The sequence below is a fragment of the Daucus carota genome, chromosome 8 (assembly GCF_001625215.2).
Source record: "Daucus carota subsp. sativus chromosome 8, DH1 v3.0, whole genome shotgun sequence".
NCBI lineage: Eukaryota > Viridiplantae > Streptophyta > Magnoliopsida > Apiales > Apiaceae > Daucus > Daucus carota.
The window spans coordinates 16,645,143-16,717,231 of NC_030388.2; the positions used below are offsets into that span (position 1 = coordinate 16,645,143).

The following is a 72,089-nucleotide window of genomic DNA, read 5'->3' on the forward strand; positions in this document are numbered from 1 at the left end:
AACTTTTGATTTATGGAAAGATTTTATCAAAAAACAGTTCAAAAAAATCAAATCACGGAAAGTACTTCAAACTAACATCTGATTTTAAGTCAGTTTTCAACTTATTTCTGCCTTTAAACCAATTTTTATATTACTACACAAACAAACATTTTTCAGTTTAAAGTTAGAATGGACTTAAACCCAGCAACACCAGACATGTTGCTTGGAAATTGAACAAATTCTTTACTTGACCTGGCACCCACCCCAGATAACTATTATTTGCTCATTTTTCTCAAATTAATGTGGTTCTCAGAAAAATCCTACTCACCAAATATATCCCTACATGCTTTAATTCATCAGAAATATAAAGGTAAAAACTATCAGCAAGTGATCTTAAATATTGATTTATTATATATTAAAATACAACCAAGAGCAACATTACACTGTCATAACTTGTTGCTCGTTACGAAAATGTTATTTGTAACAGCTCCCAGTCAGTGTTAGATACTATACTATGGGAAAGATACCAGTTCCTAAGCCCCATAATCTCCGTTATAAAATTTGTCTTCAGGATAATAGACAGCGATGACACTGTTACCCCCGAATTTCCGCCCACTAAGAGCTTCCCTTGCATTTGAACATCCTGTGGTATCAGCATACTCCAAGAACACCTGCAAAAATCATGACACGCTTAATAACTCAATTAAGTCCCTTCATCAACATACACCTACTAGTCAGAAATCTGAACAAAGAATAAATCAACATACCTTCCCAAGACCTTCAATCGGTTCTCCACTTGGGCTTGGACGTGGAATCACGATATTTACCAGATCTCCTGCAATACACATATATAAATACTATAACGGCAATGAAGATTGTCAAATACAACTGCTCTGATAGTACTTAAAAAAGTCAAATTTGCTATAATACATTACAAGGGTAACCCACATCTAGTTTAAACACATGCCGATTCATCAAATATCTATGATTTCAACTAATGTATATAAACCACACGTAACATTAGGAAAATATCTTTCTGACCCCAAGAAAATATAGTGGAATGTAATAGCAGTGATTACAAAAAATGAAAACGATATGACTGCATAAAATTTAAAGCAACTTAATTCTACTGTGAACTAATATCCTAAGATCCATTTCCAGGAAAAATGAGATATATATGTTTGATCCTTTCCGATCTTAACTCTTTTATACTTTGCCCTCAATTCACTGAGATGCCCTACCAAGATATGATACATAACTTGAAAATGTTAACTAGTTTAGATTCACAACATACACCTATATAAAGAAAAGTGTATATACCAAACTTCCCCCCTTCATCCTTCATGTCTTCTAGTATTTCTTCATATTCGCCGTCATCCATCAATTCATCGGCTGTTATCACCTTCATGCCACCCGAAACATAGGAAGTCAGAGCAAATGAAAGTAAAAAATTTTACACATGTATTCATATATATATATATATATATATATATAAGCATACACAAAAGGTAGTGTGTCTTTCTTTTTTCATTACTGATTAACAAAATAACAGTCCAAAGCTTAGAAGAAAAAATACCTCAGTTAAGCATAAGATTTTGGTTGGAGACGCAATATCTTCTTCTGGTCCTGTACCTACTCCAGGAAGATTTACTCCTCCAACCTGCAGCGCCATTTTCTGAAACCGAGATAAAAATTAGCCAAACACTTGCATGAGTGACGGGATAGGGTATATTATAAAAACACTTAGGATTATACCTGTATAGCAATATGCTGTTGTGCTTGAGCTAATATACTTTCTTGTTCAGATTTCACCTGCCCATTGCTGTAAACACCAACACAGCCGAGAGTCAGAATTTAGGTTTTAAGTTTGACAAATTGAATGTCAGTAAAGGCTGTCATGACTTGTGCAACACTTTTATCTTATTTAAGGCTCTTCCATTATTTCCTTCAGTTCTTTACTAGCTTTTATTGATTTTTTGCTACTCATAGATTCAGACTCGTTTTGGGACAATTCAGGTAAAAGGTTGCTTCATCCTCTCACATACGACATATCTCAGATAGCCTCCCAATCATGGCTTCAAATTTGATTTTATAAACTGAATCTGCTTGATATAATATATTTATCTCATTAAAATTTTTTTGATTATTCTTATAAATAACTTGACATTTATGAGAAGTTATCTTGTACCAGGTATTAGCAGCCAGCGCAAATACCTCAAAATGTGTTTAGTTTTCCTAGATGGCTAAAACTATTAGAAAATATATGCATATTGCATGTTGATTTGCCTGCCTAAATTTACTACCTGGTCTTAATTCCTTGTAATAATAGCTTTACATGATATTTTGATGCAAGCAAAATACTATACTCCCTCCGTTCCAGCAGGTTGTTTACGTTCACTGTTTGCACGCATTTTGAGGCTCCTATAAAGTATAGTTCCAAATCGTTTTTTTTAATTATTATTTTTTTGAATAAAAGTTTAAACGTCAAACTTTTATTCAGGGGAAAAAAATTAAAAGAAATATTATGGAACTACACTTTATAGGAGCCTCAAAATGCTGAGTCAAAAAGTAACGTAAAGAACTTGTTGGGACAGAGAATTTAGTTTCAAAAATGCCGTTCAGTTTTATTACCAACCTGATGGTAGCACGTCGAACAGTTAGGGTTTTATCACCCATTTTTAAGCCGTTTAAAGCAGCACATGCAACATCAGTTGCACCTTGATCCTGGTGCAAAGCACATATTAGTTAATCACAATCATTACTGAAAATTCAATAGCATTTTAAAACTACCAAATTCAAGAAATGATACAGCCAAATGCAAGGATACTGAAGTTTGGATTTTTCACTACATGGCCAGCTCAGCAGCATTAATAGCAGGAATAAATTATCCGAGTTACATATTTCCAGAGAAATTTAACAGCAGGGAAATAAATAAAAAAAAAACTAAAATTTCATTTTGGAAGCAAACAAGAGTTATTAGAGTTCACCTCATAGACACAGAAGCCATATCCTTTGGAGTTTCCAGTGTCACGATCCTTAACAAGGTCAAAACCACGCAAAGGCCTGCAAAATTTGAGGGTGTCTATCAAATCCACAATTACATTTTGTGTATAAGCTTTGACAGTGTCATACATGTCTTCAAGACCCTAAAGTTATATTTGGTCACAAACAATTTTCTAGATATCAGGTAGCATACCCAAACGACTCTAGTAATTCTCTTATCTGCACTTCAGTGAAGTAGTATGGCAACCCACCAACGAAAATACGATCTGGTCCTTCGGCTCCACCTAACCCACTATTGGAAGAAGTCAACATTAGTAATTTAGTACAACACACCAACAACTCATAGCCAATGTATAAATGTGATATATGTATCGTTTGAAAAACGTGCATATTCATTTACTTACTGGGTATAAAATACTAACAATCAATTCCCTTTTTGAGATATAAGAAATTTGGTTCCTGTCTGCATCCATCTCTGTCCGCTTTTGTTTAAATATATATTACTTGGCAAGTCTTGGATAAGAAGGTAGGTAGCATTTTCATTAGCAGACAGTTCTTTTCAGAACAAAGGATTTATCAGAATGTGACTAGTGTTTTTTCCCAAATGACAAGGAAATGGCTTGTTTTGGATCTTAATCATTCTTTCAGAAACAAAAAGAATTTTCTAATTTAAGGTCACTTTTCAGTAATTCTCAATAATACCGGACAATCTTGCACATTTGTCAGAAATACTATCGAAATATTGCAATATTTAATACGCACCAACTGAAGCAGATTGTAACAGGTTGAAATGAAGAGTATAATGATAAAAACAACACATTTATCTAAAACAAACTTAGTGAATAGCCTGCCGCAATGGACAAAGAATTACTTTAAAATAACATGCACAAGATAGAAAAGGAGAATTATATATAAACAGATTTATGTAGGCATATTGAAACCACTCATGTGCACATCAGTCACTTCCGGTTGTTTTTTATTACATTACCGCTACAAGTTCTCTAACATGCATATTAAACTTTTGAAGCAATAATCACCGGTTTTTATTTACATTGACTGTTTTTACTTTTTATATGGCAGGTACTTCTATTTTTTCGTTTGACTTTCTGCATTATGATGCTTGCATATGAAATCATTTTAAAATGAACCTAGCTAGTTTCTTATACGAGCTCTGCTAAGTTGAGCTAATACTTGGATGTGGGCCACTACTAACTAAACTCAGGATTCATGTCCCAGAAGCTGATGCAATTTTTTATAAAATGACATGCTAGTATTTACATTTCAGAATTGTGTAGGCAACTTAGCAATGAAGTAGTAGTGAAGGGGAATTAAAAAGTACCCAGGTGTAAGTCCAGCAGCAGCCAGGTTAAGGTGAGGATTTGGTTGGCTTGGACCAAGTGCTGCAGCCAATGAAGGGTTGTAATCGGTAGGCCGTCTAACACGGACAGAAACTCCCTGGAAATATCAAAAGAAAGAATGCATCAGTAACATAACATTCACTTGGGTAAATTTTACGAACAATGCAACAAGGTGATGTTAGGTGCTACGTCAACATGGAAAATGTGTAAGATAAAGACCTTAGTTTGGTCTCCTTATATTAATCAAGAACTTTTGACCCATTAATTTTGTTACACTGCAATATAGTTTCAAGCACTTTGCTTAATATTAGTAGCCAAGTCATGTTATTTAGTCGGACATATATAGTCTTTACTGATAAATGTAACAAAAATAAGAATTCTGTTCAGGTCTTGCAACTCTTAGTTCTCAATCCTTTAAGGCTCATGATTAACTATTCAACAGTATTAGAACATAACCAAGGTCTACATGTGAACATAGTAACCAAATACGCCCAATCTCAGCTTACTTTGTACTAATGCTTGCATACTCAAATATGGTATTCAAGCATACCAATGATCAATATCAGCAAATATACTCAGTTACGCATTAACCTGGCTAACCATGGACGGATAATTGCATACTGAAAAACAGTACAATATATAGCATACCAGTAATATATATTTCTGATACCAACATTTTATAAATCCATGCATCTTTACCGATTTTTACTCATGCCAGCAGTTCAAACTTCTAATTCATTTTTTTCATATTCAACACCTATCGGTTTTATTCTCTCAAACCTTGATTCTTCAACCAGATAAAGCCCCAAGTATTACATTTTATGTGATGTTAATGGAATCCGGTAGATTTTCTCAACTGCTAGTTTCTTCATAAACTTAAACAAAATGACCAACAAATAAAAAAAGAAGTCATAAACTAACAATTTTGAGACTTTAGTAATGTCATGTCCCGAAAAAATGAGAGATTTTAAGAATTTACAAAAAAAATAATCAAGATTGGACATGCATGAAATAAGAGATGATGCAACTGGTGCCATTAGGCTTCGAGATCGAACAGAATTTCAGAAAATTGCAAGTAAAAATTTAGTCTGAGACATTAGAGGTTATCATTTTTCAAAGATTTATTGCTGTTAGGGGTGAAAACAGATTGTGAAAATTTCTATTTACCATATAATAGAGTGAAAAACATATGTTAACTATATATTACACTAATGGATCTGCATGATGCTGCCAACACTGGAACAAGTCTTATATGGGGTGCAAACAAGTACATAAGCTGGAAGCAATTTGCTGAATCGTTTTTTGACAGATCCACTGGGACCAGGCAACACAATATTTTAGAGCAATATAGACTCTTAAAGCAGGCTAGGGATATAAGCAGCTATTAAAATAACTAAAATACTCTGCCTAGCCTAAGAATTTTTATTAGGTTTTTATACTTCCCTTTCCACTAAAAGTGTGAAGCAATAGAATTTGCAACACTAAGCCTTATAATTTAAGCGGCGCTTAAGGCTAAGCACAACAAATCTCAAAGGTTGTGCTTCGCTCCGAAAAACCCAGAGCATGTGGAAAAGCATCGCTGAAGCACACTTAGCAAAGAGCGTAAAAGGCCAGAAAAATGCACTTACCGTACCTGGAGTTTTTACTTTGAGGGAATGCACTGAGAACATATAATTTGTTTGGCCTGTAAAGACTAGATTGCTACTCATTTACTAAACTATCGAGGATTTAGAAGCGAAAGAGTAACTTGAAAATGTATCCATTTTCTAAAGGCTAGGAAGCACAATCTCTTCTAAATGCATGTCGTACACGTGTCTGACTTGGCTGAGTACGTGCCCAGCTCGCCAGCTTTTGACAAGGGAGCGACACGGCCATGGACTCGGCAGACCTTTAAAAAGGCCCAATACCCTGCATTTAAGGCCCGATAACATTCTTTTAACCTACTCTGAAATCTCACAGCCTTTCCGTCTATTTTCTCTGCATCTCTTTCACAGCGTCTCTCATCTCTTCTGCATCTCTTTTCTCTGATCTGCAAATAATGCTTCAAGGACTACCTTTACAAAAAGAGAGGGCTCATATTGAGAAATTCTCAATACCGCTCAAACAAACTCGGAATAAAAAAAGCCCGAGTATTGTGCAAGATGGATTTTTCTAGGATTAAAAATGCATCAGAAGGACTTATATTTAATTACCATTTATTGTGAAGACAGTTCTATTATATTATGAATGAAGTTTGACATATATAATCATATTTTATTATTATTGTAACTTTTTTGCCGAGTCCCGTATCCAGGACTCTTCGATATTTGGTGACTCCCTGCGTCCCGGAGTTCATGCTTCCTGGCTAAAGGTAGACAAAAAGTCACAATTCAAAGAAGCCGGCTCGGAGCAAGATATGAGTGGTCATAGCAAATCTAGTTTTCTGTTTGGTCTTAAAGCTTCAAGTCCTCTTGCCAAAGTCCTTCGCCTAGCCCATGGAGAAAAAAAAAAAGCCACCTATGGGATACATTTATGAGGCGCAAAGAGGCCAGAGCAGCTTCCTCGACAACAATGAGGAAAACTACAAAGAATATAACTTGCAACTCCACCTAACATTGCCTGTTGTAGCTTAGTACCTTAATCCTGAGGTCTATTGTTCAAATCAAGATCTTAAGGAATACGCCAAGGTAGTAAGGGTTCTGTACAGATGCATTTGTGCAAAATAATATCAGTAGCAGTTGTAAATGTTTGGCACTGCTCAAGGGACTCAGGCTCATAAGTAAGAAAGGAGAGCCAATTATTATGTTGCCGTTGTGATGAGAGTTTTATGCAAGTAGCAAACATAGTGATTTAAAGCATATGAAAACTAATGGGTTAACTGACAAGATTTGATACTATAGCACCATAAGTTTAGTGAGTTTGGAGGCCAAGAGTGTTGAATCAACTCTAACCAAATGTAAGAAGAGCAAATCACCAGATTCATGTCCAGGCGATTCAAATGGGAGATTATTATCCCTTGAGAAGAAATGGGAGTCTGACAACAATGATAGGAGGATGTACCACTACAACCCTGCAACTGCTTAAGTTACTAAAGGAGCTTCACTCAATTCAAGGAGGTCCATACTTCGTCAAGTGTTTTTGGACATTTAGTTGCTCGAGTATTAAGTTTTGTACACCAAAAGGGACATTAATGTAAAGTATTCAAGTGGACAAAAGTAGTGCTGCACCGTCGTCATAAAAATTATAGATTTATAATGGACCAAAAGGGTGTGATGTACAACTAAACAATTATAATTAGTAACAATAAAAACATATTGAATTATCTATAGGTTCTGTCTATTTTTGGTTATGTATTTACTAGGTTGTAGACAATTTGAAGAAATTTTTCTGCTCATAAAAGCACATCATAGGAGTCCTGGTGAGCCTTATATCAACATCGTGATGACCAAATCAACATCACCAAGTTATATGTTCACACATAACATATGCAGCAAACCTTATAAGTTCAATAAACTTGATGAAATATGAAGCCAAGACATTAGTGATTAAAAAATATTCTTAAAATGTTCAATTGAAAGGGATACAAGGTTGGAGAATGAAAACAGCAATATCAGCATGTGCTCAAGAGTCATAATTTAGCATACCTCGAACATTATTCCATCCAAGGCCATTGCATTACTTGCTTCTTCAACTGTTCTCATCTCCACAAATGCAAATTTCTTTTCATGATTAATGTACACATTCACAACGGCATCACCTATACCAAATTTCATATCAAATGAGTCAAACTCAGTAAACCATATAATTAACGAAGAACTTTAGGAGTTCTTATTATTAATCTTGCCTGGGCCTGCAGAATTTCCTCCAATCGCTGTCATGATATGGCTAAAAAAGGTTGCAATTGTCTGCACCAGATATAGAAAGAAATGGTCAATTATATAAGGACATAAAGCCTAAATGCTAGCATACATCAGATAGATAGTTAAAAATGTATAATTGCAGGAGGACATAAAGTGTTCCTATTACATATCAGGAAAAACTCATTAAATAACAAAGATCTTAAATCAAGTAGTCTACATATCAGCTGCCACATAAGATAATATACTAATATATTATGTAACTAATTGGTTATTTGAGTAATATAAGAAAGCCAAAAGTCTGGCTAAAACTTCTTTTTGCAGTCTTCTTAGCTTCTTTATTAGAACCAACATTAATTGGTTAAACAGTGGAACTATCTTTGGCTCCCTTTATTTACTTTCAAGTTTGCCACCCAACCCAAGACATTGATGTCAGAGCTGTCTGATAACATACAGTACAATATATACTGCTACAATACAACTAATAATTATATATTCCTTTGGATGCATTAATCAGGCGCTCGATTATTACACCTGCCAAGATGTAATAATTTTCAGATACAAAATTGTTGATCTAATCCAGTAATATGCTGGTTACAAATGCATATATTCCTACAATAATTTAAACCAAAATTAACCATAGAGCCCTAATATCTCGCATAACAATGCGAAGTTGTAAACTATGCTCGAGCAGAAAATCTATCTAAATTCATATACTGATAAGGATAAAACAGTCAAATCTGCTTAAAAATTTTCATTTACATAACATAAGATAGGGACCATGGCCTAATAGGCTAGCTGAAAATTCTGAAATAGAAATGAGAACAAAGATATTAGAAGAAGAAAGCTATGGACTACCGTCCTTATATAAAGCATGGGCATTACTATGTTAAATAAAGAATATTATAAAAACAATAATTCCTCAAATTTACTGTTGCAGCAAGACATTACTGCCAAATTTGGTCGAAAGGCAACAAAAGAAGGGTGAACTGATAACTAGAGAAGCTTAGAAAGCAGTTGTCTCAAATAATTGTTTACAACCTGCTCGTTAGCCAACGGAGGAAGACCACCAACATAAACTCGTCGCGCATGCCTTGTAGCCTATAGAAAAAAAGAGTGTTAACTGCACATTAACATGTAGAAACCTAATGAAATTCCACACTACATGAACATATACCTGCTGAGTCATGGCTTGTGCTGGCATCATGGGAACAGCTCCCATCTGATTAAGCAGTTAAAATACGTATTCAGTTAGACTACCGTTCAAAAATAAGATATTTTAATGAATTTGTAATACATGATACTTCTTAGCTTAACCTGTGCCGTTCCAAAAGGAAACATATTCTGGAACATTCCAGGCATTGCTTGAGGAGCTTCTGGCTGTTGGCCTGCATTGCAAAGTAAAATATAAATACAAAAAGAAGTACTGTGCAGCTAAAAGAACATAACTTGCTGCAAGCACACATGAAAAATTATCACCCTGTGAGTGAAGAAATCCCTATTGCCAAAATAAACAAAAAATAATATTTCAACGAAAACAACATACAACCTAATCCATACCTATAAATTTTTAACTGAGATACTAAAATAAGAAATAAGTTCCACCTCGGGTGCTGGGGAAAAAATTGCGGGTCTACCATATAACAACGGGATGCCAGTTGAAGGAGAACAAGATCCAGCTAATCGAGCATTGGTTCCCCATTGAAATTAATATCTACGGAAGTAACGTCCAGGGAAGCACAGTAGGACATGTAACCCAACATTGCCTTCTTTACGCAAATGATAAACAAAAAAACAAAGAAACAACCACACACAGCAGACAACAACACAACAATTGTTCTCAGTTCAGATTATAATAAGAGTTGTATAAACAAAATGTACATGCACCATAATGACCAGAAACAAGACATCAAGGAAAATTAAAATGAGGGAATATTTGCAATGGAAGAATCATTTCTGCATGAAGAAATGCATATTTAGGAAAGTATAAGAGATAGCTAGATGCTGACCTGGTGCACCAGGCAAGGTGGTGGCAACCGTAGGTGCCATGTCAAAACCACTTGTCCGCTTGCTGTAGAAATTATAATTCATAATACAACAATATTATTATCAGAACGCACTAGCACTGCACCCATTTTACCAGTAGAGTTAATCAATGTAATTATTACATGAAGTAATGAGCACTCATGGAGAATACAACGGAAAATCCATGTTACAGTCTACGCTAAATCAAAAGCTTCTGTAGTCCTATGTAATCTGATAACAAAAGGTAAAACTAAGTTCTTAAACGTAAAAAGCGCAAAGAAGTTTAATGAAGCTTCAGAGCTTAGGCACAAGTGTCTGCTTTGTGCTTCATCAAGCCACTATCGGAAAAATCAATAAATTTTTATTCAATATGATAAAATGAACATAAATCAAAAGCAAACAAGATTTTTTAAGAGAAAGTTCGAGTAGTTTGTAATCAACAAATACACAACTTGTTTTCATTAAAAGAAGCTCTAATACTAATGACATTGAATTGTGTTCATTCTTCATATATCATCTTCTTGTATAATTCTCAAAATCCTCATCGCAGTTATGTTCTAAGATTTGTTGATTAAATATTTAAGCTAAAACTAAATATCAAGTCAAGTCGCTTATTAAAAGTAAAAGGGATGTTTTAAAAGTAATTGTGTTTAGAAAAGTAAGTCCCGTCCCCAGCACAAATGCAGCAAAAAGTGTTTGGGCTTCTGCTTTTTAGCAGTTACTTGACCCTTCTACAAAGTCGCAGGGATTTCCCAAGTGAATCAGAAACCCTGCACTTTTTTGTGCTTTAAGCTTGAGCTAGGGATTGAGCACTATATTTACAGCTTTGCACGAAAACCTAAACAACAAAAGCAGATAGCAACTGCTTTCATGTTCTGTGACTGGGTATGGTGAGAAGAGATTTAAAGGTCATAAGCACTTCCCTTTTTTCGAACTGATACATTTTCGAACTGAAAAAATGCGGACTTTACATTTTAAGCAACTTTTTCCGACTCCCAAGCAGCAATTAGTTAAAAGAAACATGGAACAGATATAAGGTCTTCACATATATGATAATTAATAACAAAAACCAAGTTAACCCTTGTGACAGAAATAAGACCACCCAAACCATAAACAGAGGGTTTCTTATAAAATTTAGGGATAAAGAGGACCACTTTCCAGTTTCAATAAAATTGATCTGAATTTACCACCGTATTGCATCAGTACATTACTGAGAAGGCCCCACAAATACAATGACTTTCAAGAAGATAAAGATATTTAGGTTATATCATGTGTCGTCACAATATTAAGGCAATTTGCATCTATTTGCATTATATTTATAATATTCAAATTAAGTTTAACATCATTTAAATTCATTTCCAATCACACTGGGCAGTGATAGCAAGGTAATGCTTATAGATGTTTTTAGGTGGACTCATATACAACCAGCATTACTATTCACTGCTAGAAAAGACAGATAAGGCAATAGATTACTAAAACAAAAGACATGGAATAATTGACACATATAAAAAGCACCATCTCTCAAAATATATAGCATAAAACCTGTCTAAGCAAAGAAAATAACACAGTTCTTGGACCAGAAGATACTATCACGAGGAAAATGTCAGGAACAGAATGATACTTAAGAATACAAATAAAGACCTTTTTGAGCGAGATCTGGATTTGTCCCTAGATCTCTCCACTGATGGGGAACGTGATCTGTGTCTATGATGCCTTTCTTTATCTCGGTCATAATCATGGCGCCTGCAAAGTGAACTTTCAGACAGAATATATCCATAACAGAATGTGCATGCTCCAGTTATTAAATATAAGCTGCTGTTTCTATTTCAAGATTCATAACAAGCAAAAGAGAGAATCAAAAGGAAAAGTGTGTAAGCATTACTAGCAAAACTAAACATTTGTACATCATCATTTCTATTTTGGAATTCATAATAAAGAAAAAAAAAACAATAGGGTTACAATGTTTATATACAAAAGATAATTAACAAAGTGAGCTGGGTTCCCGAAGACAATAGCTAAATGGAAAGCTCCAACCACAACCTGCTGTAATCATGATTCCTGGAGCGACCACTATCCTCGTTTCTGCCCCTACCCCTGCCATCTCTGCCACTGCGATCATGGTAATCACTATGACGGCGATCCCTTCCTGAATCCCTATCTTGATCTCTTTCTCTAGTCCTCAACCTCTCACGTTCTGGCTCATTATATTTTTGCTGCCAAAATTATTTTAGAGTACAAACCATTTAGTCACTGCAAAAATAATCAAGTATATTGCACGGGAGGGGCGCAGCAAAAACAAAAGCAAGCAAGGTGAGAAGGAAGGTGATTAAAAAATGTGATGCAAGAGTAACACAAAAAGAAATGAATTGCGATATTTGTAATTTAAAATGCACCATAAGAAATTAGCAACCAAGTCTTTTAATTTCTTCAGTTTAAAAACCCACTGTGTTCTGTCTGTTTCTTTCTTCGTCTTTTTACAAATCCAGTAACTCATTATCTTACATGGTGGTAAAATTTTGAAATGTAAATATAAACCTAAAATCACATTAATAACTTCACCATGCAGCACAGCTAGAGACATGCTGAAATTTTTACTGAACGAGTACAATACAGGCAGTGACGGATCTAGGGGGTCCGTCAGGGTCCATGGCCACCCTAAGTTACAAGATAAAGCAATTAGTATGCTTATTATACTATTGATTTATGTAGCCCTGGTTACAGAGTCATCTTTTTTGCTTGAGGTTTAGTTCAGTCCTTTCCTGATTCTGTATCCAAGTTACTTTCATGTTTTAAAAAGTTTCAAGTTAATTTGATTTGTCTCATGGTTCTCTGTAGTTTTTCTTCTAAATTTTTCTACATAATCTTCTTAGACCATTTATTAAACACGTCTAATTATCACTCAATATTTTTAATAGTAGTAACATAGTAGTATGAGTTAAATTCAGAAATAATTGGCTTACTTATTTTGTAGATTAAAATTTTAATTATTTCTTAGATTTCAAATTATCATACAAAGCAGACAAACCCCGACCCCCCACCCCTCTTAATAAAAATGAATAATCAGTCACTGACCCGATAATTACTAAATTAGTTTATATGTAAAGGTAGTAACATGGCTCAGCAGCTTTCAAGCCATACCCTCCAGATGCTTACGCAATCAAGTCGCAAACAATGGCTTGTACAAGATTTCGAAATCCGAACAATTCTTCTATTAGGTACACGGCTTTTTATCTACTATGATGCTTCAAAAATTCAGCCAAAAATTATTCGTTTAATTATTAGCAAAAAAGACTTCAAAATCGTTTTCACAATAATAAAGAACAAACAAAAAACACATATATAAACAAAATTATCAACTTTTTAGCACAAAATAAATAAATACAAATTCAGCTCAAAGATTCAAACTTTATACAAATTTTCGTATCACAATACTCAACTATACATAAAAAACAAATATATGTACATAATTAAACGAAAAAATGGAACCTTTTGATGATGCGAAGATCGATCTTCGAAAACATCGTACGGCGAAGAACCACCTTGATCCGCATCGCCATCCGCATTGTATCGATTATCGTGACGAGACATCTCTCAAATTACACACACAGTTTCAAAAATATATTATGTGTATATGCCCTAATTCATCCAACAAGAAGAACAAGCATGAATTTTGGGAATGGAGCCCTAGAAACTCACAGCAATTATTTTGTGAGGATTTAATAGTTGGGCCTGGGGTGTTTTTATTTGTGGGCTTTAAAGGTTGTGGAGTAGCTTTTTGGATCGCCGGAGGACTTATATTTTGTTTGTGGATCTGGTGGGCTTTCTTTCTTTATCGATAAAATTTACTGATCAAACTCATCACTAAGTCCATAGATATCAACTTCTTCGATGATCTCGACGAGTTCTCAAGTGTCTCATTAAACTCATTCGTTTACTGCTATCAAACTCATCACTGTTATTAAAAAGAGTAACGGAATTATAAACGGAATGACAGATGGCAGAAGGGTTTGACATGTGGCAGACCACATAATTTGAAGATTGTATAAAAATAAATAAACAGCGTTATTCCTTTCTCCCACAATATGCAATCTTTTTATTAGATTAATTTTTGGATATAATTATCTAAATAAATACATGGAAATAAATTTTAAGATATAATAATTAACTAAACATCCAAGATTAACTTTTATGTTTTTTATTTGATTATAATTATTTGACTTAATTGCATTTGGCACCCCTTTGGTTTCAGCATATTACACATTGCACCTAATAATTTTGGAATAAACACTTTGCAGCCCTTTACTTTTAACCCGTAGACACTTTGCACCTTTTCCGTTATCTTCTGCCGTTACTATTAACTTTTGCAGGGGCATTTTGGGAAATTTTATTATATTTAATTAAAATCAGACCTTTATTTAAATTTTCTGACCATCTAAACGATATTTTTCGGAAAAACTTAAAGAACGAAAGTTGTAGAAAATAAAAAGATCTTCTTAGAACTATAAGGTTCAAAATTATCGTAATTCTTTTTATAATCATTTTAAAAAAAATTCAAAAATTAGCAATCTTGTAAAAATGAACAATCGTTTTTTAAATAATTATTTAAATTTTGAACCTTATTGTTCTAAAAAGATCTTTTTATTCTTTACAACTTTCGTTCTTTAAGTTTTTCCAAAAAATATCGTTTAGATGGTCATAAAATTTAAATAAAGATATGATTTTAATTATATATAATAAAATTTCATAAATGTTAGGAATCAATGATTTTTGATGATAACATAAACATCTTGTAACATGTCTTACTTAGTATCTTTATCAAATTTCAGTTGTAATTTTTATATTTCTTATCTTTGGTAATTATTAACGGATGGGTAGAATAGGATGGCTAATTGTAAATATCCAATGCCATGTAATTTTATCTAAGTGAAGGATATTCAACTGATGAGATTTAACTATTCAACTGATGAAGACTGGATCATGTTTCAACTGATGAGAACCAAGCATTCAACTGAAGACAAAGTATTCAACTAATGATGCTAAGGAATTCAACTGATGAGACTGGAACAGCATTCAATTGATGAAGCTTGTAATTCGTTCAACTGATGAGACTAGCGCAACATTCAACTGATGAGATCAAGAGCAGTTGAAAGTAATCAGAACTTTCAACTGATGAAGCAAAGAGCAGTTGAAAGCGACTAGAGCTCAAGTCTGACAAATCACATGGATCGGATATCACATGGATCGAATTACACTAAAATGGACATGGAAACCTGATTAGGAAAATAAAGAAGAAGCAGAAACATTCTTATCTCATGCAATGCAATCTGGATCAAATCAAGATGATGGTCAAAGATGAAGACATCTCAGAAAGCATGCATAAGACAAAGATGTGCAGCATTGTTTTTAGATTAGAGTGCATTTTGTAATCTAGCTAAAAGCTTTGTAAAACTTGGAGTATATAACCAAGTTAGTAGCATCAGTTGAACTTGTTCAAATTACTTGAGAGAAAATCTGAGAGTTAGAACTTGTTTGAGTGATGAACTAGCAGCTGTGCGAATTGTAATCAATCCACCCGTATTTTTAATACTTGGTGTTTTTCTATTTGCTGTGTTTTAAGTGTATTGTTCTTGAATCTTTAAACTTGTAAAAGATTGTATTCAACCCCTCCTTCTACAATCTTTCTTATAGTTAGTGTAAAATAACAATTGGTATCAGAGCCAGGTTCCCAACAAACAGGGAAAAAGATCAACACTGCTAAAGAAAGATGGGAAAGAAGGATGTTGGAGTGAAGATTCATGTTCTTGACAAAGATAACTACTTTCACTGGAAAGTAAGAATGCATTTGCACTTGTTGTCTATTGATGAAAGCTATGTTAACTGCATTGAGAAAGGACCTCATGTCCCAATGAAGGTCTGCACTAGTATGGGAGCTGATGGTGAGGATATGGTAGGAAAAATGGTTCCAAAACCTATCCATGAGTATTCTCAAGAGGATACTGAGGAAGTGCACAAAGACAAGAAAACCATGAACCTCCTGTTTAATGGTTTAGATCAAGAAATGATTGATAGTGTCATTAGCTGAACAAGTGCAAAAGAAGTTTGGGATACCATCAGAACCATCTGTGAAGGAAATGAGCAAGTAAGAGAAAACAAGATGCAGTTGTTAATTCAACAATATGAGTCATTCCATTTCAAGTCTGGTGAAGGTTTGAGTGACACATTTAACAGATTTCAAAAGCTATTAAATGGTCTAAAACTCTTTGGAAGAGTATATCAAATTAAGGATTCAAATTTGAAGTTCTTGAGAGCTCTTCCTAAAGAATGGAAACCTATGACAGTCTCTCTCAGAAACACTCAAGAATTCAAAGACTATACTCTTGAGAGACTGTATGGAACTTTGAAAACTTATGAGCTTGAAATGGAACAAGATGAAGAGATTGAGAAAAGCCAAAAGAAAGGGCATTCATCTGTGGCTCTAGTTGCATCTCTTGATCATACTGTCAAGGACAAGGGAAAGTCTCAAGTTGAAGAAACTGAGAAGTTGGTCAAAGAAGAGAGCTCAGAATCAAGCAAGGGAAAAGGAAAAGAGAAAGATGTGGCTGATTCTGGTGAAGAAAGTGATGGAATTGATGAGCACCTAGCCTTTCTGTCAAGAAGATTCTCCAAACTTAAATTCAAAAAGAATTTCAATCCTGCAAAATCATTTAAAGGCAATCCCAAGTCTGATAGAAGCATGGTAGACAGATCAAAATTCAAGTGCTTCAACTGTGGGAATGCATGCCACTTTGCTGATGAATGCAGAAAGCCAAAAGCTGAGAAGAGATCCAGTGATCACATGGATTACAAAAAGAAATATTATGAACTTCTCAAGCAAAAAGAAAGGGCATTCATTACAAAGGAGGATTGGGCAGCTGGAGATGATTCTGAAGATGAGGAAGAGTTTGTCAATCTTGCTCTAATGGCCAACTCCACAAATCAAGAAGAGAACACTGGAAGCAGCAGTCAGGTATTCACTACAAACTTAGTTGAGTTAACTAAAGATGAATGCAATGCTACCATAAATGAAATGTCTACAGAGTTGTATCATTTGCATGTTTCTTTAAAATCTCTCACTAAGGAAAATAGTAGAATTAAGGAAGCTAACACCTTTCTTAGTGACGGGAACAGTGCTTTAAAAGCTCAATTTATTGAATTTGAGAAACTGAAAATTGAGTGTCAAACAGCCAAAGATGATCTCTTGGTTGTTCTGAAAAGAGAAGAGATCATAAGAAAACAGCTTGATAGGGAACAAGAGATTATTGCCAAATGGAAATCTGGAAGAGATGTTTCCACTAATATCATCAACATGCAAGGCAGAGAAACCTTTGTGGAAAATGAATGGAAAAGGAATAAGAAAGTTCTTGAGATATCTGAGAACAGTTCAAGTGATGAGAATACTGATGATGATCATCAGTTGAATAGCAAAGTCTCAACTGATGAAAGTCATCAGTTGAACAAAAACTCACCAGTTGACAAGAAAGTTCTCAAGAAGCTCAACAAGAAATATGGTCCTATTAAAAAGAACTTTGTTAAAGGTGAGAATAGTTCTTCTGAGACAAGTGATAGTGTTAACAACACTCTTAACTCCAGTAATAAGACCAAGAAGAAGTTGGATGCTAGTGAGCATAAATCAGAAGAGACTAAGAAGAAGAAGGGGAATAGAAATGGTAAAATAGGAGTTAACAAGCACACTAATTACACACCCAATGCCAGTGCTCCTAGGAAAACCTACAGTAAATGTGGTGGTGTAAATCATTTATCTACTAATTGTAAAACTGTGATTGCTCCTAGTCTATCATTGCCTATTCCTATGCCATCTGTTTCTCACATGAATTTATCTGCTATGAACATGATGCCTGGTTTATTGCCTCATAATTCATATTCTCAGCCTAGCATGCCATATATGTTCAATCCATATTTCAATGCTTTTAACATGCCTCAATTCCATTCAAATTTACATGGTATGAACAATGTATGCATGCCTCAAATGCCTGTGTTTAAGAACAATGTTGATGTTCCAATCTCTCAACCAAAACAAAAGATTGAACCACTTCAATCCAAGGGAAAAGTTGAGAATGAGGGAAAAGCTGTTAAGACTAACAAATCTGGACCCAAAGCAATTTGGGTACCAAAATCAACTTGATCTGTTTGTGGAATGTGTGCAGGGAAACCATAAGAAGAATTTGTGGTACTTGGATAGTGGATTCTACAGGCACATGACTGGTGATTCTTCTCTGCTCAAAAAGTTTGTAGAGAAAGCTGGCCCTAGCATTACCTTTGGAGATGACAACAAAGGATATACTATGGGATATGGCTTGATTGCAAAAGAAAATGTCATAATTGATGAAGTTGCATTGGTGTCTGGTCTTAAGCACAACTTGCTTAGCATCAGTCAACTTTGTGACAAAGGATACAAAGTAAATTTCACTCCTGCAGCCTGTGTTGTCACCAAAGAAGATGACAACAATGTGGTACTAATTGAACAAAGGAAAGGAAATGTGTATGTAGCTGACTTCAATTCTGTAAAGTCTGAATCTACCACTTGCCTTCTCAGCAAAGCAAGCTCGGATGACAGTTGGCTATGGCACAAAAGGTTGTCCCATTTAAATTTCAAGACTTTGAATGAGTTAGTCAAAAAGGATTTGGTAAGAGGAATACCAAAGCTGGAATTCTCCAAAGATGGTTTGTGTGGAGCTTGTCAGCAAGGAAAGCAAAAGAGAAGCTCTTTCAAAAGCAAATCTCTTCCATCAATTGTGAAGCCCCTTCAGCTCTTGCATATGGATTTATTTGGACCAGTCAACATAATGTCCATTTCAACGAAGAAATATTGCCTAGTGATTGTTGATGATTTTTCAAAATTTACTTGGACTTTATTCCTGCATTCTAAGGATGAAGCTGGGAAAATCATTATCAATCATATCAAGGCATTAAACAACAATTCAGATGTCAAAGTTGGAAGGATAAGAAGTGACAATGGAACAGAATTCAAGAACTCTGTGATGAAAGAATTTTGTGAAGAAAAGGGAATTATTCATGAGTTCTCTGCACCAAGAACTCCACAACAAAATGGTGTAGTTGAAAGGAGGAATAGAACTCTCATTGAGGCTGCAAGAACCATGATTAATGAAGCTCAACTTCCAACCTATTTTTGGGCTAAAGCTGTGAACACTGCTTGTTTTACTCAAAACATTTCTCTAATTACCAAACCTTACAATCTAACTCCTTTCCAACTCTTCAAAGGAAAGAAGCCAACAATTAGCTTTCTTCATGTATTTGGATGCAAGTGCTATGTTCTAAGAAATCAAGGTGAAAATCTTGGAAAATTTGAGGCCAAGGCAGATGAAGCTATTTTTGTTGGATATTCTAATGGAAAATCATTTAGAGTATACAATCTGAGAACCAACATTGTTATGGAATCAATTCATGTAGTTTTTGATGATAAAAAGATTCAAGGACTGACAGATGAAGGATTTCATGATAATCTTAGATTTGAGAATGAAGGTGAAGGTGATATATATGACAGTGATGATGATTGTGATGACACTGTTCAGAATGTTGGAATTAATCCTGGAATTAATATTCCAACTGATGATTCTCTGGTGCAAGAAACAACTGCTATTGAAAACTCAACTGAAGCATCAGTTGAAACTACTTTGGAGGGATCAGTTGAAACACCTCAAGGATCATCAGTTGAAAGAATGTCTCAAAATTTCAATCAATCTAGAAATAATGAGATGTCAAATTTAGGGGGAGCTTTTCAACATGGAAATCTGAACTTCAACAATGAAGCTACATCATCAAGGCAATCACTCCCACCTCAAAGAAAATGGATAAGGGATCATCCTTTTGAGTTAATTATTGGAGATGCAAATGCATCTGTACAAACAAGAAGAGCCACTCAAGATGAGTGTTTGTACAGTGCATTCCTTTCACAGGATGAACCTAAAGTCATAGAAGATGCTCTCAAAGATGCTGATTGGGTTCTTGCTATGCAAGAAGAATTAAATCAATTTGAGAGAAACAATGTATGGAAGCTGGTACCCAAGCCTAAAAACAGAACAATTGTAGGCACAAGGTGGGTATTCAGAAACAAGATGGATGAGAATGGAGTTGTCACCAGAAACAAAGCAAGGCTTGTTGCTAAAGGATACTCTCAATCTGAAGGAATTGATTTTGATGAGACATTTGCACCAGTTGCAAGATTGGAAGCAATAAGAATCTTCTTGGCCTATGCTGCTCATGCAAACTTTAAAGTTTATCAAATGGATGTCAAAAGTGCTTTTCTAAATGGTGAACTGGAAGAAGAGGTATATGTCAGTCAGCCTCCTGGTTTTGAAGATCCAGAATTTCCAGAGTATGTTTACTTTTTATTAAAAGCACTTAATGGACTAAAGCAAGCACCAAGGGCATGGTATGACACTTTATCTCAATTCTTGTTGGATAATCATTTTTCCTGAGGAACTGTGGATAAAACACTATTTTACAGAAATGTAAATGGTGCCTTTATTCTGGTTCAAATCTATGTAGATGATATAATTTTTGGTTCTACAGATGAAAGACTTTGCAAAAAGTTTGCTAATTTAATGCAGAGTCAGTATGAAATGAGCATGATGGGAGAGCTCACCTACTTTCTTGGTTTACAAGTTAAACAAGTAAAGGAAGGCATATTCATAAATCAAACTAAGTATATCTATGATTTACTTAAAAAGTTTGATTTAATGGATTCCAAAAAAGCTAAGACTCCTATGCCAACTGCTACTAAATTGGAGTTAAGTCCTAATGAGAAATCTGTGGACATCTCTAATTATAGAGGCATGGTTGGCTCACTTTTATATCTGACAGCTAGTAGACCAGATATTATGTTTTCTACATGTCTCTGTGCTAGATTTCAATCTGATCCTAAAGAATCACATCTTATTGCTATAAAAAGAATATTCAAATATCTTAAGGGAACACCAAATCTTGGCATTTGGTACCCTAAAGACGATCTAATTGGATATTCAGATGCTGATTTTGCAGGATGCAAAATTGATAGAAAAAGCACAACATGAACATGTCAATTTCTTGGAGATAGGTTGATTTCTTGGTTTAGCAAAAAGAAACATTCTGTATCTACCTCTACAGCTGAGGCTGAATACATTGCAGCTGGAAGTTGTTGTGCACAAATATTGTGGATGAGAAATCAATTACTTGATTATGGATTAAATCTCTCTAAAATCCCAATATTCTGTGACAACACCAGTGCTATTGCTATAACTGAAAATCCAGTACAACACTCAAAAACCAAGCATATTGACATCAAATATCACTTCATAAGAGAACATGTGATGGCTGGCACTGTTGAAATGCATTTTGTTCCAAGTGAAGAACAAATTGCAGATATTTTCACAAAACCTCTTGATGAATCCACATTCACAAGGTTGGTAAGTAAATTAGGTATGTTAAATTTCTCCTAATTTATAGTGAATTTTTCTGTAATTTGGCAGCCAGAATTTAACTGATTTTAATTTATCAAAATTAAGTTAGTTATAATTCTGGATAAATTGTGTAATATTTCAACTGATGAAATAGTGAAATTGTTTCAACTGATGTCTGAAACAAATGCGCTCCTGTCTTGTTTTTCATTCAACTGATGACACTAGTTGAATGCACTTTCAACTGATCATCATCAGTTGAATAGGAAGTTTAAAGAGGAGCTTATTTCATCCGTTGAAAATATTATCAGATCTGAGCCGTTGAAATTACTTTTATCTCTCACCTGCTTTATACACACGATCGTGTGTGTAATTTTTGTAGAGTTAAATAAGAGTTATTTCTTCTCAACGGTAATTTCTCAACCAATCACAGCAATTTTCTGAGAAAGTATTTAAGTGTTTTAATTTATTTTCATTCCTTTTCATCTTACTCTTTCGAATTCACAAACCCTCTACTCTCTCTCTCTGTGCAAACACAAGTTCACATTTTCTTCAAGCTTTTTCTGCAAACTGCAATGGCGCCAATGAAGAAATACACTTCACCAACTGGGTTTATTTATGAGAAGAACAATTTTGCTTCCTTTGTGGACACAAAAGCTGTGAAAGAGAAGGAGTTTCACAGAATGATGGAGTTTATCAAAGTCAGCCAACTCTCCCACGCCATGCTCTCAACTCCCACAATTTATCATGAAGTCGTGGAAGAGATGTGGACTTCAGCTGAGTTGAATAGTGAGGATGAAACTTTAACTTTCTCTCTTAAAAATAATATGCATACTGTTAATTCTGATGTCATGAAAGCATGTTTTAGCATTCCTGAGGATACTGTCTCTTCATTACCTAGTGATGTTCAGTTGATTAACTTGCTTTATGCCATGAACTATGTTTTACCAATTGATGCTTTAGGTAAAATTGAGAGGAGGGGTCTTAGGAGAGAATGGAGTTATCTTTGTGATGCTTTTGTTAAGTCATTCTCTGGTAAAATTAGTAATTTTAATGCTATTACTTCTCAAATTTTACAAATGCTTTATATGTTCTTGACAAATGAATACTTTAATTTTGGTGGTTTGATGATCCAAGAAATTGGGGAGAAACTAGGTGATAAAACTGATAGACCTAAGAACATATATTATGTTAGGTTTCTCATGATGCTAGCTAATCATCTTGATGAAAAGTTAGTTATCACTAATCAGGAAGCCAAGCTTCCAAGCTTTGTGCAGGAGAAGAGAGTCTTTAAAGACCTCTTAGGGATGAATCTCTACCCCTCCTTGGAGGTGATTTACCTGCCAATCATGGAGCCTGGAAAAGAAAAAGAGGTACATGGCTATCCTACTACTCTTTCTCAACCCTCATCTTCTTTACTTTCTGCCATCAGGGCTGTTGAAGAGGCCCATCAACAGTCCACACAAGTGGCACAACCCTCTAAATCCAAGTCTACTCCACCAACCTCAGGTGCCTCCCAAAAGGCATCTGTTGTAAAATCCAAGAAACAAAAACCTGAGGGGAGTGTGATTGGAGAAAGTGAAGGGGATGGAAAGGGTGAAAATCAAAGAAGCCCTAAGGATAAGGCTGGAGAGAAAAGTGATGCCCTGCCAAGCCACTCTGCAGTCTCCCAAAAGACTGCAGAGCTTAAAATGGATTCAAGCTCATCCCTAGCAGCATCCTCCCAAAAGGATGTTATTGAAAATAGTCCCCATCCAGGGACACAACTAAAGAGGGGGAGGGACACCACTTCTTCACCTATCAAGGCCTATGGGAGAAAGAAGCAAAGAAGTGAAAAGGTAAAGCACACTGCACACACACAGGATTTTATGCCTGTATCTCAAAGTCAGCTTGATGTGACTCCAATAAATGTGGAGTCACAGCCCCCTTCTTCTTCTCAACCCATTGCACATATACATGATCTTACCATATCTACCACTCAAACACAATCTCCAACCTCCTCTGTGGATGTGGAATTAATCCACACCACACTTGTAAATTCTCCATCTTTAGATTTCTTGGAGAAGCCCCCTTCTGAGATTGATCATCATCATTTTGATGATTTGTTGGATCAATCTCATCAAATTTATTCTACTGTGACAATGTGTTCTGTGGATTTGCATGCAAAATCAATCACCACAGACTCAACTGTCACAGCTTCTAAGCCCATTTCTTCATTATCTTCAACTGATCTCCTTCATCAGTTGAATAGTGTTTGCCCTTCAACTGATGTGCTTAACAGCTCTCATCAGTTGAATGTCTCCACTACTCATGTTTCAACTGATGTCTCTCATCAGTTGACAACTGCTGCTACTTCACTTACTTTACCTCTTTCTACAGCAGTTGATCACATGGTAGCACAAACACTATTAGGATTGAGTGATGTGAGCACTGGAGTGGAGAGGCAGCCTTGGGTGCTGGCAAAAGGAGAGGGTGTGGAGAGTCTGGCAACTTCTTCTGGCCAGGAAAAAGGAGAGATAATGAGTGATCCTTTAGTAAGGATAAGTGAGGGAGAGGTGAGCTGTGAGGTGAGCCAAGGGGAGCCCTTGATGCAAGAACAGAGAGAAATTGAGAGATATGCAGGTGTCAATGAAGGGTTTAGTGAGCAAGCTTATCAAGCAGAATACAGATCCATGTTGGATAGTGTGCCACTAGACCCTGAGACTTTTACTCATGGGATGTCTTTTGTCCAAGCTTTTGCAAGGATGGATAATTAAGCAGCTGAGAGGAGCCTAAATCTGATTCACACTTCATCATCTATGATAAGAGCAAAGGAGGCACTTGCAGCTCTGCCTGCCAATGCTGGAGATGATTTTCACTATGATGACAGTGATGAAGACCTCAATGATGCTCTTGAGGATTCTCTTGGTGAAGAGCCTACAACCTCTCTTCCATTTTGGCTCTCCATACAATCTGCAAATGCAACTGCAGTTAGTCTTGAGTTGCAAAGACAAGCTACATCTCTACTTCACCCTCAAGCTGGAAGCTCTTCTTCTTCTCCATCCATTACTGCTACTTTTGCCAGTCAAGCTCTTGAAAATTTAAGACTGCATAAGTACCAGTCTCTCCATTTCCAGAAGGAAGCTGAGCATCTAAACTCTCTCATCACATCTGTCAAATCAGACTTATCCAAAAAGATTGATGAGAAGTTTTCCACTCAAGTCCAAACAGCCATTTCTGCCTCTGACAAGAAACAAGCTCAGCTAGAAAAGAAAGTGGATGCTCTGGAAGAGAATGTCCAAGTTTTAAATTCCAGAATGGAAGAGATGCTCCAACACCAAAGGGTGCAAACTGGTCTTCTCCAACATCTTCTATTGGCATCTGGCATCTCTCTTCCTAGTGCTTCACTTGATGCTAACAAAAAGGGGGAGAAAGAATCCTTACCTTCTCCTGCTGAGTTGGTGAGCAGAATTCCTCCTCCTTTTCATACTGCAAAGGAGCAAAAGAGGCTTGAAAGGCTTGCAGCATTGGATACAATTGAAAAGAGATTGGCTCTGCTAGATAAGAAGGCTGCTTCTGCAACTTCAAATTCTCAATCTACATCTGCAGTTCCAACTTCTTTTCCCACAACAACTACAATTCTCAGGGTGATCACACCTGAAATTGTCATCCCCTCTAAGAAGGAAAAAGGTGAGCCATCAATTGTGAATGAGTTCAAGGCCATCTTATTTCCAAACAACTGTGGGTACTCCAGGCCTGGAAAAGATTCAAGCTCAATCTACTTTCCACTAGCCAGGCCTGACAAGAATGAGTACAAGCTTTTGGGCCAAGAAATTAAGAGCTACAAAGATTCTACAGATGTGGCCCTAAAATCTCATTTTGCCATCATCTACAGAGAAGGCCAAAAGCTATTTATTGGAACTGGCCATCCTCACTAGTCATTTGCAAAAGCTGAAGAGGTGGCCAGAGACTGTGAAAGAAAGGAGTATGAATCTCAACTCTCCTTGAATCAAGAAATAGAGGTTGATGAAAGGTATGCAATTGAGCTAGAAGAGGAGTTGGCAGCTGAGCTTCAAAGTGAGAAAAGATTGACTCTTGAATCTTCTCCAAAGAAAAAGAGGGTCAAGTCTAGATCAAAGATGCCTGAGGCAGCCAAGAGAAGAGAAGAAGTGCCTGAAAAGTCTGTACCTATCTCAAAGCCTTCTTCTCCAATCAAGGACACCACAGTGGTACATCCAGATGTCAACTTCCATGATGAGCCAATAATGCCAAAGGAGGAGCCAATTGACTTGGAAGACATTCCAATTCCAGCTTTTCTTGTTCAAGAAACTTCCAAGCCAAAGAAGAAAGTAAAGTCTATGGCTAAGAAAATGGCTAACCCTCCTAAACCTCCAAAAGAACCTGAAAATCCAGATGACTATCTTGTCATTGCCAATATTGAAAAAAATTCTGAGTTGGAGCTGGAGCTGGATGATCTTCAAGAAGTGAGAGGAATAGAAGCAACTTCCAAGCTTCCTGAAAGATTGGTGTTCTCTTACAAAAGCAAGGGTGATGTCACTTGGCCTCTTCACAGAGTCCTAAATTCTGAAGGATTCAGCTCTTTGACAAAGATATATGCTTCCATGAAGAGGACAGGAGGATTTACACCACCTGCAAAGCAAATGATATTAAAGAGAATCCTTGAAATCAGGAAGGAATGGTCCTCAGATGCTAGTCTGGAAAGAAGGCTGAAAATCCCCTACACTGGAAAGAAAGTTCATCATGAACCTACTCCAATCATGGAGTTTAGGGATAGTCAAGGTGTTAGGAGATTTTTCAGACCTAAAGATCAACTCAAGGTTGCTAGCTTGAATACTCTGAAGACTCTCCAATCCAAGCTCAACAGGGAAGACAGTGATGAAGAATGGTTCTACAGGATTTTTCAGAAACAGATTGACATTCTTGAAGAAAAACTTAAGTCCAGAAGAAGAAGATCTTCTAGGAACAAGAAACTGCTCAGTCTAGAGGAGCATAATCATTTGTAAACTTTTCCAACTCTTGTATTTAATTTCTACATTTTATTTTATTTATGTTTTGTTATCATCAAGTGTAGAATTTATGTCTGCATCTTCTCCAGTCATAAATTGGGGGAGATTGTTAGGAATCAATAATTTTTGATGATAACATAAACATCTTGTAACATGTCTTACTTAGTATCTTTATCAAATTTCAGTTGTAATTTTTATATTTCTTATCTTTGGGAATTATCAACGGATGGGTAGAATAGGATGGCTAATTGTAAATATCCAATGCCATGTAATTTTATCTAAGTGAAGGATATTCAACTGATGAGATTTAACTATTCAACTGATGAAGACTGGATCATGTTTCAACTGATTCTTCTATATAAAATCTCACGGGTGGATCATTCAATCCACCCGTATTTTTAATACTTGGTGTTTTTCTATTTGCTGTGTTTTAAGTGTATTGTTCTTGAATCTTTAAACTTGTAAAAGATTGTATTCAACCCCCCCTTCTACAATCTTTCTTATAGTTAGTGTAAAATAACACCAAAATGCCCTTGCAAAAGTTAACGGTAACGGCAGAAGATAACGGAAAGGGTGCAAAGTGTCTATGGGTTAAAACTAAAGGGTTGTAAAGTGTTTATTCCAAAACTATTAGGTGCAATGTGCAATATGCTGAAACCAAAGGGGTGCCAAATGCAATTAACTCTAATTATTTTTAAATAATTTTGAAATGTTTTCTCTTTTAATAAATTTTATTTATGTGAATATTATTGTTGGCAAAAAAAAATATTTTTAAATTTTTACAATCCCGATCACTTCTCTAGTATGAAGCAAGCAGAGTGTATGTGGTGTGTGTATTGACGTATGTTTTTCTGTTTTTGTTTTCTTCTTTCTTTCTATTACGTTTTTATTATTTCGTTTGTTTTTCCACGGTCTTTTTATTAGCGTACCACGTCAACAGCTCAACTGTCATTCCGTCCATACTTCTATTAGTTTTAATTTAAAAGTTAACGGCAGTGATGAGTTTGATACCGGTAAGCGACTTTAATAAGCCACTTGAGACACTGTGGAGATCAGTGATGAAGTTGATATGTTTTGTCGATTTCAGTGATGAGTTTGATAATTAACCCAAATTTATAGATTAAAACGGCCAACCGTATTTTTATTTTACAATTATGGTTTTCACTTTTTATTGTATTTAATATTATTTGTTAATATTATTAATATTTAATTTTATCAGTTATATATATATATACTTTTTATTATGACTATATACATTAAATATTAACATATTATTTTTACAAACTTGTAATATACTCTACTGCAGCTGCAAACATGCTCTGTTGTATAAATAATGAATTTATTCTACTGTATGAATGTATAAACTCCATTATAATATAATTTACAATATAAGCAAAATTTCTTCTATTGTTGAACATGCGTGTTTCGAATTTCGCTAAAGCTTAATATTATATTGTAGAACATAAAATGTAGAACAATTAGTTTTGCTGACCAATTCTCCGGAGCACCTTGTAAGTTGTTAATGTTCTTCTAAATCACCTGAAACAAACAAAATGAACTAATTATGTTACAAATATAAAACAAGATGTTCTAATTTAAAGCCCTAATATATCAAACTAAAATGGAAGCTTGATTTGCTTCTGATTTCTTTGATTTTGTGTTCCAAACCTTCGATTTGCTCTTCAACGAAGCTCGATTTCTTATATCAAGCTTGTCTTTTAACTTCGCGTTTCGAATCTGTGAATATCTACAGTGGGTATCGGAATCTTGGTTGTGTGTATAACGTGTGTGTATAGGTGGCAAAAGTATGTGAGCTGTAACTGTTTTTATAAGGAATTAATATAACTTTAATCAAGCGTTACATTTTTTTTAAATAAATCAACGGTTGAGATTGGGGTGTGCTATATAACTACTTAAGGAGCCCTCTCTAGAGTGCCACTATATGTATGTGTTTTATTTACAAATTTTTTTGATATACTAAGTATGTTTTATTTTAATATTTCCTATAATTGTTTTTACAATATTTGTTAGTTGTAACAACCGCAAATTTTCAAGTACGTGCATAAATTAATTATTTAATTTTATGCATGTAAAATTTCTATTTAAATAAATTTGTGAATTTTTATTATTTAATAAAAATATTGGTACATAAAATATTTGAGGATTATACAAATTTAGATTATAATTCAGTGCTGGCTAGCGAATTAAATTTAGTTAAGTACCATTAAAAACTAGAATATATATGTTACATGACGATAAGTATCGGAGATGGAGCAAACGCCTCACAGCATCCAACGGGCGAATTGGCAGTTCGCTAATATGGAGTTGTTTAGTAGTCATAAAATTTTATGTTACGACTGGGAATTAATAAATATTACGGGTTAATTAGAGTAAATATTCAGTTATAATCATTTAATAAATTTCAAAATATTTAGGAAAATATTATAATAATTATTTAGTTAATTATGTTATTATCTATATAATCTTGGATAATATATTTAAATCTTCTAAATAAGTAGCGTTAAATGAGCCGGGACCGAAATATTCGGGAATAAACGAGCCAACAAAATACATATATATTTTTAGCACCTCGGGACTCGAGGCCAAGACCGATGTGTGGTGCCCAAGTATTATGCGTACTGCCCAAGTTCTGAGAGTATTGCCCAAGTAATTGGGTAATTAGCAGTTGATTAATATAGTCATTAAGAGATTAATGGTGATTAGTAATTGCTATAAAAAGCAAGGAATCTACTTTCATTTTCTTTGATACACCTAAAATAGGAAGTTGGTGAGGAGCAGCTAGGAGATCAGGAGTAAAAGCGGGGAGGAGATTTTGGAGTTCAAAAGATTTAATTAGCAAGGTAATTAAAACCTTAGTTCATCTTTCCTTGTTTAAGATGAATTTGAGTTTTAATGCTTTTAATAAAGATACCCTACCAATGTGAACCTTTCCTCTACTACTTTTTACTGCTAGTTTTATATAAACAAATGAACAACTTTAAGCATAAGAACATGGCAGCATCGGTTTAATTCGTGTGGGATTTTGTATTTCACCCAAATTTATATTAATTAGGGTTAGGCTTTCTAGTCATAACTTGGGGCTTTGTTTCGATTGCTGATTGTAACTAATTAAAATCAAGGTTTGTGGTGGGATTGTGATTGTAACGAAGGGAGATGAGGGAGAGAACATGTGTAGTGAGTGTGTGGCTGCAGGGAGGTATGTCGTGTGTGTGCTGGTGGACGAAGCCACCCCGGTGGCGAGGATGGAAGGACGACGGGGGTACTGTGCAGAGAGAGAGAGAACGAGAGACATAGAGAGATTGAAGAAGAAGGAATGGTTAGTGAAGGAGCCGCCGGAAACGAATCCGGCCGGCGACAGTGGTGGCCAGATAGTAGATGAGGGAGGAAGAGGTGAGTAAGAGAGATGTTGTTGGGGGTAATTCGGACATTTCACCAGCTGAGACTTATTTAAAATAAATATATTTGGAAATCATTTAATGAGAAAATTTGGAATAAATACTGAAGTTGAGGTTGTTAAATACCAAAGGAGGAGTAAAGATATTATTAAATTCAGGAATAGTGCAAGAATTGTTAAGCATAAAATAAGATTTGTTTAAATACAAAATTTTGAGCTAATAGTAATTTGAGAATTTAGAGAATATTCCATAATTAGTTTATCACTTCATTAAATTTTGGGGATTGAAGGAATAATTTAATTACTAATACTCGAATAATAACTTGGGTGAGATATTTATAATAGAAACTAGAATTTTCTGAGTTTATTATTTGATAAATTGGTGAATGATTAGTAATAACATGATAAGAGTACATATTAATAGTCAAGCGGATAATTAATTGTTTGATTAATAAAAAGGAATCGATTATTATCCGTCTTTAAGATATTTTATTGGTTACAATATGTACAAAGGAAGAAGTGAGAACCTTTGAGAAGTAGTAATAAATTAATTAAATGACTCATGATTAGGAGACTGTATTTATTATATAATAAATTGTATAAATTATTATTTGCTTTATAAAGAGATTACTAAATTCTTATTTTATGTGGCTTAGAATGTATATATCTGGAAAAAGACGGAGCCAATTGTATATTAAATGTCGTAAATATTCCCGGCTAAGGACGTCAGGCAAGTTCACTATCCCTGTCTTGACGTGAAGTTTTTTTTTCGTGCCTATTTTATAATTTTGTGAAAAGTGTTAATTGTTGAAATATTACATTTCATACCATTATCCGTTCCATTTTGAAGGCTTTAGAGATATCGTTCACCTACTATTTTCTATAATTCGAGCTCTCCCATTATTCGGGAATGAGCTGATCCTATAACATTATTATTTTGAATCTTCGAAACTTGATGTGAATACATTACAGTGATGATCTCAATTTACTTCTTTTGGAGATCATCTTATTCTTTGGAATCGAGTTCTTGTAATTATCTTTCGGTTCTACCTTCGGGTAATATTTGTTATGACAAAAAGGTGCATTGTTCGCACTTCTTTGATAGAGATGAGTAGTGATGATTGCGAAGTGTTTGTTTGGGAAAATTTTCTTGTATTCGGAGGAATCTGTTCAAGCTGGTCAACACGAATTTATTAAATTCGTGGTAGAGTTGAAATTGACTATCTGGTAAGGCAGATAGTAGGGTTCCAGTGTTAAACCCTGATGCTAGCAAAGAGAGTGTTGGTGTGTCTTCAGTGGTTACGATCAGACCACTAGGATTACACAGGAGAACGGTATTCACGAAATGGTGCTGATCGAGCCATGTAGTGTTACCGAGGGGTGGAAGACCAGCATTTTCTTTTCTTGAAATTGTGTGTCATTTGATGGTAACTGTTTTGTTACTTTAATTGTCTTCTATGCTTTATATGCATATCCTATTAATTGTTGTGTTGTGCTATGTGGACTTGCTGAGCAATTAGTTGCTCATTCTTGTATCTACTTTATTCCTTTTGAGCAGTAAAGAGTAAGTATGGCACAACTCAAGAGAATCGCCCGGAAACGGGTTTTGGCAAGGAAAAGGAAAAGGCACATCACTTGAGCTGAAGCTGCTAGGCAACGCTGTTTGGTGGTACCAACCATAGTTATTATAATAGTCTGTAATCAGACTTGCTATTATGTAATAAAGTTAGACTTGGTAGTAGTGTTGTGACGATCGACCCTGGACTTGTGGGGCGAGAGTTGGTTTGTATAACATTAAAATGTAATGCAAGTGTTGTTTTGAGCTAGATGTTTAGTGACAGACCAGATCTGCGGGATGCGGATCTGGGGGCGTCACAAGTTTGGTATCAGAGCCAGGTTATATCCTTAGGATTCGAGAAACCCTAGGAATATAACGAGCGAGAATGACACGAAGATTAAGATAGGTATACTAGAAGAACCTATCTCCATATGTTTGAGAACATATGTACCAAATAAACTTATAGCAAAGGGTTAGTATACCCTACAAATATAAACGTTTATAGGTATGAGCAATCGTAATAGTAACTATTAGTAATGGTGTTTGTTATGTAGATGTCAGGTTACGACTGATTCTGATCTATTAATGGAGATTGAGATGATAGATATCGAGTTTGAGAATTCTTCTATACGGATATTAGAACCACCAACACCTAAGATCATTAACTTAGTATTTGAGGAGATCGAGGATAGAGAATCTTCTGAGTTCAATAAGAGTGATGGGGTGGACATTTTTCCATCTTTACCTGAGTTGACTTCTATTCCTACTTTGACCACTTACTTTTCGGTTACCACTTCTACTGTTCCTCCACCAATATTGGGAGGGGAAACCTTTCATTTTTGACTCGCTTTGACATTTTGAGCCTACACCTTTTCCATGTAGCCCTGTTACCACACATACTTATGATCTTTGTAATTTTGGGACTACCATGCCCTCTTTGATTGAAAATGCTTTTATAACATCTTTGAGTAGTCACACCTGTGTTTACACCATATCTGAACCTCGAGTTCGAGTTACACCCCTTGTTACTACCATGTTAGGAAATTGTGTACCATTTACATATCCACTATTTCAATTTCTGCACCTCATACCACTCATTGTCAGATTAGTGGATCTTTCTCTACACCAGTTTCTGTACCATCAGGTGGCGACTCTGTGCCACTTTTTGATTATATGTCTTTGGTCCATCAGTACTAGTTGTTGAGAAAGAGTCTGCCTATGACTCTATATTTGTGATTCCAGGATCTTATGATCCTATGTTTGTTCTACGGGTTCAAGTTTTCTGACCCGAGAGGTTGGTATGGAGATTGTATATCAAATTTCTGTTTCTGTATTTGAAAGACTCTATACGGATATCAGTGCAATACCCTCCACCAGCTCAGAGATATTTGGTTAATAGATTTGCTGTTTAACTTTTGAGAGATAACACATGAAGTATAGAGGATATAGAGGCACTGTATAGAGGATCGTGCACTTCTTTTCACTTTAGATACAGATGCTACAGTTTCGATCAGTAGATGATTCTAGCGGTAGAGATGTATATAAGTGATTTTTTTTATAGTAATGTCCAGATTAGATTTGATGTAGTAAGATGGTGACCAGATCAGATATACTTCTATATAATGACTTGTACCCTAAAAATTTCGGATATTATGACCACTTTGGGAAGGATGATTAATATTTTTGACATATTGTTGTCTCTTTCTTTGTCTATACCCTTTCGATGCTTCTTGCACTTGTCAACCACTTTCGACCTGTTTCATTTCTGTCAACCTATCTTGCATCTAATACATCAATAATCCCATGTGAAATTCTAATGTGTGTATGTATTCAACCTTTTAAAAGTTTTTAGAGGTTTAAAAAAAAAAAAGGGAAATGTTCAAATTGCTAAAGGTTTAGAGTTTTCAAAAGAAAAGGTGCAATCTTTAAAGTTGCTAAAAGTTTTTTTTCAAAAAAAAAAAATATGCACCTTTGGTACAACTTGTCTTTTCAAACAAAATATGCAACCTATTTTCAAAGTTTTGTACTAGTATTTTACAAATTTCACCTTGTTGTACCAGTGGATTTTCTTTAAAAACATATTAAACTGTTTTGTCTACTCCTATAGATTAAGATGGATTCAAACCTGAATGAGAACCCTGTTGATGAATCAATACCAAATGCTTAAGCTGGATTTCAACCCAGACCCAATTTTGTTCAATTACTTGACAACATACCCGGAATTTTCAAAACAATCCTGAAAGAAGTTTTCCGAGTCAACTTACTAAACGTATCTTTTCATTCAAGTCTTTCAAATTTTTTTCCACCACAAGAGTTTAAAAGGACAGTAGAGCCCGTTGAGGCCAAGATATGGCTAAGAGAAATAAAGAAGAATTTTGAAATGGTTAATGTAGAGGAGGATAAGAAAATTTTCTTTGATGCTTATATGCTTAATGGAGAGGCTAATTATTGATGGGAAGCTAAGAGATTTCTAGAAGAGTCTAGTGTGATATCCTGGTTTAGGTTTACAAAGTTATTCCTAGAGAGGTATGTTCTTAAACACTTAGAGAATTAAATAGAGCTCAAATTTCTAGAACCTAAGCAAGAGATTATGTTAGTAGCTGAACATGAAGCTAAGTTCGAACTTTTGAAATTTATTCCACATCGAGTAAATACGGACGAAAAGAAAGCTAAACGTTTATAGCCGGGCTTAAAGCCCTGGATTCAAAGTAGGGTTACTGTTCTCAAGATTGCTAGCTATGCAACGTAAGTGCACAAAACTTGTATAGTTGAGGCAAGCAATGAGTTGTTTAACAGAGAGATTGTCGATAGGAAACGAAAACCCCTACAAAACAATCAAAATATAGAAAAGAAACGTTGGACTCATGGTGTGAGGAAACCTTTTGTGGAATAAAAGATGCCGCGAGCAGAGAATATAGGTGAAATAGAAGGAAATCAAAGGTTTAGAAGATCGCAAACCGCGAACGCGTTTCAAGGGAGATCCCCGTTGCCTGAGTAGAAAATCTGTAGAATACGCTATTTATGAATAATATTACGTTTCACACTATTTCAGCTCAAGTTGATATTAAATCTCATTTTGAAAACTGAGAAGTTTATTCTGTATCTTGAGTCCTTCCTTTGTTCGGAAGCGACTACTTCTAATAATCAATATTTCTTTGATGTTACAAAATCTTTTGTGATTCATGATTTAATATTCGAGAACTGGAATAAATATACACCACAATGATGATCTCAATCTAATAATTCTAAGAGATCGTCTCATATTTTATCCACTGAAAATCCTTGAATTGTGATTAAAGGATGCATTGCTCGCATTCCTTGGAAGAAGTATGTTGAGAAATAATTATGGTAGATCAAGGTTGTCCAAATGGTGAAATAACGATTCAAAAGCAAATATTTGGAATAAATCTTCCTTGTTATTTCTTCAATCTGATTGGGATGAACAACCCTAATTATAGGGGACACAAGGTATACCTATCTGTGTGATAGGAGTTGGATGGGACGCCATCACTTGTGTGTGTTGTAATTACAAGAAGGTTAACAACCTTTAGTAGTGTCTTAATTTAGACACGCAACACTTAGTTCATTTGATTGTATTGGGCTCCCAATCATCCTTTTTAATTCAAATGAAAGCTATTTTGAAAAATCATTGATCGGTGATTACCACTTTGAAAGACTCCTATATATCCATGAAAGTTTTATAATTCTTATTTCTTTTGAGTTCTCTTCAAAATGCTCAGATTTCAAATTCTTTGATTTTGTTCTTTTCAAAATATAGTTTTCTTTTAAAGATGTTTCAAGAAGGTCTTGTATGGAGACATCAAATTCAGACCCTCGAGTTTGAGGAATTGTTACATCGATTATCAAGAGTTAAATAAGTCGACCCTTTACCTAGGGTTGATGATTTGTTTAATCAGTTAAAGAGAGCATCTTACTTTTTAAGATTGACTTGAGATCTGTATACCATCAGCTAAAGAATCGGGTTTGAGAATGTACCTAAGACGGCTTTTAGAACCTGATATGGACATTATGAGTTCTTAACGATGTCATTTGGATTGACTAATGCCGTGGAACTTTTATAGATATTATGAATAGAGTATTTAAGAAATATTTGGATGAAGTTCATTATTATTTATAAATGATATTTTGATTTATTCTAAGACGAAAGAAGAGCATATATCTTAGGATAACTTGGAAATTTTGAGGAAAGAAAAATGATATGCAAAATTTTCGAAATTTTGATAAAGCAAATACAGTTTAGGGCATATAGTTTCTAAGAAATAAATATTGATAGACCCATGAGGATTGAGGCAATATCAAATTGGGAAAGACTAAGAACCCCAACCAAAGTGAGAAGTTTTCTTGGTTTAGCAGGATATTATAAAAGATTTGTAAAAGATTTCTCTAAGATTGTGATTCCTTTGACCAAGTTGACTGGAAAAGAAGAGAAGTATGAATGGACCCCTAAGTGCGGGGAGAGTTTTCAGGAATAAAGAAGCGACTAACAACGGCTCCTATGCCGACCCTACCTGACGAGATATGAAATTTTGTGATTTATAGTGACGCGTCTGGACAACATGAAAAAGTGATAACATGCGCTTCTAGGCAACTTAAGGACTACAAATTGAGATATCCTACCGATGACCTAGAATTAGCTGCTATAGTGTTTGCTTTAAAGATTTGATGACAAATACTTGTATGGTGAGAAGCATGAGATATTTACGGATCATAAAAGTTTAAAGTATCTGTTTACTCAGAAGGAACTGAATATGAGACAAAGAAGATGGTTAAAGTTGATCAAGGAGTATGATTGTACGATTAACTATCACTCAGGAGAAGCCAATTTAGTTGCTGATGCTTTAAGTGGAAAAGAAAGAATCAATGTGATGTCTTTACCAAAAGAGTTGATTAGAGAGCTGGAAAAGTTAAATTTAGAGGTTAAGGGTTCAGATCCTAAGGATGGGATGATTTTGAGATGATAATACAACCAGATTTGTTAGAACGAATCAAGAAGAGTCAAGAATATATGATTGAGGAAAAGTGTTCTGAATTGTCAGGAGATGAGTGTTTTTAAGTGTAAAGGATGATAAAGGAATTAGGAGATTTGCAAACAGGATTTGGATTCCTAACATGACAGATCTTAAAAGAGATATTCTAAGTGAAGCACATGAATCAAGATATCCTATTCACCCAGGAAGCACCAAGATGTACCAAAATTTAAAGAAGAATTATTGGTGGCCTAACATGAAAAGAGAAATCGCTGAGTGGGTAAGTAAATGTCTGACTTGTCAAAAAAAAAAAAAAAAAACCCCAGAGGCCTAGTGGATTATTGCAACCATTAGAGATCCCAGAATGGAAATAAGAACCCATCACCATGGATTTTATAGTTGGATTACCAAAGACTCGAGCCAATCATGATACTATTTGGGTAATTGTGGATAGATTGACGAAATCTGCGCATTTTCCTCCTATTAGTAAGAAAGAGACCCTTGACAGATTTGTAAAGATGTATTATGAATGAAGTTGTGTCTAAGCATGGAGTGCTAGTATCAATTGTTTCGAATAGAAATGCAAGATTTATGTCAAAAATTTTGGGCAAGCGTTTCACATATGTTTCGGGACTAAGCTTAACCTAAGTACTACGTATCACCCCCAGACTAATGGACAGAGTGAAAGAATGATTCAGACTATAGAAGATATGTTAAGAGCCTGATCTATGAATTTTAAGGGAAGTTAAGATGATCACTTACCTTTAGTAGAGTTTGATTATAATAATATTTATTTTATTATTCTAGATTGGGATGACACCTTATGAGGCATTATATGATGGAAAATATAGATGACCACTTTGTTGGGATGAAGTTGGAGATTAGAAAATACTAGGACCAGAGTTAGTTCAACACACCATGCAATCGATTAAAAAGATATGAAAGACATTAGTTGCAGCTCAAAGAAATATGCGTATTTAGAAAGAAAAAGAGAAAGCATTTGATGTAGAGAAAAAGTACTTTTAAAAGTATCACCTTGGAAAGGAATGGTTAAATTCGGAAAGAGAAGTAAATTGAATCTAAGATATATAGGACCACTTGAAATTTTGAAGAAGGTGGGAAATGTTTCTTATCAACCAGCTTTACCCCCAGATCTACAACATATTTACGACATATTTCATACATCTCTATTAAAAGCCTACAAAACTGATAATCACCATGTTTTGAATCCTGAGCCAATAAATATCCAGTCCGATTTGACTTACGAGGAGAAACCAGTAAAGATAGTAGATACAAAATTTCAAGGACTCAGACACAAGAAAGTCAAATTAGTTAAAGTAATACGGCGAAATCAGACAATAGAAGAAATTACGTGGGAATTAGGAGATGCAATGAGAAAGAGCTATACAAGGTTGTTCAGCACAAATCATGATTCCGAGGTCGGAATCCTTTAAAGAAGGGAAGAATGTAACAACCGCAAATTTTCAAGTACGTGCATAAATTAATTATTTAATTTTATGCATGTAAAATTTCTATTTAAATAAATTTGTGAATTTTTATTATTTAATAAAAATATTGGTACATAAAATATTTGAGGATTATACAAATTTAGATTATAATTCAGTGCTGGCTAGCGAATTAAATTTAGTTAAGTACCATTAAAAACTAGAATATATATGTTACATGACGATAAGTATCGGAGATGGAGCAAACGCCTCACAGCATCCAACGGGCGAATTGGCAGTTCGCTAATATGGAGTTGTTTAGTAGTCATAAAATTTTATGTTACGACTGGGAATTAATAAATATTACGGGTTAATTAGAGTAAATATTCAGTTATAATCATTTAATAAATTTCAAAATATTTAGGAAAATATTATAATAATTATTTAGTTAATTATGTTATTATCTATATAATCTTGGATAATATATTTAAATCTTCTAAATAAGTAGCGTTAAATGAGCCGGGACCGAAATATTCGGGAATAAACGAGCCAACAAAATACATATATATTTTTAGCACCTCGGGACTCGAGGCCAAGACCGATGTGTGGTGCCCAAGTATTATGCGTACTGCCCAAGTTCTGAGAGTATTGCCCAAGTAATTGGGTAATTAGCAGTTGATTAATATAGTCATTAAGAGATTAATGGTGATTAGTAATTGCTATAAAAAGCAAGGAATCTACTTTCATTTTCTTTGATACACCTAAAATAGGAAGTTGGTGAGGAGCAGCTAGGAGATCAGGAGTAAAAGCGGGGAGGAGATTTTGGAGTTCAAAAGATTTAATTAGCAAGGTAATTAAAACCTTAGTTCATCTTTCCTTGTTTAAGATGAATTTGAGTTTTAATGCTTTTAATAAAGATACCCTACCAATGTGAACCTTTCCTCTACTACTTTTTACTGCTAGTTTTATATAAACAAATGAACAACTTTAAGCATAAGAACATGGCAGCATCGGTTTAATTCGTGTGGGATTTTGTATTTCACCCAAATTTATATTAATTAGGGTTAGGCTTTCTAGTCATAACTTGGGGCTTTGTTTCGACTGATTGTAACTAATTAAAATCAAGGTTTGTGGTGGGATTGTGATTGTAACGAAGGGAGATGAGGGAGAGAACATGTGTAGTGAGTGTGTGGCTGCAGGGAGGTATGTCGTGTGTGTGCTGGTGGACGAAGCCACCCCGGTGGCGAGGATGGAAGGACGACGGGGGTACTGTGCAGAGAGAGAGAGAACGAGAGACATAGAGAGATTGAAGAAGAAGGAATGGTTAGTGAAGGAGCCGCCGGAAACGAATCCGGCCGGCGACAGTGGTGGCCAGATAGTAGATGAGGGAGGAAGAGGTGAGTAAGAGAGATGTTGTTGGGGGTAATTCGGACATTTCACCAGCTGAGACTTATTTAAAATAAATATATTTGGAAATCATTTAATGAGAAAATTTGGAATAAATACTGAAGTTGAGGTTGTTAAATACCAAAGGAGGAGTAAAGATATTATTAAATTCAGGAATAGTGCAAGAATTGTTAAGCATAAAATAAGATTTGTTTAAATACAAAATTTTGAGCTAATAGTAATTTGAGAATTTAGAGAATATTCCATAATTAGTTTATCACTTCATTAAATTTTGGGGATTGAAGGAATAATTTAATTACTAATACTCGAATAATAACTTGGGTGAGATATTTATAATAGAAACTAGAATTTTCTGAGTTTATTATTTGATAAATTGGTGAATGATTAGTAATAACATGATAAGAGTACATATTAATAGTCAAGCGGATAATTAATTGTTTGATTAATAAAAAGGAATCGATTATTATCCGTCTTTAAGATATTTTATTGGTTACAATATGTACAAAGGAAGAAGTGAGAACCTTTGAGAAGTAGTAATAAATTAATTAAATGACTCATGATTAGGAGACTGTATTTATTATATAATAAATTGTATAAATTATTATTTGCTTTATAAAGAGATTACTAAATTCTTATTTTATGTGGCTTAGAATGTATATATCTGGAAAAAGACGGAGCCAATTGTATATTAAATGTCGTAAATATTCCCGGCTAAGGACGTCAGGCAAGTTCACTATCCCTGTCTTGACGTGAAGTTTTTTTTTCGTGCCTATTTTATAATTTTGTGAAAAGTGTTAATTGTTGAAATATTACATTTCATACCATTATCCGTTCCATTTTGAAGGCTTTAGAGATATCGTTCACCTACTATTTTCTATAATTCGAGCTCTCCCATTATTCGGGAATGAGCTGATCCTATAACATTATTATTTTGAATCTTCGAAACTTGATGTGAATACATTACAGTGATGATCTCAATTTACTTCTTTTGGAGATCATCTTATTCTTTGGAATCGAGTTCTTGTAATTATCTTTCGGTTCTACCTTCGGGTAATATTTGTTATGACAAAAAGGTGCATTGTTCGCACTTCTTTGATAGAGATGAGTAGTGATGATTGCGAAGTGTTTGTTTGGGAAAATTTTCTTGTATTCGGAGGAATCTGTTCAAGCTGGTCAACACGAATTTATTAAATTCGTGGTAGAGTTGAAATTGACTATCTGGTAAGGCAGATAGTAGGGTTCCAGTGTTAAACCCTGATGCTAGCAAAGAGAGTGTTGGTGTGTCTTCAGTGGTTACGATCAGACCACTAGGATTACACAGGAGAACGGTATTCACGAAATGGTGCTGATCGAGCCATGTAGTGTTACCGAGGGGTGGAAGACCAGCATTTTCTTTTCTTGAAATTGTGTGTCATTTGATGGTAACTGTTTTGTTACTTTAATTGTCTTCTATGCTTTATATGCATATCCTATTAATTGTTGTGTTGTGCTATGTGGACTTGCTGAGCAATTAGTTGCTCATTCTTGTATCTACTTTATTCCTTTTGAGCAGTAAAGAGTAAGTATGGCACAACTCAAGAGAATCGCCCGGAAACGGGTTTTGGCAAGGAAAAGGAAAAGGCACATCACTTGAGCTGAAGCTGCTAGGCAACGCTGTTTGGTGGTACCAACCATAGTTATTATAATAGTCTGTAATCAGACTTGCTATTATGTAATAAAGTTAGACTTGGTAGTAGTGTTGTGACGATCGACCCTGGACTTGTGGGGCGAGAGTTGGTTTGTATAACATTAAAATGTAATGCAAGTGTTGTTTTGAGCTAGATGTTTAGTGACAGACCAGATCTGCGGGATGCGGATCTGGGGGCGTCACATTAGTATAGTTTCTAATTAAGTTGTATAAACGTCATGCGAAGATTTTATGACATCACATGATCATTGATATTAGTCACACAACTTGTATTTTTGATAAATAAATGTGGCATGTAAGAACATTATATATTAAATTTCACAAAATTTTTTTAAAAAAAATTACAACTTTTATATTTATCTTTTAAATATTCTAACAAATTTATCTAATCTATTGTAAATATGTAAACATGTAAGAGGCTATGAATGTTTTATAACAAATGTTGCATGAAAGATTATATTGTAGCATAAATGGAATAATGCAAAATTTGTTATATTTATATAATATATATACTAGAAACTAGAGAGAAACTTTGGAGAGGATAATCTTCATCTTATTCATGTGTGTAAACAATGTACAAACCAAGCCTTTATATAGGCTATCTAATCATAGGTTACAAGATGATGAAAAGCCAAAGGTTTGGAAGATCTAAAGCTTGGAAAGGCAAAAGGTTGTGAACTTGAAAAGTTGGGCTAAGCAAAAGTCATTCACAAATAATTTGTACATAACACTCCCCCTTGAATGACTAATACGAACAACATGCCTCATTAAAACCTTTACTAGGAAAAACCCTGTGGGAAAAAATCCTAGTGAAGGAAAAAGAGTACATGTGTTGTACATAATATAATGTAAAGAAATATCATATCTCCCCCTCATTTCAATATCTCCCGAAGTTTACGCATTCCAATCTTGTGTACCATTTTCTCGAAGGAAGATGTAGGAAGTGCTTTAATGAACAAATCTGCTGGATTTTCACATGATCGAATCTGACAAACATCAATTTCACCCCGTTGCTGAAGTTCATGGGTGAAGAAGAACTTTGGATCAATGTGCTTTGTTCGATCTCCTTTAATGTAACCTTCTCGAGTCTGAGTGATGCATGCTTCATTATCTTCAAATAAAATAATAGGGCTTCCTTTATTGACTAAAAGACCACATGATTCCCGAATATGATGGACCAAAGATCTTAGCCACACGCATTCCCGACTAGCTTCATGTAGTGCCAATAATTCAGCATGATTTGAAGAGGTTGCTGCAAGAGTCTGCTTTGTAGACCGCCAAGATATTGCGGTATCACCATATGTGAATACATAACCTGTTTGAGATCTCCCTTTGTGTGGATCAGACCGATATCCTGCATCTGCATAACCAACTAATTCCGCTTTTGAGTCTTTAGAATAAAATAAACCCATATCCATTGTTCCTCGAAGATATCTAAATATTTGTTTCACACCAGTCCAATGTCTTCGAGTTGGGGCAGAACTATGTCTTGCCAAAAGGTTAACAGAAAATGCAATATCAGGACGTGTACAATTGGCAAGATACATTAGTGCACCAATGGCACTAAGATATGGTACTTCAGGACCAAGAAGTTCTTCTCCCTTTTCTCTTGGGCGAAATGGATCCTTATTCTTTTCTAAGGATCGTACAACCATAGGTGTACTCACAGGATATGCCTTATCCATAATAAACCGTTTAAGAATCTTTTCAATATATGAAGACTGGTGGACAAAGATTCCTTTAGATAAATGTTCAACTTGAAAACCAAGACAGAGTTTTGTTTTACCCAAGTCCTTCATTTCAAACTCTCTTTTCAAATATCCAATCGTCTCATGAAGTTCATCTGGGGTTCCAATGATGTTTAAATCATCGACATATACTGCAATGATAGTAAACCCCAATTTTGTCCTTTTAATAAAAACACATGGACATATTACATTATTAGTATATCCATTTTTCAAAAGATATTCACTGAGACGTTTGTACCACATACGACCCGACTGTTTCAATCCGTATAATGATCTCTGTAATTTAATTGAGTAAATCTCTCGGGGTCTTGAACTATATGCTTCAGGCATTTTTAATCCATCAGGGATTTTCATGTAAATGTCAGTATCGAGTGACCCATATAAGTAGGCAGTTACAACATCCATTAAATTCATTCGGAGCCCTTCTACAATTGATAAACTTATTAAAAATCTGAATGTTGTTGCATCCATTACCGGGGAATAAGTTTCTTCATAATCGATTCCCGGTCTTTGTGAGAAGCCTTGAGCAACAAGGCATGCCTTGTATCTCACAATTTCATTTTTCTCATTTCTTTTACGCACAAATACCCATCTATATCCGACGGGTTTTATACCTGCAGGTGTTTGTATAATAGGTCCAAAAACTTGGCGTTTTTCAAGTGATTTCAGTTCTGCTTCAATAGCTTCTTTCCATTTTGGCCAATCATTTCTTCTTTTACATTCATAGATCGATCTAGGCTCATGATCCTCGATTTCCTCAGAAATGTCAAGTGCAGCTGCATATGCAAATATATCATCCATGACAATTTCTTTTCTGTTCCACCTCTTTCCTGAAATGACATAATTTATCGAGATCTCTTCATTGTCAACAATTTCAGGTGTTTGATCATCCTTAGAAGACGTATCTTCAGTGATCAATTCTATGATGTCATTTGATGTACCAACTTCCTTATCAAGTTTTCTTGTTTTTCTTGGAGTTTTATCCTTGGATCCAATAGGTCTACCACGCTTCTGGCGTGCTTTAGACTCATTTGCTAGCATAATTTTATTATCTTCTTCAGGAAGTTTAATTTTACAAGGAACATTAACAGCTGGTATATGTGACTTTGTCACATTCTTGACATCAGTAAATGCATCAGGCAATCTATTTGCGACTTCTTGTAGGTGGATAATCTTTTGAACTTCAAGTTCACATTGATTTGTACGAGGATCAAAATGAGACAGGGATGCTGCATTCCATAAAATTTCTTGCTTTTCTTTTTCAAATTTTATCTTATCTCCCCCTAATGCAGGAAAAACTGTCTCATCAAATTGACAATCGGCAAACCTTGCCTTAAATAAATCACCAGTCACGGGCTCCAAATATTTAATAATTGAGGGAGAGTCAAACCCAACATATACCCCTAATCTTCTTTGGGGTCCCATTTTTGTTCGTTGGGGAGGGGATATCGGAACATAAACTGCACACCCAAAAACTCTTAAATGAGAGATATTCGGTTCTGTACCATTTACAAGTTGCATAGGGGAATATTGATGATAAGAGGTCGGTCGTAACCGAACTAAAGAAGCCGCATGTAAAATCGCATGTCCCCAAGTAGAATTTGGTAAATTCGTTTTCATAAGTAAAGGCCTAGCAATCAGTTGTAGCCTTTTGATGAAAGATTCAACGAGACCATTTTGAGTGTGTATGTGGGCAACAGAATGTTCCACTTCAATCCCAATTGACGTACAATAATCATTAAAAGATTGGGATGTAAATTCCCCTGCATTGTCCAATCTTATTTTCTTTATATTATGATCAGAGAATTGTGCTCTTAACCGAATTATTTGAGCAAGGAGTCGTGCAAAAGCAACATTACGAGTGGACAATAAACTAACATGCGACCATCGTGTTGATGCATCAATGAGTACCATAAAGTACTGAAATGGCCCACTCGATGGGGTAATTGGTCCACATATATCTCCTTGTATTCGCTCCAAAAAATTTGGGCATTCAATTGAAACTTTCACAGGAGATGGTCTAGTTATCAATTTTCCTTGAAAACAAGCAATACAAGGGACATCTTTAGATAAAGGAACAATTTTGTTCTTGAGAGGATGTCCATTTGAGTTTTCTATAATTCTTCGCATCATTGTTGAACCCGGATGACCTAAACGATCATGCCACATCATAAAATTAGTTGGGTCCTCTAATTTTTTGTTCACCACCATATATGATTCAACTGGATTTATAAAGGTATAATACAATCCAGATTTATATGAGGGGAGCTTTTCAATTAACTGCTTCACCCCTGAGACAACTGATGTGATATATAAAAATTCTTCATCATTTGCATTTGTTGTCTCTATGTGATATCCATTTTTTACGTATATCTTTGAAACTCAAAAGGTTTCTTTTTGATTTGGTGGAAAACATTGCATCATCAATAGTGAGTCGTGTTCCATTAGGTAACACTATATTTGCTCTTCCGGAGCCATCAATAAGATTTGATGCACCAGATATGGTGTTCACAGTAGCTTTAGCTAACTTTAGATGCGAAAAATATTTTTGATTTTTTAGAATTGTGTGTGTTGTGGCACTGTCTGCTAAACAAAGTGATTCCTCATCTTCTATGACATATGATGAGAGGCTGCTGGCCATGTTCTTCACACAAAAATAAAGCAAAATTAGAGATAAAACATCTCATGACATTCCATTGATTTGAAAATAAGCAACATATCAAACAAAAGTTTATAGTTCATCCATAAAGACATAAACACTTAATAAAATAAAACAAGGCCTTTTATTTAATTGGCATCATCACCAGCATATTTGGCCACCTCCATATTGCCATCTTCAAAGAAATCAGATACTTCCATGTGAGTAGAGTTGAGTGGATCAATTTGATAATCTCCACCAAGATGAGTTTCAAGCTGGGAAAGACCCAGAGGATCATGTTGCTCAGTAAAATTAGTCTCAACACTTTTTAAGGAAGCTTGGTAGAGATCAACAAGGTGCTTGGAGGTACGACAAGTTTTACTCCAGTGCCCTTTCATTCCACAACGATGACAAATGCTTTCAACCCTTTGACCCATCGTATTCGCCTTGGGCTTTTCCTCATTCTTTGTCCACTTCTGGTGGTGAGGCTTCTTTTTAAAATTTGAGAAGTTTCGATATTTATGACCTCGACCATGCCCAAAACCACGTCCACGGGCATGTGCACGACCTCGTCCAAAACCACGTCCTCGTCCTCGTCCACGTCCAAAATCATTATTAGTAACAGCATTCACTTCAGCGAATGGTGTTGAACCAGTTGGACGAGCTTGATGATTTTTCATCAAAAGTTCATTATTTTGCTCAGCAAGAAGCAGGACAGAAATAAGTTCAGAATATTTCGTGAACCCCCGTTCACGATATTGCTGCTGCAAGAGCATATTGTTGGCATGAAAAGTGGAGTAAGTCTTTTCCAACATATCTTTATCGGTTACATTTTCACCGCATAATTTCAGTTGAGAAGTGATTTTGAACATTGCTGAATTGTACTCGCTTACACTTTTATAATCTTGCAAGCGCAAGTGTAGCCAATCATAGCGGGCCTTAGGGAGTATCACAGTTTTTTGATGATCATATCTCTCTTTTAGATCATTCCAAAGGTTTAACGGATCCTTAACCGTCAAGTATTCAGTTTTCAAGCCTTCATGAAGGTGATGTCGAAGGAATATCATGGCTTTTGCCTTTTCTTGCTCAGTTTTCACATTTCCTTCTTTTATGGTGTCTCCAAGACCCATAGCATTAAGGTGGATTTCAGCATCAAGAATCCACGTTAAATAATTATTGCCGGTGATATCAAGGGCATTGAATTCAAGTTTCGTGAGATTTGACATTTTTTTACTACAAAATATAATTAAGATAAATATTAATTCACGAAAACAAACACATATAATCAAGAAAACACATTCAAACACGCACTATAGGCACAAATTAATAAAAATTTGACAATTATGTGTGTGTATAAGATAAACAAATAAACATGCGTGTCAATTATGAAACATTAAGTATAATGCATGGCAAAAGCTACGTACAAAATATATTATGCATGAATAAAAATTTGAATACGCTTAAATATAATGCAATAATTTGTTTGCGACAAGATTGGAAATAAAAGTGAAAGAAAACATAGTTATCACATTCACATACACAAGCCAGCATTACATAAGCCGCGATCAGAATACTTGTACCCACACTTTCATTTAAAATTAGAGAAATAAAATAAGCATTCGGGATTAAAATTTCTTAATAACAAACATGAATTAAATCCCAAATAAAAGTAAATGTCAAGCAATTTTTTTTTTCTCGGCGACATCAATATTTATACACATAAATATAATGCAATACTTTATTTTATTTACGACAAGATAGCAAATAATATGCAATAGATTATCACTTTATCATATATATTCACTTAAATAGACACGGAAAAGAAGAAAATAAATTAATTCATACTTAACCACATGCTGCGCAAAGAGACACGAGACATGTTGGTGACAAATAAAATTATATCTAGACCAATGAATAAGCAAAACAAAATCAAGATGTCTGACCTTTAACCAGACTAACAATTAAAATATTTTTAGTTTAGAAATAAATTAAGCCAGTAGTATTTCTTAAGCACTTGACCAGTATACATGCATCATAAATTCTTTAATGACTCGGCTAGTACAAAAACAAATGATATTATGATCAAGTGGTGTTGGCAAAAGATAGGTGATCGCATGCAGTGATTTATATCAATATATAAGAGAGAAACAAATACCAGTAACAGCTAACAAACAAGCTAACAGGCTAACCTTTCTCTTACTGAGTGATCGCCACCACCTTCGTTCTCGCACACGCCTCGATTGTTTAACAGAAAAAAAATATCAAGCTGATGCTCTAGTAAACTATGCAGACCGTCGTTAGAGCGTCGTGCTGATAACATGTTATATTTATATAATATATATACTAGAAACTAGAGAGAAACTTTGGAGAGGATAATCTTCATCTTATTCATGTGTGTAAACAATGTACAAACCAAGCCTTTATATAGGCTATCTAATCATAGGTTACAAGATGATGAAAAGCCAAAGGCTTGGAAAATCTAAAGCTTGGAAAGGCAAAAGGTTGTGAACTTGAAAAGTTGGGCTAAGCAAAAGTCATTCACAAATAATTTGTACATAACAAAATTTAGTTTATCTTTTTTCGTAAGCAACTATTCAAAAGCTTAGTAATTTAAAAAAAAAATTCTTTCAAAGAAAATATGGAGAGTTTTATCTTCTTTTTTTTGCACTATCTAAAGATGATAGGTTATTATCATGCAACCATGCATTTCAGCCTGCTTGCATTGATATTTGGGTCGAAAGGAGTACTACATGTCCTATACCATGAGAACACCCCTCAAATTTTTGCACTGTTTTTTTTCATGAAATAAGTAAATAAGAGCAATAAGTTTGAGGGAAAAAGTCATACGACTACTAATAATGTTGTGATACGTTAAAAAATATAGTGCAACGGTAAAAAATTAAATAGTTTGAATATCAAATTTGGTAGACATGACTTGTTTATTAGTCAAGGATTTAGATGTTCAAAAAGATAAACTGGACATAACATTTAATGAAATCAGCCAGACTATCTTATATAAAAAATCGAATAAATGAAAATCAAACTTTAAAAAATGTAATTAAAGTTGGAAAATTAGTTAATATATAAAAAATGACGCTACTGCTAATAAAGTGATGATGAGGATACTTTGCATGCTAAATAAATTCTGGAACCTGCATAATTAGATAAATAATTGGCATTTTTATATTCATGACTATATGACATATGTAGAAAGAACATAGACTATCTCTTTACAATATCTCCATGACCAAAACTATTATCAAGACTCTCTCTCTTTGCTCTATCATCAATACATGAATTCTTCCACCCAACGAAGGCATGCCATGTTTTCTTCACTCTCACACAAGGATGGCTTGTCCTAGCTAGGTAAAACTACTACAGACAAAATAGAAAGTCATAAGAGACGATGGCAGAAGTTATACATATATAGTAAAAAAGAGTATGAAATGTTTCAAGATGTCTTACAAGAAGAAAAACAAAACAACCAGTGTAGTATTGTGTATTTGGATCATTCCACCATTGCTCATGAGCCTCTTTCAAATTTTGTAACACAAGTTTGCACCAATTGTAGTCTCTTGCATTGTCAAAATTACCAGTGAACTTCAGGATTTTGGGGCAAACGAAGGACGTTTTATCTGTTCTGATGAAAAGGTTAGCCATCAGAATCATGAAGTTCTGCTTGAAATGCTCATCGGCATCACGAGATTTTGCCATCTTCTCACGCAACATCTTTTCAGTGATCCTGCTTGGCAGCTTTTCTTCAAATTGTTTGCCCCAACTTTGGATTTTTTCTTTAGAATCTTCAAGTTTAATGTCCAAATTCCCTTGGGATAGACCAATTATGTCAAAAACATCATCCTCTGTTATTTTAAGATTCCGATCTGGAAATAGACCCAACTCACATTTATTGTGCTCGAACCACCATAAGCAGTTAACTATTGTCGTGTGGGGCAGTTCATCACCAAGTGTAAAATGAAGCAGTGCACCAAACCCGGCAGATTTGACCCACTGCCTTTGAACTTCAGACAGCCTCGAGATTACTTTTGAAAATGTTGATGGATAAGCACTGATTAAAATCTTTTTCGGCTTCTCATCATCATCTTTTTCTTCTTCTTCCACTTCTTCATCTTCATTCTCTTCTTCTACCTTTTTCTTCAATTTCTTTTCCTTATTATGTTTTACCTGTATCAAATATTTTTAAAGTTCATGTTAAAATATAGTTCAACAGTGCTGCTGTGGAATGTAAACCTGAGATGATAACTATCAGTAATCCTTATGCACTCATCAGTAATCCTGATGTACTCATCAGTAATCATTAATTTTGCTTCTAAAGTGGAACCAACTATAATTATTAAAAAATTAGCACTATTTTACTTATGTTACAGAATCAGACATTTAAATGTTTTTACAAATGTGTAACTGTACTATACAATGGAAATCATGTATATTTTGTATGTCTACTGTTGTAAAATGGAATGAGCAATGAACAAGTACTGTTATAGTGTAACTATGTACCTCTTATACGGCTTTTCTTTTATTGACACCTTCATTCTTTGTTGCCCTTACTTTTCTTTGTGGTTTTTCTGCTGGTCCCTTCTCTGCATTTGCTCCTCCCTCAGGGTCGACAATATGAATACAGATATCTTCTTCATCTTCTTTTATAGGTTGTAGCCTTGGAGATTTCCTCACAGAAGGTGCAGCAGCCAGCTTTTCCTTGCCATCTTTTTCATGTGTGGAAATTGTTTCAGCTGTTTATAAAAACAAACAGTGTTAGACGTAAGAAATCTGGATAGCACTATTTATTATACAATATAAAAAATATTGTTGTAATTGAAGTTTACATGCAGGCGGTGTCTGTTGGTTGGGTTCTTGCTGCTCCTGTGAGCTCTATGGAGTGTATAAAACTAATGAACGAATAGGTTCACACAGTACCACCATCTCAGGCTCTTCTTCGTTTTTAGATAGTTTTTCAATTTCTTCCGCAGCAATCTCATTATCGAGAATTTGGCCATCGTCTTCCATATTACTTGAAAGATTTGTGCCTAACAAAGACCACAATTGTAATACAACACAAACTACAAAGTGATTATAATAATCTAAATGAATGACATTGAATTTTGCATACTCTTTTCCTTGACCACAATTATGTCTTCTGAAGCTTGCATTTGGTCAGTATACAATTTCTCTGATGAAAGATTGTTGAAAAAGTTGTTCATGTCTTCCTCCGTGAACCAACTGCTATTCATCTGTTAAACATTTTAATTTGGTTGTTATTTGTTAACAAAAATATATTATGAATAGTAGAATTAAATAATAATATATACTTACAAAGCCACCATGCTTATTAATGTTGAAGTTTTCTGGACAAGACATCAAAAACTAGAAAATAGTATCCACATTTTTCACTGTCCTCCTGTTGAGGAACCTTGGGAATACTCAAATTAAACTGAAAAACATCATCATTTCCTTGTACTGACTCAAATGTAGAACAATTAGTTTTGCCGACCTATTCGCCGGAGCACCTTGTAAGTTGTTAATCTTCTTCTAAATCACCTCAAACAAACAAAATGAGCTAATCATGTTACAAATATAAAACAAGATGTTCTAATTTAAAGCCCTAATATATCAAACTAAAATGGAAGCTTGATTAGCTTCTGATCCTGAAACAAACAAAATGAGCTAATTATGTTACAAATATAAAACAAGATGTTCTAATTTAAAGCCCTAATATATCAAACTAAAATGGAAGCTTGAATAGCTTCTGATTTCTTTGATTTTGTGTTCCAAACCTTCGATTTGCTCTTCAACGAAGCTCGATTTCTTATATCAAGTATGTTTTTTAACTTCGCGTTTCGAATCTGTGAATCTCTACAGTGGGTACCGGAATCTCGGTTGTGTGTATAGCGTGTGTGTATAGGTGGCAAAAGTATGTGAGCTGTAACTGTTTTTATAAGGAATTAATATAACTTTAATCAAGCGTTCCTTTTTTAATAAATCAACGGTTGAGATTGGGGTGTGCTATATAACTACGTAAGGAGCCCTCTCTAGAGTGCCACTATGTGTGTGTTTTATTTACTAAATTTTTTTGATATGCTAAGTATATATTTTATTTTAATATTTCTTATAATTGTTTTTACAATATTTTTTAGTATAGTTTCTAATTAAGTTTTATAAACGTCATGCGAAGATTTTATGACATCACATGATCATCTATTATATATATGATACTACAACAAGGGTTTTGGTGAGCCAATTTAATTATTAATATCCTTATTAATATCTACACTAATAATTATTTCATTTAATTTATTACATATTATTAATTACTAATAACTACATATCTAATATCCGTCATTGATTATATCTAATTATTATGTCTTAATTAATACACTCTTTGTCCCATTTAATTTTATACGTTTCAACTGCTTGACACACATTTCAATGCTCTTAGAAAATATAGTTATGTAACTTATTTTTGAGGATTTTTTTTCCTAAATAAAAATTTAACATCCAAACTTTAATTCAAAAATAGAAAATTTAAAAAATAAATTACATAACTACACTTTGCAGGAGCATTAAAGGCCGTGCCACGTTCGTGTCCGCGTCCCTCGGTGTATACTATCTAGGGGGCGGAGGGAGTTCCTAGCGAATACTAATAATCCCTCTGTTTTTTTTTTAATTTGACGTTTTGACTTTTGACACGCTTCTTTAGATGATTGACCGGGTAGTAAAAGTAATTATTTTTAAGTTATTTTTTTGTGAATAAATGTTTTAGTTGTATATTTTTATTCAGAGAAAGAAAATTTAAAAAATAATATTTTTAACTACCTGGTCAAAGCACTTAATAGTGTGCCTAAAGTCAAACGTCAAATAAATAAACAGAGAGAGTAATTTATTTATCATTAGATCATCTCATCAATCATTATAATATATGTTATTAATTATATCCCAAACTTTAATTCAGAAAAACAAAATTTATAAAAAAAAAAAAAATTTACACAACTACACTTTGCAGGAGCATTAAAGTTCGTGCCGTGTTCCCGTCCGCATCCCTCAATGTATATTGTCAGGGACGGTGGGGGTATGTAGCAAATACTAATAATCATCCTGTCTTTTTTATTTGACGTTTTGACTTTTAGCACCCTTCTTTTGATGAGTTGACCGGATAATAAAAATTATTATTTTTAATTTATTGTTTTTTTGAATAAAAGTTTTAGTTATATATTTTTATTCAGAGAAAGAAAATTTAAAAAATAATATTTCTAACTATCTGGTCAAAGAACTTAAAAGTGCGTGCCCAAAGTCAAAGCGTCGAATAAAAAAAATAGAGAGAGTAATTTATTTATCATTAGAGTATCTCATCAATCATTATACATTATTAACTACTAACAACTACATATTTAATATATGCTATTAATTATATCTAATTATTATATCTCCTTAATACTTTCTCTCTCCCAAAATAAGTGTCACTTTGACTTTTTTCACGTAATTTAAGGTGAAAAAAATATACTTCGGCATATTATTTTTGAAATTTTCTTTTTCTGAATAAAAGTTTAACATCTATATTTTTATTCAGAAAAAGGAAATTTGAAAAATAATGTGTAGAAATATTTTTCTTACATTTGAAATTACGGCACTTATTTTGGGACAGCGGGAGTATCTAACGAATACTAACAATAGTAATTCAGTTATCATTGGATCATTTCATCAATTATTATACATTGATAATTACTAATAAATACATGAATAATATTTAGAGTAAATGACAAAGCGGTGGCCGTAGTTTTCCAAATTTTACAAGATGGTGGCTGGACTTTAAAAACTACATAATGGTGGCCGGAGTTTACTTCCGTCATTTAATAAGGTGGCCGTCGTGAATCTCCATTAATTTTCCTCCGTTCCGAAAAATAGAAGAGTAAATGACAAAGTGGTGGTTGTAGTTTTCCAAATTTTACAAAAGGTTGGCTGGATTTCCACCATTTTGTCGTTTATTCTTTTATTTTTCGGAGTTAACGGAGGAAAATTAACAAAAGTTCACGGCCGCCACCTTATTAAAAGGCGGAAATAAACTGCGGCCACCATTATGTAATTTTAAAAATCCAGCCACCATCTTGTAAAATTCGGAAAATTGCAGCCACCAATTTGTCAACTACTCTGATATTTATTACAAATAATATCTTATACATTATTATAAAATAATACTTTTGAATGAATGTGTCCTTAAAATATTTGTAAAATACTCATTAATATCATTCATTTCATCAATCATTATACATTATTAATTACGAATAACTACATATTCAAAATAAAAATATTTTTTGCGAGGAATTCATCAAGTTAATGCACTCAAAGTAAAGAGTGAACCAATATACAGTTAGGCAACTCAAGTTATAGGTTATGATTAGTAAAGAATTGATTGTAGGCAACTCAAGTTATATGTCATGATTAGTTAGAATTTATCTAATTCATCAAACTAATGCACTCAGATCAAAAAGTGAACCAATATACGGTAGTTAAAGACAACTCGAGTTATATGTTATGATTAATAAAGAATTGATTTAATGAGTTAAACAATTCGAGTTATATGTTATGATTAGTAAAGAATTTATCTAATGTAGTTATCGTATTTCTTAATAGATTAAGTTACTGTATCTTGTCAAAAAAACTATGCACACATAATATTACAATAATGGGTAAATGTTTTATGAATTTCCATATGCATGAATGTTAAGGGTTTCATGCATGAATGTTAAGGGTTCTTATCATGCTAATTTGATTTAGTTACGATTAAGGCAACTCGAATTATATGTTATGATTAGTAAAGAATTGATCTAATGTAGTTAGGCAACTCAAGTGATAAGTTATGATTACTAAAGAATTTATCTAATTCATTAAGCTAATGCACTCAAACCAAAAAATGAACCAATATACAATAGTTAAAGCATTTCGAGTTATATGTTATGATTAGTAAAAAATTGATATAATATAGTTAGGCAAATGTAGTTATATGTTATGATTAGTAAAGAATTGATAGAAAGTAGTTATCATATTTCTTAATAGATTAAACAAGTTATTTTGTCAAAAAGACTATGCACGCATAATTACAATAATGGGTAACTGTTCCATGAATTTTCATATGCATGAATGTTAAGGGTTGCATACATGAATGTTAAGGGTTCTGATGATGCTGATTTGATTTAGTGTGGTTGGAGTTTAGTTGTCGATAAGATTATTTCACAGTATAGTATATAATATCATCAGTTCTCCGCTAATTTTCTTTTGGCTTGTGGTGATCTTTTTTAATCCACTTTGATAGTTTTTTTTTTTTGGCTATTTCTGCATTACATTCTCAAAACATAAAAAAAACGCATAAACTCAAATATAGAAATATTTAGAGCATGCACGTGCCTCGCACGGGCTATAAAGCTAGTTGATATTAGTCACACAACTTGTATTTTTGATAAACAAATGTTGCATGTAAGAATATTATATATTAAATTTCACAAATTTTTTTTTTAAAAAAAATTACAACTTTTATATTTATCTTTTAAATATTCTAACAAATTTATCTAATCTATTTTAAATATGTAAACATGTAAAAGGATATGAATGTTTTATAACAAATGTTGCATGAAGGATTATTTTGTAGCATAAATTGAATAATGCAAAATTTAGTTCATCTTTTTTCGTAAGCAACTATTCAAAAGCTTAGTCATTTAAGGATTTTTTTCTTTCAAAGAAAATATGGAGAGTTCTATCTTCTTTTTTTTGCACTATCTGAAGATGATAGGTTATTACCATGCAACCATGCATTTCAGCCTAGTTGCATTGATATTTAATTTGAAAGGAGTACTACATGTCCTATACCAAAAAGTGATGAGGACACTCCTTAAATTTTTGCACTGATTTTTTTCGTAAATTAAGTAAATAAGAGCAATAAGTTTGAGGGAAAAAGTCATACGACTACTAATAATGTTGTGATACGTTAAAAAATATAGTGCAACGGTAAAAAATTACATAGTTTGAATATCAAATTTGGTGGACATGACTTGTTTATTAGTCAAGGATTTAGATGTTCAAAAAGATAAACTGGACATAACATTTAACGAAATCAGCAAGACTATCTTATATAAAAAATCGAATAAATGAAAATCAAACTTTAAAAATGTAGTAATTAAAGTTGGAAAACTAGTTAATATATGAAAAATGACGCTACATAAAGTGATGATGAGGATACTTTGCATGCTGAAAAAACTGGTGATCAGGACACTGTTCAGGAAAATGGTAATGGATTTCAAGATGAAGGAGATGGGAGTCAAGTAGACGCCGAATCAAGCGAGTATTATAGTTGTAATACCCATCTGGGAGACGACGATAATGAAACAGACTATTATACTTGTCCTTATGGTTCTCGTGAAAGCGATGGAAGTGATTCAAGTGAACATTAATCTACGAAATATTGATATGTAGCTTAACTTCATTTTTCCTTTCTTTTATTTCCAGAATGAGTATCTGATATCTCTACAAGATCGTATACACTACACACAAATACCATTACTGACCATTGCCTCATGCACAAAGAGTTGAATCTACCAACTTCTTGCAGAAAAATAAAAGCCTAGGAGCCACCAAAGGGCCAAGGTGCCAGAGATTATTTTTTTTACTTTTGTTTTTTTTTTCTTATTTGTCCCGACAACTTGTTATCGTATAATGTTCTATATTAAGAATCATATTTAGGACTTGTTATCGCAAAATATTCTATATTTGATTTGTTTTATCTAAATATTTATTTGTCCCAACTTGTTATCGATTATATGTGATTTGCTTTATCCAAAAATTTATTTGTTCTGACTTGTCATCGACACTTGTTATCACATAATATTTTATATTAAGTATCAGGTTTGAAACGTGGATGTATAAATTAGATGTTTTGTATTTGACTTTGTCATTCCATTCTGCACTTTGGTTTTTATGATGATGACGATGAGATAGTTTGATATAAAGCCCCGATCTTTTCTTCTTTTTATTAGTTTTTATTCATCGTTTGCTTTTATTCAATATGTTCCCAATTTGTTTGGGTTTTGTTTGGTCTCTCCTTGTGTGAGAGTTTGATTTTGATTTTCATTACTGTTCATCATGTCCAGGATTCTAGATCTGCGGGATTTTGATGGTATTTATTTTCATGGTGTTGAGAGTTATTATGATGACTAGTAATAGTTGCCCGCTACGCATGGGCATTATGAAGAATATTTGTAATTTTAAATATGAAGAAACAAAATTATGTCTTGTTAAATGTTTTCATATTGGTATTATTGTTTTCAGACCATATTTGTTTTAAAGATAAAAAATTATTTTTTAGATTTATAAATAGAAAAAAAAAACACTACGCTTTTAGAATTGAGCTCCTTGCTTTCAGAAAAAAAAAATTAATTTTTTGATTTATGAACAAACCAAAATAATTTTTATGTACCCAATCAAAAAATTCCAAACATTTTTGCGAAAACTTTAATTTTTTATACAAATTAAATTAGCAAACAACGATAATTTCCGTGATTCCATTTTGCAAAATATAATTATGTGAACGTGACGATAATTCTGAATTAATTATAAGTGATGAATCCTTATTTAAGTATATTTATTTTATAATTTAATCCAATTATAAGTGAGGATTTATTTTTGTAAAATTTTTTTTTTGTTCAATTCTGAATAAAGATTAAATTTATAATCCATTCCAAAAAGTAATTTTTTTTTTCTGTGAAATTGAATTTAAAGACATTTGCTCATAATTGTAGCAGACTAAAATATTGTGGTAAAATATTGTGCTAAAAAGCTGTAAGTGCATTCAATATATATGTAACTTCTACCTAATTTACGGGGTTATCAAAGAGAAGGTAGTAATTACAGGGTAACGGCACTATTAACACCATCTTCTTCAGTACAAACCACAATCACTCTTCAAGCGCCGAGCAAAACACAGTGTTCGCTCAAGTGCTCAAGTTCATTCATCATCTCCCTTTTTCAAAAAACACTGAAGGTATTCGCTTATCCCTATCTTCTTCTTATTTTACTCTCAAATGGATGCCATGCAAGAATTGATGAGGTCTTCCATTTTAATTGATTCAGGGCTATGGAAAAATCCGGTATTATTCTTGAGAAATTCATCAGATTCATAACCAACGCAGATTGTTTATCAGATGAAATGGTTAGTTCACCATATTTTTATTAAGTAGTTCCAGGCGGTCCTCTAACCATTTCTGTAATTTTTTTTCCAGTATTTGCCTTCAAAAATTCTAAGCAAATATGGTAGCCGAATTCAAGATTGTTTCCTGTTGAAATTTCGGAATGGCTATGAAATTCCAGTTGTGTTCCACAAAGAGGAGGGAGTTATATCTGGACTCTCAACTTTGTATGAGGATTTCGAGTTTGAACCAGGGCAAATGCTTGTATTCGAGTTTGATGGGAAAGTTCACTTCAATGTTTATGTGATTGGGACTGACTTTTCGGAGATTGAGTACCCACAGGTGGCTCACCACTTACAGCAAACCCGTCCTCGAGATGGTACTTGTTCACCTCTTAACTGTAACAGCATTTGATTTTTTAATTTTTCTGTTGGAACTGTATGACTTATTGATTTAATTCTGTTTCTGCTAGTCAATGTTAAAAAAGAGGGTTTGAAGTTTGTGAACTTTGTTAAGGATGAAGAACCGTTGTTTGATGAATTTGTAAGCACCTATAACCCCTTAATTAAAATAATCTGTAATTCTTTAGAAAGCTGCATGTGATTTAATTAACTTTGCAGGAGCCTCCTAGGTCTTTTAGGAGAAAATTTCCCATGTTGATGGCCTATCAGAACTTTTTTTTTAGTAATGGGAAAAGGGTTGAGGGTGGTTACCATCATCAAACCAAAAAATTTCATGGGCTTAGCAAGTTCTGCTCAATAGTGGGGCTGGAAAATTTTAGAGGCTTTAACTTACTTCTATTCAACTATGAGGAGTCAGGCATCACAACGGTTTCAGTTTTTGATGACCATTTTGTCGAGCACTTGTTTCCCGGCACACCAGTGTCAGCTGGTATATAATTTTTAGATTTTAATTTCATTTTCATTTTGTTTTTCCAAATCTGAAGTAATTGAATTTATTGTTTACTTTGTTGTGAAGGTCTAAACTCACATAACCCAGTTGTGCGTTTCCGTATTGAGATAACAATCCAGGCTCATCACTTGTATAGATATATACATGGGGTGGTAAGATAGGAAATTGCTAATTAGTATTTTAAACTTTTTATTGTTCTGATTTGCTGATTTTTGGTGATTTAACCTGATTTTTTTTTGTTCATCTAGGATATATCTACTGAGCACTACAATGTGACTGCTTATTGGAAGAAAAAAGATTACATTAATATCTTTTCAGGGGATAAAGCGTGGAGATTGCAGGTGAGGTCCCGGGGTGGCACATCTCGACGCACAACCATCCACGATGGTTGGATCCAATTTAGGGATGATTTGGGCCTCCGGCTGGGCGATGTTGTTGTCTTGGAGGGTGCAGATAACTTTCGTACACACTTTGGTGTTCAAGTCATGAGGAATGACAGTGCATAATTTGTTGTTAGGTATTATTCGGTTTCCATTGTATTTTTTGTTATGCAACACTTGTCTTATGCATATTTAGTTTCATATTATATATTTGTTTTTAACAGGTGACATTCGGAAGCTTTGATATTTAAAGAATTGGCAATGGATGGATGGAAGTGATAAAGTACTCCAAAATTAAAGTAGTCGTTGCTCTGCATCTTTGAGTGAGAAAAATCTGATTAAGTCATTTTAAAGATTATTTAAGGAGTTAGTTATTTTTATTGATTATTAAGATATTGCATGGATCTTTAGTCTACTGCTGTTTGGAGATTTGTGTTAGTGTATTGATTCTTATCTTTAATCTGGATCTAAGGTATTTTGGTTTGTTGATTAATATCATCATTGAATAGTTCTTGTTCATGTCTTCCTTTTGCTTTTTTGGTATGAGACCGGTTCTAAGGTGGATGAAATCTTTGTCTTTAATTTCTAATCTTCTACTGATTTTGGTTTGTTGTTTTCACCTTTAGATTTATACTCATTATTCTTCTGGATTTTTTTGATTGTTGAATTAACATGTTGAGTACATTGAGCTTGCTTTGTTTTTTATTCTACTCTTTAGATAGATTGAAGCTTATTATATTATTCAGGGTATGCATAATAAGATACTACAGGGGAAGTTAGAAAATCTTAATTAATTTTTTCCAACTACACAGCACAGCAAAAGTTTAAGTCTAATTGATAAAGACAGCTTACATATTAATAGAGTAGAGTTGATTTTTTATCTGAACATATCAATATGTTCATTGATTTGAATTTCCAATCAATTAGCTAATCTATGTTCATTGATTTGAGAATCTGTATTGAAGAACTGAATATGACCAAAACAACATATATAGGCAACAACTGCATTGCAGAAAATTATACTAAACTAATAGAAAATCAACTTAGTCATACCATCAGTTTTAGAGATTACTAATAGCACACATTACTTAAACTAATAGCACACATTACTTAGTAAAGTACTATCTCACAGTAAATTGTGAGATTTGATTGAAAACATAGCAGAAAATAAAATAACTTATAATAATAAGTTCCCAGGAATTAAGAACAATTCCCCGTCGTGGACTTTAGCAAGTGAGGTTGACAGTTGATGCAGTGCCGTTGGTGCAGGTGGATGATGATGGCTGCAATATTAGAAAAAGCAGTAGAAAATATAAGTATTGAATAACCAAATTAGATTTCATTCATAAACTGGTATAATAGTTTAGAACTGCTTGCCTGTGCTTCAAGGCTTTCAATCGGATGGGGGATGGTAGTCTGTTGTTGCTGATAGGGTTCCATAAGAAATCCTTCCATTATGTCAGTAACTAAATAGAATTCGGATTTCTTGATGATGTTGTCCATCTGGACTTTCAGCTTCAGAGTGTAGTCCTTTCCAATGAGATTGTTTAGGATAGTTGGAAAATTCTCATCATTGTTTACCTAATATTTACAAACATTAATCATCGCTTCGATTAAGTTATAAAGAATGAAAATATAATTCTGCAACTATCACCTCAGCAGTAATCTCATAGACTGTTTTACCCAACAATTTCTTCACTTCTCGCTCTTCCAGTATAATGAGGATGGATCCGGTTTCATCAGAAGCAATTGCATACAACTCAAACCTGAATTAATTTTTAGTCTCAGCTTTATTAAATATATAAATATATTTGGACATTAGGGCTAGAGATTTATGTGTTCTTACATGTTATCAACATAGGGAACAATCCTTTGGCATCCTGTGCACGTGTCCTGGTTCTCTATTTTCACAGTTTTTGCATAGCAGGATGTGCATGTTGGTTGGAACCATGTCTTGACTTGCTGGAAATTTGTAAGTTTCACTTGACAAAAGATTTGCCTCTGTATTCATGGAAGTGTAACTTGTTAAAATTTATAGATGAGATTTTTGCTGTTTAAAAATATTTGTCATATTATGAAAATTTACTTTTACCTCGGCATGATGAACACCTAGCTTGGGTATGTTTTCACATTTATAAAACCTCATCATTCCTCTGTTTTCAGTTGAAACATTCTTTGTTGATATCTTCTTCTCTGCTAAGCTGTAACAGGAAGAGTGTTTAGATTTGTTGCAAGTAAAGCATATGGTTTATCTCTTCGCATGCATTAACTAAGATAGTAGTGAAGGCAAGTTGATTAAAACACTTACAGTTTCCTCAGTTCATTGACACTTCGGTGATTACAGTTGATGTAGAAATTTGTAGCACCCACATGTGTCAAAATCACTTGCTCTAGTACACAACATGACCAACACATGTTTTAATATATGTCAAAAATTCTTTAATATGAGATCTAATGCTGGGAGACATACCTGACCATGTGGTCACCCTGGCACAACCAATAATCAGAATAATAGGAAACTCTGTAGCTTCTTTGATACTTTCAGAGAAGTACCTTGCAAAGTCATCCCAGAAAGTAACCCTAATACTTGCTCTTCAAGTGGTAGATATGCAGCGCAAAAAGAAAATCATTATGTGTTTATCTTTGGAAATCAGTTTATGAATATATAATGATATTTCTTTAAATTACCTTCCATCACTTAGTTCGAAAATAATCTGTGATTGTATGACACCGTTTCGATTTTGTATTTTGCGAATAGGGTCATGGTCCTCCAAGATTCCAACAACATCTACACAATATTTAAAAAACTTGTATGAGATATGAATATTCGAAAAGAAATTAGTTTCAGAAGAGAGTGTTGAAAGATTTAGTTTTTCTGTACCAGTTAAGTATGTGTTCTGCTTGGACAGAGTTTCAAGCTCGGCTATCTCATAGAAATCAAAGCAACAATTTTCGACTTTAACCACATTCTCTTCAAGAGGATTCAATTCAGTTTCCTCGTTAAAGACAATCTGATAATTCGAACGAAGACACCTGAACTTATCTTCATTAGTGTAAATTTTAACAGTGAAATTTTTCAGCAGATATAGATTTCCAACTTGAATAAGGGGCTCAAACTCGTCGGCCAAGGTGTATGGCACCCAAGCATGGATCCTGGCTCGCTAAATTAATTTGTATATATAAATTAGACAATGCAGAAAGTTGATGAGAATAAGTTTAAGAAAATGTAGATTCTATTCTACTTACTTTGTGATCAAGCAGCAGAAGGTTGAAACCTTTGAAAGGCTCTCCAGTTTTTCGATAACCTCTCCACAGGTTAAGAACTCGGGTTGTAACTATCGAATCGGAATTGGTAGTGTTTAGACCACTAAAACTATCATACTTTCGAGTTGCCATTGTTTCGTATGAGTATAGACTAAGTGATGGATGCTTGTCATGTATTAAGATGTATATATATAGAGGCTGGAATTGGAGATGCAAATAGACTAAAGAATAAAAAAAATATTCATGACAGATATAATCAAATATCAAAAAAAATAATGCTCTGTAATGACTTCTTCCAAATGCAGCTGGATTTAAAATCAAGTAGCAATAGTACTGTGACAACAGTATTACATTTCAGGCTTACATAAAATGAGGCAACCAAAAGGAGTATCATTTAATACACAAATGTAGATACCATCTACACCAATAAGGTTTGTTCCAGAGTTGCATCAAAATAGGTGGTATCATTACAACCATAGTTAAATGTAGATGCCAAATGTTTTCCAGACAGCATTCATTAAACCAAAAACTAATAAAAGCAAGCAACAGCAAAAGAAAGTCTCCAGGCATAGTCCTCCAAACTACCAAAAGAAAATCAGGTTTCAAGGTTCCACCATTCAGAAGAGGCACGACCATCAGACCTAAGTGTGAGGAATTTTATTAACAAAAAATATGAATTATCCGCAAAAGCAAGAACCACAATATTGCAGTATTCGATTATCACCTTATCTGTTTTCTGAATTTTGAATTTTCCAATAGGGACATCATCTTCCAATTCATACTGAACATCATTTTTCTTGTCGTTCCTCCTTTGTTTGTTTGTTGAGGTAGCTGTAGGCGGGCTACTTTTAGTAGACAGGCTGCATGGAATTTCCTGAAGTATTTTTAAAAAATTTGTAGCCACAATTAGTTTGTAACTGGAATATACCATGCAGAATGTATTTAGTAAGACAAAATATTGCAATTATCTTAACAGATGCAGTAATGTTGTCACAGTTCTGAACGATTGGTGCCTTTGCAGGATTAACCACTGGATCCTTGGCCGGGGTCACCAGTGCTTCATTAGTGGGGCTGTGGTTTCCTAACACTTCAATAGGATCAGAAATGTCGGTAGCTGTGTATATGTTGCTGATTTTGTTAACATTCCTCTCACTTATAGTTAATGTAATGACGTAATCTTTTTTTTCGAAATTCTTCAGCAAAGTAGGGAATTTTTTCTCATCTCCAACCTGATCAATGAATCATCCAATTTATCAGAATTCAAATTTAAAAATTTAAATAAGACACAGTTTTTTCTACATGGGCAACATAAGCATATACAGACTTACTTCATCTTCTAATTCGAAGGCATTCTTTCCTATGATTCGTTGGATTTCATCATCAGGAAAGACTATGGCAATGAGCCCAGTAGTATCATTGCAAAGTGTAGCAATCCGGAACCTGAAAAAGTTGGAAATTGACTATGCAATATTAAGTTAAAAAACAGTTTACAAAAGAATTAGTAAAGCAAATAAAAGATGATGTTTATTATTCACAAATCTATTTATTCACAGAAGGAAACATTTTTTAATCAATATAACCTTTTGTCCGGAAATGGGACATTCCTAGAACAGAGGACACATCGATATCGTCCATCAACGGTTGTTACCTCAACTCCACATGTACTACAAACATTGTCATACCAATTACTCTTCTCATCAACCTTCTTAACAGTAATCTGGCACCTTACTTTTTTCTGCATTACAATTCAAAGTACCAAAGCTTTAATGTCAATAATCTACAAAATATTGGCACTAAAAGGGCTATAAATGAAGTATTTAAACACATAATTCAAAAGTATACCTCAATAAAATCCTTGGTTAATTTTTTTATATCTTCAACTGAAATCAGTGGAGGGGTATGGTCCAGCAAAGGTTCATCAGTATTCACACAGTATGCAGGATCAGACATTCTGAGCAACATATGCATTCAATGGAACATAAAAAGAAATCAGAACACTTTCTTATCTAATGGAGTCACAATATTCTCACTTCTAAATACCTTTTAAACAGTTTTGTGACACTATGATGTTTTGCATTAAGGTAGAACCTAGTAGCCGGATAGTTGTTGAGGCATATAGTTCCTGAATTTGAATCGTGAGAATCGTTCAAAGAACATTATTAAGAAAACTAACATACTTGTTAAGGTGTTCTTCACAGATGAGATTAAGTAAACCGAGGATACCTTCGTGTTCGTTAACCTTGGCACTTGATATTATTACTGCAATGTCAGCATCTTTGATTTCTTTCACAGATTTCTCAAATTGAACAGCCAAATCACCGAAAAAGGTAACATTGATAGATGACCTGATTCAATAATAGAAAACATTTAGTCTAAATATTTTTAAGCACATACTAATTTAGTATTAGATTTGACTGAGAGATCCAAATTTTAGGAGATTATCACCTCCCATCTGAAATCCTAAAGCGGATATGAACTTTCTTCTCATCCTCTTTGGAGTGAACAGTTTCGATATTTTTGTCTTCCAGTTTACCAACAGTATCTAAGTAAGGATTATTTAATTAAATGGACTGAGATCTATATCATAAACATTATTTCCATAATGATTTAAGCAATTTTTTGTTACTTTACCAATCAAGAAGCGAGGATCATAAAGCATAGTCCTTGCATCAGCAATTAGAAATAGATCAAAAGCATAAGGAGCTATGTTGGTGATGTTATCAACTTCTGGAACCAACTGTGTGTGATTTGCAAAGTAAATGTGCTTTCCAAATCTAACTGCCCTTTTTTTTTCCTCAGTCCCGTAGTCTCTAACATGAAAATTTGACAGTGTGTAGATGACCCCTTCTTTAAGGATATCATCAAAGAAGACACTAATCTTTGCACTGACAAAAGCATGAATCCTCCAGTTCTAAGCCAAAAAAACATATTTATAAATGAATTACAGAGCACAGACCAAGAACATTTAAGAGTGAAATAAGTATCAGAGGTGGTACCGAATCATCGATGAAAATCACATTTAAACCTCGAAATTCTTGGGTTTGTCTATTTATCCCTTTCCAGACAGCTTGAGCTCGAACACGCAAGGTCCATTCAGTTCTTTCGCTATGAAGCTGCTGCACCTTATCATATTTGTTGAAGATTGATACCTCTTGCATCCTGTCAAAGTCAGTAGCGAGTAGTTAAGTATGTATTTAATTCGGTTGTAAGAAGTTGGGTGAGAGAACTACTTACTTGTACTTGTATAAATTGCTATGTGTTGGTCTCAGATCCAGAGCATGAATTGAATTATATACAGACGGGAAGTCCCCAAAAAAAAGTTCCTGGTCAACATAAATGTGTGGTTGAAACTGTTCAGAGAGAATCCAATGTTGGTGTTATCCAATTTTTTATTACATGTTGGAATATTCGATAGGTATCTGGCTCAAGAGAGCGGGAAAACAAATACAGACAAAAACATAAAAGTTGAATGAAATAATAAACCGCCAAAACACTAAACCATTTCACATCTAAGTGGTATTCAACGTAATATATACAACAACTAAACTAATCTTTATTTAAAAAATGAGGAAAATTTAATATAAAACGTAGCTCACTGAATTTTGTATTGGTCAAATTTGAAAATAAATATTAAGATTTTTTAATCATGCCTCAGAAACTATAGACCTGTTCAAAAAAGATATAATAGGAAGAACCCAACGGTAAAATAAATTTTTTGGAGCTATATATCTTATACTTTGGACATAATACTCCAAATGAACCCAACAGTAATTAATAAGAAAGATAAAGAATGTTTAACAAATGTAAATTATCAGTATAATAGGAGTCGTGATTTTGAATTCAGTACAACAGAAATAATAGGTAGAAGAAACTATTTGGATCTTTATATGTTACAAATAGACATACAAATGATACAGAGCACAACTATGAGAATTGGAACCTCCCACAACTTTAATTCATCAATATAACAGTATCGGTAAATATCTTTTAACATTTTGAAAAATCTAATCGAAGATATTTGTGGAAACAGTACAATAACTTAAAGAATGACCCAGAATTATAATGTATCAAAAGTCTTAAATATATAGTGACATTTCCACAAAAGATTCCAAAAATAATTGTAAGATCAAATGTTTATAGCTGTATATTTTTAAGAAAACAACATAAAAGCGGAAGAGAACACGACAATAACTTATAAGAAAGATAAAAAATGTCCCATAATTGTAACATATCAATCTAAGTAATATAAATTTTTTAAATTCACATTTTCAAATATGATACTGTTGCAGGATTGGGATCATTGGGTCTTCTTATAAATAGATAGGTCGATAATTTTAAAAACAATACAATAATTTAATATAAAAAACTTGTCTTAACCTAAATATCAACTTGTCCACAAAAGCTTCCAAACATAATAGCAAAATCAAAACTTTGTAACTGTATATGTTTTAAAAAAACAACATAAAACCGGAGGAGAACACGACAATTACTTGTAAGGAACATAAAGAATGTCCCATAATTGTAACATATCAATATAACGTGTCATATATGTATTTATATCAACATTTTGAAATATGAAACTGGAGACAAAGCAAAATTAATAAAACAAATGCCTATAAAAAACTTGTATTAAGCATGAAATATGTTTTATCGACATGTCCAAAAAAGCTTTGTCTAAATAGGAAAATAAAATTTCCGGATTTGTATATAAAGAATGGATAAGGGGTTTAAGAATCGCAAAACATGACGACACTAACTGATAAGGAATATAATGAATGATCCAGAATTATAATGTATCAAAATAACAATAGTCTTAAATATATAGTCACATTTCCAAAACTTAAACCGGAGAGGCAATACTGAACTTGTTTTAAGCATGCTTCATTAAATATCGACCTATCGAAAAGATGTTCCAAAACTTTCAAATAATAACAGAAAAGCTTCCAAATAAAGATTTCTAATTATATCGACCAATCCAAAAAGCTTCCAAATAATAACAGAAAATAAGAAAAGCTTTCCGATGTCAAACTAAAAAACTTGTCTTAACTGTTTTTTTGTTTCCATAGTGATGATGAGATAAATAAAAATTACAATTTTTTAAGAACACAAAATTTAATACGAATAAGAATAAAAATGTTTTTTTCCTTTTATTTGAGATACCTACTATGGTTGAGCAGTCTCATTCAACCTAATAAATAAGGTTACAATGTTAATCTTGCTCTATATTTCAAAATAAAGTCTGCAAGTAACAGGCGTTTAGCAGTTTGTTATAAACAGATAATGAAGACAAAAAATTAAAGTCTTACTCTACTTTAAGCAACTGTGAAGTGTTTTTAATATCGCCATATCATATACTTTCACTTCTCTGTGTGCAGGCGTATGCTGAAGGTAGCTCTGTAATGCATAAACTTCTTTCGCTTTTTTGTTTTTTCTACTAATCTGAAAACTTTGACTTCAATTTGAAACTGTTGCAGGAATGGAATCATCAGGTCTTGTGGCAAAGAAGTTTTGTAAAAGATTGAATCAAACAGACACGACATCCAATGTACTGGTAAAAATCCCAATTATCTTAATGTGAAACTATATGTTGACATATGTATATTTTAAAAGCCATTCAGTTAATTAGCTGTTGTCATGTTACAGAGTCTTCCTCGTGAATTCTGTGCTAAATATGGTCATCTACTCCAAAGCACAGTGGATCTGAAAGTGAGAAATGGTTATGTGGTACCAGTTGAATTTGATATGAGCAAAGGAATATTGAACGGTGTACTATGTTTTTTCAAGTACTTAGAACTGAAAGGGGATGAATGGTTATTGTTTCAGTACTTTGGGCGTTATTACATCAATGTTTATGTAATAGGTAGCAACTGCTCAGAAGTTAATTATCCTTATATAATTGACCCATTCAAAGAATGCATTCCACAATTAGGTGAGTAGTTTAGTTTAATAGCATGAAAAAAAAAGGCACAGTATGATGACTTCGTTCTTGATGTTTAAATTTATAACTTGTTGTAGTGACTATTGGGAACGGAGGTTGGAGGTTTATGTGCTTAATTCAGAAGAGAGGAAGTGTTCCTGATGAAGTTGTAAGTAATTTAAGTTGTATTATTTAAATTTAGTAACTTTAGTAACCTTTATATATTTATAGATGTAATGGGAGATGTACCAACTGATGCTTTGATAAGTATTTTATAGAATCCTCCGTTAGCATTCTTGGATCGTTGCGGACGGTTTATCCCCGAACGTATAACATATCTGTTCAGTAATGGGATGAAAATGAAGGGAGCTTTTTGTCATGACTCGCAAAAATTGAGGGGACTGGTATCTATGTTTGATATAGCAGGACCTCTTATAAGGGATTCAGTCCATATGTTGTTGTTTGCATTTGATGGGAAATCACAAATCCAAGTATCTGCTTTCGATGAAGATCTTTATGAGATTATCTTCCCTGGAACACCCCTATCAGTTGGTAAATGTGCATGAATTTTTTTTTCTTTTCGCATCTAATTTTGACAACATTGGATTTTTGCAGACTGCTTTTTACGATGATCTTTTGTTATTATGCTTGACAGGGGATAATTCCCAACCTTGTGGAAATGTTAGTTTTTTTGAAATTATTGTGGAAGACAAACACATGTCAGCCGATTGTTTCATTGTTGTGAGTAAAATCTGATCTGCATTTTGATATTTTAATGAATATATAATTTTTTTGAAATAATTTTTTTGTTTTGTAGGAAATTTCAAATGAGTATAGAAAGCTGTGTAACATGTGGGACAATATCCAAACAATCAATGTTTACTGTGGAGAAGGTTGTTGGCTACTTGATATTCGCAAGCGTGACAATCACTACTGTTCTACGATTGTAGATGGATGGCAGATTATGCGTGATTGTCTGCATCTTGATGTTGGAGATAAACTTGTTTTTGAGTGTCCAAAACAATCCCCTGACCAATTCAGTTTGAGAGTGCTAAAGAATCATGTTTAATTTTCTTTTAGAACTCATTATATTAGTTTTTATGTTTACGATTTAATATAAGTTATATCTAATTGGATGCTCTGTAAAAGTGGGTTTTCAATTTGCAAGATTCTATATTTCGATTTCTGTTCATGTTTGTTTTTTGTAATGCATGGTTTGATCCTATTGTAGACAGTGTTATTGATAACTTTTAGTGGAGATTCTGTGTTCAATTAGGTAAGGTAAGAAATTCATGCATCAGGGTTTTAGGCAGCAAAACAGATAAAAACGAAACAAAAATAGTGACATCCATTCCTATTTTCAAACATGATAGCACCAAATATGTTGTTACCAAAAAAGATCCATAATCCTTTACTCAAGAGTACACAAAAAAAAGATGTAACACATTGGTAAGGTTGTATTCAGAATACTGTTTATGATAGGAGCATCTACTCAATTCCTGAAACCTCTTCAAATCACCAGATAGCTCAAAAAAAGTTGTATCAAAGCTTAGACTTTGGGCAGGTTGTAAAAAACTTCCTTGTACACTATATTCTGGGTTATATTAGTCGGTGCACCTGTGTTTGCATCGATGAAAAGTCTAAGACCAGATGGAGATGTCACCCTACTAACGGCTACATATATTTGACCATGTGTGAATGCTGGCTTTGGCAGAAATAAACCAACTCTTTCAAGAGATTGGCCTTGAGATTTGTTAATAGTCATTGAGTAGCAGATTTGCAAAGGCATCTGTTTCCTTATAAGCTTAAAAGGGAGTTTTGTCTCAGTTGGATAAAGCTCCATTCTCGGAATAAAGTGTCTACTCCCAACGAATGCACCACAGATTACTTCGCACTCAACACAATGTTTCAAACATTTGGTGACCATCATCCTTGTTCCATTGCAAAGTCCAAGAGTTTGGTTTAAATTTCGCATAAGCATCACAGCGACACCAACCTTCAAATCCATTTGATGTGGTGGAAGCCCTGGGATATTATAAGAATTCAAATACTCTGGTGGAAACGCAAAATTCAAATCTGAAGCAGTCCCTCCAAAATCTTCTGCTTTATCCACACTGTAGTAGGATTTTGTGTCACCTGGAATAGTACCAACAATTACAGAGTTCAGGTGGCCTACAGTTTGGTTTGTTGGAGTCAAAATTGCTCGCTCACTAAGATAAGAAGGACTCTTAAAATGAATTGGGAAATCAGGAAAAGTCCATTTTATCATATTTTCAACGCTGTTTGCAACCTCCGTGTCACAGAATTCGGTGGGAATTTCAATATCATCTTCATGAAAAATCTTCGAACTATCCATTGGGGGTTTAATCTTACCATCACCAATCTTAAGGACCCAATCAGCAAAAATCCTTAAACTTTCTCTATCAGCTTCAGTATCCGGTACATTTAGACGCATGTTCTGCTTGAGTATGTGAATTGTTGCAGCAGACCATAATCGAGATCGTGTGATACACGCAGATACGATTTCACCCCTAGAAGCAAGGTTGATTACGGGAAGTATTTGCCTAAAGTCTCCACCTAACAACACTGTTATGCCTCCAAAAAGCATCTCACCTCTTTCAGGACTAACTGATTTCATGATATCTCTAAGTGATCTGTCAAGGCATTCGAAAGCATACCGGTGCTGCATGGGAGCCTCGTCCCATATGATAAGGCTGGTATTTTTTATAAGCTCTGCAATATCCGAATTGTGAGATATTGAGCAACATGAATCTTCATCCAGGACAATAGGAATCTTGAATCTAGAATGGGCAGTCCTCCCACCGGGCATTAAAGTAGCAGCGATCCCAGAAGATGCAACTGGAAAGACAATCTTCCCCATTGATCTGAGTTTGTATATTAGAGTTTTCCACACGTAGGTCTTTCCACAGCCACCACTTCCATAAACAAAGAACAAACGACCTTCGCCGTTTTGAACAGAATTGTATACAGCGTTGTACACCTCAAGCTGCTCTGTATTCAAGTTAGGGAAAAACTTGTTGAACTCTTCTTCCATTTCTTGAACATCATAGCTTGTCTCATCCTTTATCAAGTTATCAGCTCCTCTGTGAAGAAATGAAGATGGAGGCTGCGGCAGCTGAGCAAACTGTTGTAGTGACTTCCCAATAGATCTGAGTAATTTATCAATTTCTGGAATACACAACAAATGACAATAGTGTTAAATGATGATATGTTCCCTTTTATAGCTTATGAGATGGACATATAACATAATATGACCTATTAGTAATGTTTTTGGTGCACCAATATGCTCATTTGATGGATCATATCAACTTCAAAGTTAATTTGTGATTGGAGGTTTAGATATTTACAGTAATTAGCTAATTTCAGCGAGCATCAAAACTGTTAAATTCATTTTCTAAGTTAATGACTATTGAATATAAATTTATTGCTCATAGAACATTCCAGAAATATAATAGCACCTATAAAAATGAAATCTAAAAATAACATGTGAACATTGGGTACTAAATTCATGAATATAATTATCATATAAATAATTAAAGTGACAAAATGCAACATTACATCCCTCATTATTTTTAACTGGTTTCCTAGACGAAGAATGTCTAGGAGTGACCAAAAAAAATGGAATACACAGCAACATAACAGTAGTGTGAAATGCTGTGAAATGTGGGTTATCAGGTATGTCAGTGCAAAGATTGAAAGGTCTGGTCCAAAAAGTTATAGCTTATCAGGTAGACGGCAACTATAATATGATATATTAGAAATGTGTGTGTTGCACTAATATAATCATGTGACTGTAATTAGAAAAAAGAAAGAGGAAATCTTGTGGACCTGCTAGGACATAAAATTGAAGTTGTTTGTCGCTTATAG

At 34.0% G+C, this 72,089-nt stretch overlaps 4 protein-coding genes and 3 long non-coding RNA genes across 7 annotated transcripts in view; 2 read left to right on the forward strand and 5 right to left on the reverse strand.

Moving 5' to 3' along the window:
• Nucleotides 1-357: 357 nt before the first annotated feature.
• Nucleotides 358-13,932, reverse strand: LOC108199600 (splicing factor U2af large subunit B). Its single transcript, XM_017367497.2, has 18 exons — nucleotides 13,688-13,932; nucleotides 12,242-12,414; nucleotides 11,843-11,944; nucleotides 10,186-10,247; nucleotides 9,494-9,564; nucleotides 9,354-9,398; nucleotides 9,218-9,277; nucleotides 8,164-8,224; nucleotides 7,964-8,076; nucleotides 4,322-4,437; nucleotides 3,176-3,274; nucleotides 2,967-3,042; nucleotides 2,615-2,703; nucleotides 1,735-1,801; nucleotides 1,556-1,654; nucleotides 1,300-1,381; nucleotides 747-814; nucleotides 358-650 (listed from the first exon to the last, which is right to left on the reverse strand). The coding sequence occupies exons 1-18, from the start codon at nucleotides 13,787-13,789 to the stop codon at nucleotides 513-515; spliced, it is 1,623 nt and encodes a 540-aa protein (XP_017222986.1). The 5' UTR covers nucleotides 13,790-13,932; the 3' UTR covers nucleotides 358-512.
• A 15,469-nt stretch (nucleotides 13,933-29,401) lies between these two features.
• LOC135148241 (uncharacterized) lies at nucleotides 29,402-31,899 on the forward strand. Its single transcript, XR_010286181.1, has 2 exons — nucleotides 29,402-29,521; nucleotides 31,634-31,899. It is a non-coding gene; the product is annotated as an uncharacterized LOC135148241 (long non-coding RNA).
• Nucleotides 31,900-38,796: 6,897 nt separating this feature from the next.
• LOC135148246 (uncharacterized) lies at nucleotides 38,797-41,291 on the forward strand. Its single transcript, XR_010286193.1, has 2 exons — nucleotides 38,797-38,916; nucleotides 41,026-41,291. It is a non-coding gene; the product is annotated as an uncharacterized LOC135148246 (long non-coding RNA).
• Nucleotides 41,292-45,695: 4,404 nt separating this feature from the next.
• On the reverse strand, nucleotides 45,696-46,772 carry LOC108198223 (uncharacterized). Its single transcript, XM_017365987.2, has one exon. The coding sequence runs from the start codon at nucleotides 46,770-46,772 to the stop codon at nucleotides 45,696-45,698; it is 1,077 nt and encodes a 358-aa protein (XP_017221476.2).
• Nucleotides 46,773-49,938: 3,166 nt separating this feature from the next.
• LOC135148547 (uncharacterized) lies at nucleotides 49,939-50,828 on the reverse strand. The gene is made up of 3 exons (XR_010286612.1): nucleotides 50,672-50,828; nucleotides 50,388-50,588; nucleotides 49,939-50,294 (listed from the first exon to the last, which is right to left on the reverse strand). It is a non-coding gene; the product is annotated as an uncharacterized LOC135148547 (long non-coding RNA).
• Nucleotides 50,829-62,879: 12,051 nt separating this feature from the next.
• On the reverse strand, nucleotides 62,880-65,442 carry LOC108198224 (uncharacterized). Its single transcript, XM_017365988.2, has 10 exons — nucleotides 65,281-65,442; nucleotides 64,916-65,195; nucleotides 64,730-64,826; nucleotides 64,508-64,629; nucleotides 64,325-64,406; nucleotides 64,127-64,235; nucleotides 63,865-64,019; nucleotides 63,613-63,724; nucleotides 63,259-63,513; nucleotides 62,880-63,158 (listed from the first exon to the last, which is right to left on the reverse strand). Exons 1-10 carry the CDS (start codon nucleotides 65,440-65,442, stop codon nucleotides 62,880-62,882), a joined length of 1,653 nt encoding a protein of 550 aa, XP_017221477.2.
• A 4,308-nt stretch (nucleotides 65,443-69,750) lies between these two features.
• LOC108198225 (uncharacterized) overlaps nucleotides 69,751-72,089 on the reverse strand; it is a 5,747-nt gene continuing 3,408 nt past the window's right edge. Inside the window, exons 6-7 of the mRNA XM_017365989.2 lie at nucleotides 72,051-72,089; nucleotides 69,751-71,390 (exon numbers count right to left, since the gene is read on the reverse strand). The exon at nucleotides 72,051-72,089 is cut by the window's right edge and continues 980 nt beyond it. Of these exons, the coding sequence (XP_017221478.2) occupies nucleotides 69,751-71,390; nucleotides 72,051-72,089 (1,679 nt within the window). The remainder of the gene's footprint in view (nucleotides 71,391-72,050) is intronic.

Excerpts from the sequence above, each read along its gene's own strand:
- LOC108198223 (XM_017365987.2), bottom strand. The coding sequence starts at position 46,772 with ATGTCAAATCTCACGAAACTTGAATTCAATGCCCTTGATATCACCGGC.
- LOC108198224 (XM_017365988.2), bottom strand. The coding sequence starts at position 65,442 with ATGCAAGAGGTATCAATCTTCAACAAATATGATAAGGTGCAGCAGCTT. Across the intron at positions 65,196-65,280 it reads TGATTTTCATCGATGATTCG|AACTGGAGGATTCATGCTTT; the intron begins GTACCACCTCTG and ends TTTTTGGCTTAG. Across the intron at positions 63,514-63,612 it reads CCTTCGAATTAGAAGATGAA|GTTGGAGATGAGAAAAAATT; the intron begins GTAAGTCTGTAT and ends TTCATTGATCAG.
- LOC108199600 (XM_017367497.2), bottom strand. The coding sequence starts at position 13,789 with ATGTCTCGTCACGATAATCGATACAATGCGGATGGCGATGCGGATCAA. Across the intron at positions 9,399-9,493 it reads TTCCTTTTGGAACGGCACAG|ATGGGAGCTGTTCCCATGAT; the intron begins GTTAAGCTAAGA and ends CTGCTTAATCAG. Across the intron at positions 8,225-9,217 it reads CTCCGTTGGCTAACGAGCAG|ACAATTGCAACCTTTTTTAG; the intron begins GTTGTAAACAAT and ends TATCTGGTGCAG.